The 66,075-nt window shown below is 43.1% G+C and overlaps 2 protein-coding genes across 3 annotated transcripts in view; both read right to left on the bottom strand.

Annotated features, from left to right (window-relative positions):
• Nucleotides 1-10,690: 10,690 nt before the first annotated feature.
• Nucleotides 10,691-44,495, bottom strand: Rfwd3 (ring finger and WD repeat domain 3). The gene is made up of 13 exons (XM_052166191.1): nucleotides 44,359-44,495; nucleotides 41,700-42,279; nucleotides 37,462-37,643; nucleotides 33,815-33,882; nucleotides 31,198-31,380; nucleotides 31,027-31,118; nucleotides 25,248-25,362; nucleotides 24,480-24,708; nucleotides 21,990-22,140; nucleotides 19,155-19,331; nucleotides 16,829-17,043; nucleotides 14,724-14,935; nucleotides 10,691-12,909 (listed from the first exon to the last, which is right to left on the bottom strand). The coding sequence occupies exons 2-13, from the start codon at nucleotides 42,275-42,277 to the stop codon at nucleotides 12,766-12,768; spliced, it is 2,346 nt and encodes a 781-aa protein (XP_052022151.1). The 5' UTR covers nucleotides 42,278-42,279; nucleotides 44,359-44,495; the 3' UTR covers nucleotides 10,691-12,765.
• An 8,029-nt stretch (nucleotides 44,496-52,524) lies between these two features.
• Mlkl (mixed lineage kinase domain like pseudokinase) overlaps nucleotides 52,525-66,075 on the bottom strand; it is a 26,033-nt gene continuing 12,482 nt past the window's right edge. For both annotated transcript variants that reach the window (XM_052167068.1, XM_052167067.1), the window contains exons 4-11: nucleotides 64,029-64,212; nucleotides 61,331-61,428; nucleotides 59,084-59,219; nucleotides 58,746-58,821; nucleotides 56,351-56,502; nucleotides 55,356-55,405; nucleotides 54,808-54,948; nucleotides 52,525-52,823 (exon numbers count right to left, since the gene is read on the bottom strand). In XM_052167068.1, the coding sequence (XP_052023028.1) occupies nucleotides 52,780-52,823; nucleotides 54,808-54,948; nucleotides 55,356-55,405; nucleotides 56,351-56,502; nucleotides 58,746-58,821; nucleotides 59,084-59,219; nucleotides 61,331-61,428; nucleotides 64,029-64,212 (881 nt within the window). In that variant the 3' untranslated portion in view covers nucleotides 52,525-52,779. The remainder of the gene's footprint in view (nucleotides 52,824-54,807; nucleotides 54,949-55,355; nucleotides 55,406-56,350; nucleotides 56,503-58,745; nucleotides 58,822-59,083; nucleotides 59,220-61,330; nucleotides 61,429-64,028; nucleotides 64,213-66,075) is intronic.

Below are 66,075 nucleotides of genomic sequence, written 5' to 3'. Positions count from 1 at the left end.
CAGCTAAGCCGGCATCACAAAGGTTAGGTTCTAATTCAGCTGGGAAAAACTTTGTATGGAAGGGAGATATTAATAGTTCTGAACCAAGAGATTAAATGAACTGTCCAGGATGAACTCTGCCAGTCTCCAGACAGTTTCCAACTAGAATCCTCCAGTCTTCTCACCACTCTGGGACACTTCTAGCCCACTCTGGCAATTCAGCATGTTGGTGGTAAATGAAGACAACTTGAGATATAAAAATTTCTACTGGTCAGCATTTACTGACCATTACTGTACTTAAAAATACAGCTTAACAAAGGATGGAGAAGGGCTATGCAGAGAAACCCTGTCTCGAAAAAAACAAAACAAAGCAAAACACAAAAAAACAAAAGGATAGAGAACTGGGAAGATACTTTTTCCAGAGGACTTGAATTCAATGCCCAGCACCCGCATAGGAGCTAAAAACCATCAGTAACTGCAAGCCCAGGGGCTCCAGGGCCCTCTTCTGGTTTCTCTGGACACTACAAGCACATGGGACACAAACAGTTATGCAGGTAAAACACCCATACACAAAAATAGATAATTTTCTTTCTTCATTCTTTCTTTCTTTTTTTTTTTTTTTTTTTTTTTTTTTTTTGCTTTTCAAAATAGAATCTCACTGTGTAGCCCAGGTTTCCCTGGAACTCACTCTGTAGACCAGGCTGGCCTCGAAGAACTTACCAAGATCACCCTGCCTGTGCCTCCACCATGCTGAGATTAAAGATGTGCACCACCACCAATCTGGCCAATATGATGTTTTTAAAGCAAACAAAAGAAATGTAGTGGAACGTGACTTTAATCCCAGCATTCAGGAAGCTGAGGCAGATGGACCTCTGTGAATTTGATGCCAGCCTGATTGATATCAATAACAAGTGTTAGGCCAGCCAGGGCTACATACATAGTGAGACCCTGTCTAAAAAACCAAAACAAGGGAGCTGGAGAGATGATTCAGCGGTTAAGAGCACTGACTGCTCTTCCAGAGATCTTGAGTTCAAATCCCAGCAACCACATGGGTGGCTCACAACCATCTCTAAGGAGAGCTGATGTCCTCTTCTGGTATGTCTGAAGACAGCTACAGTATACTTATATATAATAAGTAAACCATTAAAAAAAAACCAAAAGGGTGCCGGGCGGTGGTGGCGCACGCCTGTAATCCCAGCACTTGGAAGGCAGAGGCAGGCAGATTTCTGAGTTCGAGGCCAGCCTGGTCCACAGAGTGAGTTCCAGGACAACCAGGGCTGTACAGAGAAAGCCTGTCTCAAAAAAAAAACATAAATAAAAAATTAAAATAAAAAACAAAAGGAATGTAAAAACACAATTCTGCTGTTCTAAAACCACACATGGATAGTTAAAACTAGAGTGGAACCAGAAGAGCTGAATAGGGGCTTAGCCACCAGGAATGGAAACCCCTGAGACAAAATAGTCTGTAGGTTCAGACTGCTCACTGTGGATGGCCCTGGCCTCTGTCTCTAAGAATAGAAGTATGTTGACATTTCCACCAGCACTTGCCCTTGTTACTACCACAAAATTGTCTTGAGACTTCTGTTAAACTTAGTCATGAACTAAAGTAGCTCAGGGTAGACTAAATATACACAGTCCCTAGTATTAACAAGACATAGATAAGTCTCAAACAACCACACCGCCACAAGTCCACGAGGTCACTAAGGGCCAGGGCTCAGATTATTTAAGGCCGTCTAAGGCTCAAAGTTGACAGTCTGCTCTGAGATGGCAGCAGTAGCCTATCTCTCATCTTTCACTGAGCAAATACTACATCATGTCGCAGATGGTCAACAGTGATAGGGATGAGGATAAATCTATCTTGAAGTCTCAGTGACCAGGAAACAAGATACTGAGAAATCTGGGAACCTAGCCAACTCAAGCTGTGCCCCATAGAGCCAGACCTTACAGAAGGCGTAGCCTCACACCAGTAGCAAAATGGTTGGTTTTACTCAAGTCTTCCAGCCTCATTGGCTTTTCAATATAAGGTAAACTACATCAGGCCAGGCATGGTCACTCATGCCAATGATTCCAGTACTTGGGAGCTTCGGAGAGAGGAACAAGAAGAGAAACACTGCAAGTTCTACCTGTCAGTAGAATGCACTTGTGTATGTGCGTGCGCGCGCGTGCGCGCACGCGCGCACACACACACACACATACAAGGCACCTAGGCATGTAGCTCAATGTTTTAGCATATGACCAGCATGTCAAAGGCCCCTGGGTTTAGCCCCTAGACTTAAATAAAATACACAATCTCTATCATAACTAGGAGTTATTTTTACTCACTGTACTGTGTTAAGATGTCTGCTTTACTGATTTATTTACTCAGTAGGAATCTGTTGGCCATTTTTGTTTGTCTTGGTTTTATAAAGACAAAGACCTCAATACAGTGAGCAGGCTGGCCCAAACTGGCCTTGGTCTCCAGATAGTCTTGCCTTGGCCCCTCTAGGTGCCAGCTAGTCAGGATGCAAACTAACCCACACACTTGCTGGTGAAAGTTGTTAAAATACACCAAACAAAACAAAATTAAACTAAATTCAAGACCCTGAGGAGATGTAAATTAGCATCTATAAGGAAGAACTAGGTTCGGAGGCGGGGGTCTGTAATCCCAGCTAAGGCAGGATGACTGCAAATTCAAAGCCAGGCCAGGCAACATAACAAGCCCTTCGCGACTGTAATGAGGAGTGGAAGAAATGGAAAAATCAGAGAACTGGACAGGAGTCAGCTCTTACAGGCCTGTAGAAAGTTTAAGAAACAAATAGCGGGGGTAATATAGGGCTGTAAGTCTGAAGGATTTACCTTTTGAGTGGATTCTCAACATTGTGACAATTCATTAGAAGACAGCCCATGCAGAAAATAGTATTTTTATTGAGCTAAAAGCAGAGGAAGGAGTTCAGGGTCTCCCTCCCCCAGTACCTGGTACTTAAAGGACCAAAACACTGAAATATGAGCCAGGCACTGTGATATGTGTCTCCAATCTCAGCACTCAGGAGGAAGAGACTGTTTGCCACAAGCCTAAGTTACTTAGCAAGACTCAATCTCAAAAACAAAACCGCAAAGGCAAGCTAGGCTTGGCCAACAGTCCTCAGGACACCAATTAAGCAGGCTAGTGAAAAAGAAAAACTTTCAGGGGATATACTCAACGCAGCCACCTTGGGAAGAGAAATAAAGGAGTTCAGGGATCCCCCATGTCCATCCTCCTTTAGTGGGGGGCATGAGGTTTATGTTTACATAATGTATAAGCCTTATGCATAGCTAAGTAATCCCAATCAAGGGGTTAGGGTGTGGTCCTGCCCATTACCCTCCACGGTTACCTTGACTTTACTCTCTCTAGCAAGGTGGTCTGATAAGTTGTCAGAACTGTGAATGTGCCCTCCCACTACATCTCCCCCGCAAGTATGCCCTCAAGCTAGCACCAGACTTTAGCCTTGCCCTCTCCCCGCCTGAGATTCCTGGGGAAATAGCAGTCTGTTAGGGGCCATTGTTTAAAAAGGTCTAACAGCTGAAGAAAGGGATATATGTGTCTCTCTAGAATATCTTCACTTCTTCCAGAATGTCACAAAGCAACAAACAAAACAAACAAAAACAAGCGCGCTTCCCTCCCTCCCACCCACAAAAACCCCAAACAAACAGACGACTGCGATTTTCAAGTGAAGGAAAATCACAAAAAAGAGCTAAAAACCTCTGAACACATTTCCCCCTAAGTCACAGGCTGACTTTTAAGGCTGCAGGTATGGAGCAAGGGTCGGGAAGCTCCCAGAAAACAGTAACCAGGGAGTAATAAACTGAACTGAGCATCCAGCAGCTTTAAAAGGGCCGAGGAAGTAGGTTAACCTTAGGGTTTAAACCCCTGCTGAGTTAGAGTAGCCTTGGGTAAACACTTCTCATTCTCAGTTGAGACCTCAGAAAGGCAACACCCCTAAGCAAAAGACAGGCACTCTAGGAAGGACCTTGCCCTGGATTAAAGGGCAAGACTACAATAGATCAGCCATTATAGAGCTCAACTCATTCCCCAGTGAGATGAAGGTTATTCATTCTGAAAGACGAACATTCTGAGTGCATTATTCTTGTGTGCACACACGCGTGTTCATGTGGTTTTGTGTGTGTGTGTGTGTGTGTGTACGTTTTGTTGTCCTGGTGTTATGTTCATTTCTTTTTAAAGGAATTTTTGTTTTTCAGAGCATATCCCTGGCTGGCCTGGAACTCACAGTACACAGATCAGGTTACCCTCAAACTCAGATCCACCTGCCTCTGTCCCTCGAGTGCTGGGATTAAAGGTGCATGCCACCTCTGCCTGGCTACAACCCAGGTTGTCATTAAAAATGACTTTGATCAGCTGGGCATTGGTGGCACATTCCTGTAATCCCAGCACTTGGGAGGCAGAGGCAGGTGGGATTTCTGAGTTAGAGGCCAGCCTGGTCTACAGAGTGAGCTCCAGGACAGCCAGGGCTATACAGAGAAACCTTGTTTCAAAAAAAAAAAAAAAAGACTTTGATCATTCTGCCTCCACCTCAGGAGTTATAATTGCAGGCATAAGCAGCAGCCACACCTAGCTGTAATTCCTCTTATAGGGAAATCAAATTAGTATCAGATGTTTTTCCTTGACACTAAGAGAAGAAGTTGAAGGGGAAACATATTTGCCTTGTGATATTAAGTACATTCACGGGGCTGGAGAGATGGCTCAGGTATTAAGAGTACTAACTGCTATGCCGGGGCGGTAGTGGTGCACGCCTGTAATTCCAGCACTCTGGGAGGCAGAGGCAGGAGGATTTCTGAGTTTGAGGCCAGCCTGGTCTACAGAGAGAGTTCCAGGACAGCCAGGGCTACACAGAGAAACCCTGTCTGGAAAAAATCAAATCCAAAAAAAAAAAAAAAAAAAAAAAAAAAAGAGTACTAACTGCTCTTCCAGAGGTCCTGAGTTCAATTCCCAGCAACCACATGGTGGCTTACAACCATCTGTAATAGGATCTGATACCATCTTCTGGTGTGTCTGAAGACAGCTACAGTGTACTCATATACATAAAATAATAATTCTTTAAAAAAAAGCAAAAGTACATTCACATTATCTTAACAGGGCATCCCCTGCATGAGAGGAAATAGGGGCATAGCCACTTGGGTAACTTGGGTCCCAGAACTTAATTGGGTTTAGATTCTGTACCTACTTTTCTCCAGCCCAGTTTTGTCGTTTCCCCAACTGGTGCTGGGTACAACCAATTCTTGAGATTTATCCTTGGGGGGTGGGTAGGGGTAGTCTCAAACTCAGTATGTATAAGGTAACACAGAACTCCTCAATCCTGCCTCCACCTTACAAGCACTAGAGTTCCAGATGGACATTTACCACACCTGGCCTTGAACAACCAATTTTTTAGGCCGCATTTGAAAGAAGCCTTGAGTTGTTAGGTGATGGAGGCATATTGCCTTTAGTTCTACCACTCAAGGCAGAGGCAGGCAGATCTCTTCCAGGTCAGTCTGGTCTACAAATCCAGGATAGCCAGGGCTATGCAGAGAAATTTAGTCTAGGAAAACCAGGGAAAAAAGAAAGACTTCGGTCACTAGACCGCCTCTGCCAGCATAGTCAGTGGCTATCTTCAGACATCACTCCAACACTGACGGTGTTTAAATCAGACAGTCAGATCTATAATCATCAGGAAGAGCTTGAGCATATAGCACTAGTCTTATTATTTTTCCAGACAGTTTCTTACTATATAACTTATTGAAGCCTGCTTGCCTGGTCTTACTTCCCTAGCTTAACTGGAGTCATTTTGCTTCAGGCCCGTCAGCAATCCTATATTGCTGACACAGAAAGCAGCTTAGCTAGAGACACAGAAAAACTGGCTCAGAGCAAGTCAAGTGGACTATATATCCTGTTCTGCTCAGAGGTTTGTTATGAGGCTTTGAGGACTGTACATCTTGGAAATTCTCCAGCCATAGCAGCCATCTTTCAGGGCCAAGCAAGAGAGGGGGCAGGTTAAACCATTATGTCTGAATGACTAAAGAAACTTGGAACAAGGCAGATCACCCTGCAGCCCCTCTAACTGCTTATGAGCTCATTATGGTTTTTCTCTATATAAACTGGCCCTGGACAATGTCCATGGTCACAGTTTCCAGATCCTGAGTCTGAAGCTATGTCCCTCATTGATCAGTCTTAGTGTGTGCATTCAATAAACTAGCCCTGTCTGCCTGAGGTTGGTGTTCGAGTGCTTTGTGGAGCAATTTCTGGATCCTCACAAACCTAGGCAGCCAGGATGCCCAACACCTCTAAATACAACTGCTAGGGTTCAGGAATCGCCACTCAAACCATACAAACACCTCAGTTAAGTAAGCATAGTTTATTGAATGCTTAAAATGATATTGGACATCCAGGATTTCAAAAAGGACTGTGGGAGCCTAATTGTGGGACTAGTCTGCTCTCACGGTAGACTTTTTATAGGAAAAACCAGGTTCAAAATTTTAAAGGGCAAGGAGGGAAGCAGTTGGTTTGCTAGGCAAAGTATTATCAGTATTAACCTTTAAATTGATTGGTCCTGAGTAAGGTAAGGGGATGTGAACAGGGGAATTTCAGAACATTAGGCTAACAGATCATGAGTATTAAAACTTTTTTAGTGGGGCTGGAGAGATGGCTCAGTGGTTAAGAGCACTGAATGCTCTTCTAAAGGTCCTGAGTTCAAATCCCAACAACCATATGGTGGCTTACAACCATCCAGTGTCTGAAGACAGCAACAGTGTACTCATATAATAAATAAATAAATCTTTAAAAAAAAAAACACTTTTTTAGCTTGTTAGTAGCATTTTCAGTGTCAGCCACATAAACATAGTGAGCTCATATGTAAGTGCAGGAAGGGCTGCCCAGTGGTCAGCTCTGACTCAAGCTGTCTTATAGACATAACAGTTCATACTGACCTTTGATTTGATGGGTCCTCCATAAAGTTTTGTGGAACAAAACAGGGTATGTGGTCAGCATGTCCTTGAACCAAGTCCCTTCTGTTAGTTACTGGCAGGCAACAATATGGAAGAGCTGGCAGACATGGAGCAAAATGGCTTATAACTATTTTAGGCGGTCAGGCCATAACAACAACTTTAACTGTAAAATTTTCAATTGTTGGCAATTCACTGAGTTTTGCTTAGATAACAAAACTCCAGGTCTTTTTAACTAATTTTTTAAAAATTATCTATTTTATTTATATGAGTATTCTATAGCTGTCTTCAGACACACCAGAAGGCATCAGATCCCATTACAGATGGTTGTGAACCACCATGTGGTTGCTAGTAATTGAACTCATGATCTTTGGAAGGAGTCAGTGCTCTTGCCCTCTTAGCCCCAGCCATCTCTAGCCCTGATTTATTTTTATTTGTTTGTTTGTTTATTTATTTATTTTCAAGACAGGGTTTCTCCGTATAGCCCTGGCTGACCTGGAACTCACTCTGTAAACCAGGCTGGTCTCAAACTCAGAAATCCACCTACCTTTGCCTCCCAAGTGCTGGGATTAAAAGTGTGCGCCACCACCAGCCGGCTATTTATTTTTGAGATGGGACCACCATCTAGAAATCCTATTTTCCCCTCAATGTTAATCCTTTCTTTTATTCAGATTCAGATGTTGGCTGTGGCCCACACTGAGCCTCTAGGACAGCCCTCCTGCCTAGTGTCCATTACTGGACAAAGTGCTACAAGGTCATCTATGTTTTGAATTTTCAGCACAGAAAAAAATTGTGGGGCATCTGTCTACATTGTCCTGGAAACAGAATCATGAGAGTAGAAATGAGCTTTTACATTTTAAACATGTATGATGTGCCTGTTTGTTCAGTACGCTTGGAGGTCAGAAGGCATTGGATTTCCTGGAGTTGTAGTTACAGTTGGCCTTTGGTAGTGTAAGTGTATGGTACAGTTTTACTTGTTCCAGAGCATGTAAAACTGAAACACCATCTGCATGTCATTTCCCTTGGCAGGGAGGGGTATGGGGCAAATGGAATTTGTCTCCAATGCTAGCCTTGAATTTGAGGTCCTTCTGCTCAGCCTATAGAAAGCTGGTATGCCTGGTTTTAATTTCATTAGGATTTAAAAATAATTTCTTTCTTGTAAGATAATGAGTAATTCAAGATTTAAAGATTCTTACAAACAAACAAACAAAAAAGCCGTGCAGTGGTGGTGCACACCTTTAATCCTAACACTTGGAGGCAGAGGCAGGCAGATTTCTGAGTTCGAGGCCAGCCTGGTCTACAGTCTACAAATTGAGTTCCAGGACAGCCAGGGCTACACAGTGGAACCCTGCCTCCCTGCCTTGGGGGGATATATATATATATATATAATGTATATTTTATATAAATTTATATATTATATATAACTTTTAATTTATATATTATATATAAATATATATACACACACACACACATACATACATACATAACTTTACCTACTAGGAGTTGTAAGGGTCCATGATTCACAAAGATTTATACCCCAGACTTAAATAGTATGCAACAGCAAACCTGCATGCAGGGGTCTACCATACATCAGGATGGAAGACCGAGGGGTGTGGATTTTGCAGGATCAATTTAAAGCCTGTTAGGGTAGGAGTGGGTTGACTTTTGCCTTTCTTTTCCTTGATTGATTGGTTCTATCTTGAGGGGTATAGGTAGGGGCCTTTGTGATTGGTTAAGGCTCTGGGGGGATTTTGGAGACTTTTACTGATTAACTATACTTGGGTCAAGCTAGGTGGTGGGGCAGCTTCTACAGCTCCTGATGGGCTGCCCATGAGGGGTAGTTTTTTTTCTGAAACTGACTGTTTTGGACTTTTCCAGTTCTGGGGAACAGAAACTTAGGTCTAGTCTCCCAAACTGCCAGTTCACAGCCTGTCATAGAGCCAGTTTGGCTCTGGCTAACTCAGTCTTCTCAGAATGTAGTGCATATTCCTTTAACCTCAGCACTCGGGAAACAGAGGCACATGGAACTGGTCTACAAAGCCACATGTTGAGTTGCAGACCAGTCAGGAATACATATACAATAACTTTAAAAAAAAATGCTGTTTGGATTCTTAGCAATTTTGGATTTCTTTCTACCCCATAACTCCCTCTTTCCTTGAAACACTTGGCTCTGTAATTATAGTAAAGTTATATAAAATTATATAAGGTTATATAAATTCTGTCCTCCTGGGGTCCAGTGTACTCTTATTTGTTGTTCAACTGGAAGACATTTCCACCTTTTCCAGTCTAACTATAAAGCATGTTTGTACCAACATATTCTTCATTTGAAACAGAACAGTCGGGGCTGGAGAGATGGTTCAGCAGTTTAGAGCACCGACGACTACTCTTTTGAAGGTCCTGAGTTCAAATCTCAGCAACCACATGGTGGCTCACAACCATCTGTAAAGAGATCTGACACCCTCTTCTGGTGTCTGAAGACAGCTACAGTGTGCTTATATAACAAAAATCAGAAAGAAAGAAAGAAAGGAAGGAAGGAAGGAAGGAAGGAAGGAAGGAAGGAAGGAAGGAAGGAAGGAAGGAAGGAAGGAAGGAAGGAAAGAAAGAAAGAAAGAAAGAAAGAAAGAAAGAAAGAAAGAAAGAAAGAACAATCTGAAGCAAGTGGCCAGAACTATGCTGAGCAGGCAGAACTCAAGGGCCTATGCTTGCTCACTGCTGACAACCCAGTTGTCTTAGTCAGGGTTTCTATTCCTGCACAAACATCATGACCAAGAAGCAAGTTGGGGAGGAAAGGGTTTATTGAGCTTACAGTTCTGCATTGCTGTTCATCACTAAAGGAAGTCAGGACTAGAACTCAAGCAGGTCAGGAAGCAGGAGCTGATGCAGAGGCCACGGATAGATGTTTCTTACTGGCTTGCTTCCCCTGGCTTGCTCAGCCTGCTCTCTTACAGAACCCAAGAGCACCAGCCCAAAGGTAGTACAAGGGGCCCTCCCCACCTGATCACTAATTGAGAAAATGTCCCACAACTGTATCTCATGGAGGCACTTCCCCAACTAAAGCTCCTTTCTTTGTGATAACTCCAGCCTGTGTCAAGTTGACACACAAAACTAGCCAGTACACCAGTCAAAGTATTGGCAAATAATTTTAAGAAATTATTTCCATCTCTTCCTACCTTATAGGTGCCTCAACTTAAAACAGTAACAGGAAGCCACCAAGCAGGGAAGTCTGAGGAATCTACCTACCCACCCACCCATCTACCCATCCATCTTCATCCATCCATCCATCCATCCATCCATCCATCCATCCATCCTAGTCTGTCCTGAAACTTGTAATTTCCCAGGCTGTTTCCTGAGTGCTGGGATTACAAGTATGTGTCCCTATACTTGGTTGATTTAAGAGGCAAATGAAACTTCTAATTAGCAACAGCAAAAAGAACTAGCAGCTGGAACCTTACCAGTTTAGATAAAATATTTACACTGGGCACAATGGAACACAACTGTAATCTCTGCACTTGGGAGGTATAAGTAAGCGAGAAGCAAGGCCAGCCTTTCCTACATGGGGACTTGAAGTACCTGTGCGACATGAGACTGACTCAAAGATGGCTAATTAAATAAGTATTTACTTAGCTCTAATGACCCTCCTGTGTAACTCATATCCAGTACTGGTTGAGATGGAGAGGCTCAGAGGGTAGGGTTATGCCCCTACCTTTCCCAAGAGGCAGGAATATTCCTGCCTCCAGTAAACAGGCAGAAGACACTGGGATTGGTGTTACACATTACAAATTCTTTATTTTGTTAACATTAAAACAAACACTGAAACACACACAGCACAGCAAATATTCGGAAACCCCAATGCCCTATGAATATGATTTAAAAACAAATGGATCCTGCTGGTGTTAGACTAGAGCCTGGGTTTAGAGATGACGTTCTTTGCAAGTAGGAGTAATGTTGTCTTTGGAAAATCGGTCCATAACATGAATCTGCTTCCAAAACAGAGTTTTGGGTCTCTAATACAGCTCAGTGGTAGAACAAAAAACTTAACCAGGTTGAGGTCCTGGCACTTCCCTACCCCAATCCAAATTTATTGTGGAAATGCAAAAACTGGCAAGGCTTGATATTTAGCTTAGCTTCTGTGGTAGAAAATCCCCTCCCCACCCCACCCCCAGTCAGCCCTAGTTAAATGTTCTTCAAGGCAAGTCACATTCTAACCCTGCCCCAGACCAACCTGAGACCCACAGCTTTTTCTATGGCCACCTGCTGAAGTTAGTTGAATTCTATTTAATTTAAATCCTATCCTGAAACTGAAGCTCCAGGCCCAGACAGCTACTCTTAATCATCAATCTATCAAACTCATCTGGGAAATAGAGAGGGAGAGAAGGATACTCTTCTCCAAGCTGTGGAAGCTAACAGTTTTCTTTTTCTGTCCAAAACTCACTTTGTAGGAAGGGTGGCCTTGAACTCACAGGGATTCACTTGTTTCTGCCTACTGAGTGCTGGGATGAAAGGCATGCACCACCTCAACTGGCTGGAAGATGACGTTTTTTTAAAGCTTACTTTTAAGTTTTAAAAACAAAACAAACTATGCATCTTCAAATAGAAGGTTTCATTAAGCAGATACAGCCACAACTCGGAACCCTGGGAAAAATAACAATTTTCCCTTAATAATCCCTGTTGGCAATAAGATCCCCAAAATAGCTCAGGAGTTTGATAGACATCAAAGAACTTTTATTAAAAAAGATAGTGCTTCATCAAAGAACATCTGAGAAAACCAAGACATGTTGCCTCCACCTTAAGACAAGGTGTCCTAGGGGCTGTGGCTTAGTGGAGCAGCCTAAGGCAAAGTAAACAACCGTAACCTGAGCATACCTCTAAATGCTGGACAGTTGAGGACCACCAGAACGGAAGTGTCCAAGTGTCTCCCTTTCTGCTGCCCACAGAGCTCGAGTCACTGCTCCCTTCCTGAGAATAACCACTTCATCAATAATACTTTCAGAAAAAAGTGGGACAGGGGAAGAAGCCTTTACTTGGGAATTATATATCCTTAAGCATTGGAGGAAGTAAAAACCCCCGAGTATCCCAAGTTAAAATGGAAGAACCCAAGTCTATAACAATTGCCCAAACAACCGGTCCCTTTCTTTACCTCCCACAATGCAATAAACTTCTGTACAAAGCTTAAAGCTATGGCTTTACACAGGGCTTTACAGAGGGCTCATCAGCCATCTCCATCATTGGACCTATCGACATCCTAGTAGGCATGGATACCTGGGATGTAACTTGCCACAAAGCATACCACACAGAAGTACCAGACACTGGGGGGCAGACAGCAGCGCAGGGGTGTGGGCAAAGTCAAGTCACTTAAAGGTTTTAAGCATTCAGACTTGGAAATAGGTCAAATTCTACTTAAGATATCAAGATATTATGCTTAATGGAAGACTCACCCATATATCTTTTGCATCCAAGAAGCAAGACAGGCCTTCCATGTACCACTTTTAAGCCAATTAGCCTAACTGACGAGACAGTTTAGATCGGTTGGTTATCACAACCACAAAATGCTTGGTACATACTCATATCCTAATAGTAGTTGAGAGGACTGTAGGATCCTATAGAATTTAAGTAAAAAAAAAGTCCAGGCAAGATTCACAAGGGGACTCATTTGGTGCAAATGGCACACCCAATCCTGGTGTCTCAGTGATATACGATCGCACTGATTCAATGAACCATGATCCAGACGCTCCAGGTCCAGCATGTAAACAGGTATCTTGGCTCAGGGTTGCTAGGTGTCAAATCAATGCAAGGCTAACAGGCAGTGTAGTGTGTCTGCAAGTCTTGAGACCACGCTCACTCCCACTTGTAAATATGGACAATCTTCTCCGTTAAGGTGGCCAGATAGCTGTTCTGATTTGTTTCAAATGGGCAGATGTCCAAGACAGGCTCATCAGTCTTCAGGTTCTGCAGCAACAAGCCACTACCAGCATTCCACAACTTAAAACAAACAAACAAAAAACAAAACAAGCAGAAATAGCGGTCAAAGGGTAGTCAGGCCAGGTGGGGAATAACTAACTGTCTCTAACAATAACACTGTACAAACCTAGCACACCCTAGGCTGGCTTGAAAAGTGTTTCTTTCATTTAAGTGCCATCTAAGTCTTCTAAATACTGTCCCTTCTAGAGACAGAAAAGTCAATGTCCTCACGGAACATATATTTAAAAAATATATTTATTTTAATAGTGTGTGTCTGTGTGGGATACCCATGGAAGAATGTGGATCTCCTGGAGCTGGAATTATAGCTGGCTATGAGCCACCTAATTTAGGTGTGCGGAACCAAACTCAGCTCCTCTGGAGGAGGAGTTCACCCTCCTAACTGCTGAGCCATCTCTCCAGCCATGGAACACACATCCTAGCAAGGGTTTTATTTTCTAAAAGCTTTATTATGAGAGCCATTGTAAAGTGTTGAGAACAGGGTTGGAAGCCCAAGCCAGGTAACAGAGGAAGAACAAAGCCTACATACGCACCTGTTCCCAGACCTCTCTCTACTCGTGCGATCTCTACCATCCCCGACAACATACGCTAAAGTTTTAGACAACTGAGGTATGTTGGGCATGTCCTTAACCTCACCATTCAGAAAGCAGAGAGAGGCAGGACTTATTTACAAGTATGAGGCTAGTAAAATCTATATAGTGAGTATAAAATGAGATCCTGTCTCAATTTTTTTTTTTTTCTTTTTGGTTGTTTGGATTTGGTTTTTTTGGAGACAGGGTTTCTCTGTATAGCCCTGGCTGTCTTGGAACTCACTCTATAGACCAGGATGGCCTCGAACTCAGAAATCTGCCTGCCTCTGCCTCTGAGTGCTGGGCTCACAGGCATGCGCCATAATCGCCTGGCTTCAAAAATATTTTCAAACAGCAAAAAAGGGTGTCGATGAGGGAGGGGGTGAGAGGGAGGGACTGGGAGGAGAGGAGGGAGGGGAGGATGCAATTGGGATGTAAGTAAACAAATAATTAAAAAGAAACAGCAAAAATGGTATAATAAACTATCACCAGACTCTACTTGTTTTTTACTTTGGAAACAGGATCTCAATGAACTGAAACTCATTATGTAAACCAGGCTGGCTTTGACTCTGCCTCACATCCCAAGTGCTGGGACTACAGGTAATGTGCTGCCTTGATTGGCTTCTTACATGCGTACTAGGGATCTAAACTCGGGCCTTCGTGCTAACGTAGCAAATATTTTATATTTTATTCCGAAAGCAAACTTTGATATATTTTAGTAATCCTGTTTTCTTCCCTTTACTTGTGATATTACTTCATATTTTTTAACACCTATGGTGTAATCACTATTTACCAGTGATAGCCATTGTGTGTGTGTGTGTGTGTGTGTGTGTGTGTGTGTGTGTGTGTGTGTGTATTTATTTATTTGGTTTTTTTTTTCCCCAAGACAGGGTTTCTCTGTATAGTCCTGGCTGTCCTGGAACTCACTCTGTAGACCAGGCTGGCCTCAAACTCAGAAATCCACCTGCCTCTGCCTCCCAGAGTGCTGGCATTAAAGGCATGTGCCACCACCACCCAGCTATGTGTATATATTTATATGTGTGCCCCAACACGTGCATTTGCAGAGCACAGGAGAATATGGGGGTGTCTTCTGGATTGCTGTCTTATTACTTTAGACTGGTGTGGTGGAGCCTGTGACTGACTGACTCCCTCACATAGCCCATATACTTCAGAGAGGCAAGTACCTTACAACTGGGCTAGGCCCTCAAACTCCAAACAATTTTAAAATATAAACTAAAATAGGCTCACCAGTGCAGACTGTGATGCTTCATCCCCAGTACATACTAGGACATTGCCGTTATTCTCTGGGCTTTGGAAGATGGCATTTTTGGTCAACAGTTTGCAAGTGGGTCCCCCAAGGAATGTCTGCACAGGAAGGCAGGAACAGACCGGCTCTCCAGCATCGTCCAGTTTGTAAGACATCTCCAATAGCACAGTTCGTACGGTGTTATGGTTTTTATCTATGAGGCACAGAATCAGTGTTATCTCATGGAGGTGAAACAAAAGAAATTAAGTATCTGAACCTCCGATTTTTACAATCTATTTGGGTAGAAAGCTAAATAAGTTAAACCACAAGCTCTACAAAGCAAATACAGCAACTTAGCACAGACGAAATTCAAAAGCCTGGCCTGGGATGAAGGAAATTACCTGCAGTACGTTTTTCCTACTAGAGAAACAACTCCAAGAATGGTTTCATAAAATCACCGCACCCTCTGAGACCTGGGGAATTTATTATGCAAGTGTTCTAATGGTATTTTTCCTTCTTCCACTGAGGACTCCATTAGCTAGTAATCACAAAACTAGAGTTATATTTAAGGTGCTTCTGAGAGACAGACAAGAACAGGAAACATAAAACAGAGCCCCCAAGCTTTCTATGTAAGTCACAGCACGATTTGGTAACAGGCCTTTTAAAGGCCAGAAGCAGCAATTCAACAGTTTCCCAGACAAAACAAACACGCAATGATAGGATCTGTCCACAAACAGGCACTCTGATAATCAATCTGACCAACAAACTTGACAAATCTACCTGTTATATATTTGATTACTAGAGTTGATTCCTGAGAACCCATTTTTAGTGCCAACTTAAATCCGTGCACACAGATGCTTGTCCATTAGCCAGCCATGGTGACACGGCATCAGGCTGTTTCCAGTCCCTTTTCTTAGGTGAAGTGAGGGGCAGATGACAATGGTCTGAAGAGATGGACTCTTTTCCCTGGAGCTTTAAGAAGTAAACTTGCTTTTGTTATTTGTGAGTTGTTATGCTGCTGTGACTCACCTGAACCTATCTTAATCTGATCTGGTTGGAGCTCTCTCAGACAGTAACTGTCTAGGTAGGAATAAATTGGACTCAGACCAGGTAAGAGTCACAACAAGGTTGTCTGCCAGTATAAACAAATGTGCTGGGAGAGAGACACCTATTTCCAGGTCATAACTTAAGGTGCTTGCAAGGACAAAGACATTATCTGTGAACAGTACACCATAGCCAACCATCAGTAAATACCCAGAATCCCATAAGAGCAGTAGGGCTACAGTTCATGCCTCCCTCCTTCTCTCCCCCCCCCTCCCCATCTCTTTCCCCTCTCCCTCATATGTATTCATCATTGCTCTCTTCAGACACACTATAGAAGGTATCAGGCTCCATTGCAGAGAATTGTGAGCTACCATGTGGTTGCTGGGAATTGAACTCAGGACCTCTGCAAGAGCAGTTGGTGCTCTTAACCACTGAGCAGTCTCTCCTGCCCATGCCATTCTCTTAGGACCTCAAGACCAAGTTAAAGGGTCAAACCCTCAGCAAACTGACCATAAGGAATAGATTCTTTTCTTTAGGTGGGAACAAAACAAACCTGCATATTAATAGTTGCTCGGAGTTCTATCCATGGATTTGGAGGCAGTCAAGTCTAGCTGCGTAGAAAGTCCCACAAAACCATGTTGTCTGTCTTTAAATTTGTGGGACTCAAATATGGAGCAACTAAAACCCTGATCTGATTATCACGCCGTTTCCAGCTGGGGCCTTTTCTTAGGTGAAGTGAGGGGCAAATGACAGTGGACTGAGGTGACGAGATGGACTCAAGGGTAGATCACCTCATTCTATCACTGCTGTTAGAGACACAGGATTCTGGAGTGGTAAATTCAATCTCAGAAGCACATGACAGGAAGCTTTTGAATATACAGGGAAGGGAAGCAGGCTCTGTGGAGGAAACGGGAGCCACCATCTTCACTGTAGTACCAAGATTTGCAGCACAGCCTGTCAGCCTTAGACTGACTAAAGTCACCCAGTCTCTTCTTACCTGTACCTCCCCCCTGCCCCACTCCCAACCATCAAAATAGTGGCCCCTAAGAACTTCAGAACTCACCAGGCCTGTAAGTCACAAGACAGTGTCGGGTGCTGCTCTCTGTCTGAAAATCTACAAAGCCCCCTGGCTCCAAGGACAGCACATGAGGCTTATGACGAAAGTCTGTTTTTAGTTCCCAGAAAGAGGCATTCTCCAAGGTTCCAGCCAGCAGCCCACCATAAGGAAATGCAGCCACCGCAGCTCTGGGTAAATATGACAGGGATACCAGAGGACACCTGAAGCAAAAAAAAAAGAAACCATGACATACATTCCAAATCCAGCACTTTGGCTGCTCCAGACCTCATGACCAGGAGACCTGGGCCACATTCCCAACTCAACAGAAGTCAAACAGAAGGGTAAATACCCTCCTGCACCCTCCAAAAAGCAATAAGCTATCTCTATAAGAGAAATAAAAAGAAAATACATATATTATTCTGCACCTTCTTTCAACATAGCTGGGATTCAAACCCAGCATAAGCTGCTGAGGCGCACATTTAACATATTGAAGTGGACCTGGGCTCCAGGTTCTCCCAGCATCCCTCAGTCCCTACCTGGTTCTCCCAGTATCCCTCAGTCCCAACCTCTACCCTGAACTTCCAGCCCAGGGGCTTGCCTTTCCCTCCCCCAGAGGCTTTTTCCCATATAACACAGATATTTTGGTCTCTCCCCAAGGCAGGAGACACCTGGGCATGAGAACATCTAGAGATATCCATAGAGATCTTTGTCACCTTACAGAAGGGGAAAATGAGCCTAGGAAAGCAAGGGTTCCCCAGCTCTCTCTATTTTAGTCTCTGGACCCAGTCCAATGTCCTCTCGCTTTTTCCTCAGTTTACCTAGACAAGTTGGTGTCTCTTCTCATTTCTTTGTCTGTGTGCTTTCTTTCTCTTCCCACTTCCCTCAGTCTGTCTCTCCCCATGGTGACTTCCCTGGCTTCGTTCCTTTGTTAACAGCGAATGCTCCAAAAAGTGATTTCCCAACAAATATGTCTCTACACACACACACACACACACACACACACACACACACACACACACACACACACACACACACACACTCTCTCTCTCTCTCTCTCTCTCTCTCTCTCTCTCTCTCTCTCTCTCTCTCTCTCTCCTGGTTTGAACTGGCTAATTTCACTGAAATAACTTATCCAATAGGATACATCAGACGCTCCCAAAGAAAAACCCTGTAGTGGCCAGGCAGTGGTGGCGCACGCCTTTAATCCCAGCACTCTGGGAGGCAGAGGCAGGCAGATTTCTGAGTTTGAGGCCAGCCTGGTCTACAGAGTAAGTTCCAGGACAGCCAGGGCTATACAGAGAAACCCTGTTTCGAAAAAACCAAATCCAAAAAACCAAAAAAAAAAACAAAACAAAAAAAAAAGAAAAAGAAAAAGAAAAGAAAAACCCTGTAACAGGCTGGAGAGTTGGCTCAGTGGTTAAGAGCTGTTCTTCCAGAGGACTGGGGGTTCAATTTCCACATGGCAGCTCACACCCATCTATAACTCCATCTAGGTCTAGAGGATCGAACACCTTCAGACAGACAGACAGACAGACAGACAGACATATATATCAGGAAAACACCATCACACAATAAATTAAAAAAATTAAGAAGAAAACCCTGTAACAAAAACAGCCTAAAAGCAAATCATATTTTAACTCAGAAAAAAGATGATTTTTGTTTTGTTGTTTTTTGAAATAGAATTTATCTAGGTAGCCTTGGCTATCCTGGAACTGGCTCTGTATACCAGATTGGCCTCTGTCTGCCTCTGCCTCCTTGGGATTAAAGATGTGTGCTTGTGCTTCCACCACTGCCAGGCTAAACAAACAAACAAACAAACAAAAAACCCCGAAACCGAAATACCTAAAAACCACCCCCACGTCCTCTCCCTCTCCTTTCCCCCCTCCCTCATTTTTCCCCCTTCAAACAGGGCTTTCTCTGTGTAGCCTTGCCCTGGCTATCCCGGAACCTGCTAGCCTCCAACATCAGCTTGTCTCCGCCTCCTGAGTATTGTGTGGGATTAAAAGTGTGCACCACCATGCCTGGCTTTGATTAGACTAGTTTCTAAATTTCCTCTACCAGTTTATGATCAATACTGTAGGCTAAGATACCCTTCACAAACACCATCCCTACAGACCACGTTCCTATGAATTTGATTATGGACAGTTACACAAGCAAAATCTGGGAATAAAGGTGTACGCCACCATACCCAGCCTCAAATTCTATTGACTCTGAAGTGAGAAAGTAGCAACCTTAGATTGCTGGTCAACTGAAGATACACTCCAAGGAAAGAACTAATATAGTAGTAATCTATTAAGAACCCTGTGCCCTACATAAAGAGAGTTCTTTGTACCTGGCTTTCTGAGGAACTAATTCCTGAATATAGGTATTTGTGTTCCGTAAGTCATATATCAGAATCGAACCATTGGCCAGTCCAGCATAGATGTAATTGTTTTCGTCAAGACACCAGCAGCAGCTCCAGACAGGACGTCCAGTGTTGTAAGTCTGCACCACAGTATTTGTTTCTAGGCTGTGGAATTAGAGATCTTTACCACTATACATCAAGAAAATCATATACACAACAGTGATAATCTTTAATAATAAAACATTTCACAAAATTCTATTTACTGTCTGTAGTTAATCGTCACACATCAAGCAATGCAAGATAGTAAAAAATGTCAGGAAAACCAAACACTCTAATCCAACCACCCAGATGTAGCCATTAACAACGCATCCCTTCAACCCCAGACCTTTAGAGATGCCAGGCAGGACACCTAGGGGCAAGTGGTAGGCAAGCGTTCTATCACTGAGCTACACCTCTAGCTTCTCCTCACTGTATTGCTGGGTTGAGACAGGGTCTCAATGCTTAGCCCCGGCTGGCCTAGAACTTGCTAAGTAGACCAGCCTGGTCTTGAACTCAGTGATCTTCCTGCTTTTGCTTCCCAAGTACTTAGGCCAAAGGCATAAGCCACCATGTCTGCAGCCTTTTAAACTATTTTTTAAATTCTAAAATTATTACTTTTAATAAGTATGGGGTGTTTTGCCCATATGCACGTCTGTGTACTATTTGAGTACCTTTCCTGAGGAGGCCAGAAGGTTTTCAGATCTCCTGGAACTGGAGTTGAAAGCTGCCACGTATCTGGTAGGGAACTGAACCCAACAAAGGCAGCCAGTGTTTATAACTAACTACCAAGCCATCTCTCCTAGCCTCTGAAAAGCAGCAAGCTCTCTACCACAGTCATCTCTTCAGTGCCATTCTCACCCTCATTAAAAAAAAAAAAGTGTATGTGGAGTTCAAAAGACAATGTTATGGAGTGGTTCTCCCCCCAGCCATGGGTTCAAGTCATCAGATTTCTGTAACAAGTACTTTGTTTTTGAGCTGAGTATACTTCAGGGTTCCTCCTGCCGCTATCTCCTCACTACTTCATTTGACTTTTTTTTTTTTTTTTTGGTTAAATTGCCCCTCCCCCTTCAGCATCTATAGCATACAGAATACAATGTTATGCTGAAAATTGGGTAAATTAACATCTTCATGGCACCAAGGACTGAACTCAGAATAACATGCTTATCAGCCACGTGGACTACAGCTGAGTTATACATCTTACCCTTAAAGATTGAATATTATTTGTCTGTTTTTTGACACAGGTTTAATTTTTTCTGTGTAGCCCTGGCTGTCTGTGAACTCACTCAGCAGACCAGGCTAGCCTCGAACTAACAGAGATCTACCCAACTCCTTTAAAGAATTCTTGAGAGTAAAAAGGAAGCTGGGCAGTGGTGGCGCACGCCTGTAATCCCAGCACTCTGGGAGGCAGAGGCAGGTGGATTTCTGAGTTCGAGGCCAGCCTGGTCTACAGAGTGAGTTCCAAGACAGCCAGGGAGGACTATACTGAGAAACCCTGTCTCCAACCCTCCCCCCCCCAAAAAAAAGAAAAGAGTAAAAAGGAGTAGGTAGGCAGCTCCAAAAGAACAGACCACACTCAGGTCTGGTTTATATTACTAATTATCCAGGTGTCAGCCCTGGAATAAGTAGTCCTAAGCTATCATTGCAATTCTATGAGGAAACAATGATCTCCCAACATCTATAGAATACTGCTCTCATTCAAATAGTTTAACATGTAATTTTAAAATAAATAATTTTAGGGGATGAAGAGATGGGTTGGTGGTTAACAGTATTTTTCTTGGAGAGGATCCGGATTCATTCTCATGAGGACTATCAACCATCTGGAACTCTGGATCAGTTCCAGAGGACCCGATGCCCTCTTCTGGCCTCTACAAGTATTGCATGCAGGTGGTGCACAGTAGACATGATGGGCAACACACACACACCCCAGTAAGATTTTTAAGTGAAATTTTAAAGAATTAAGATAGCTCAGTCTTTGATGCAGACCTGAAATACAAGCTATTCAAAAGAAAGGACAATTACAAGGCCAGCCTAGGTAAATTACTAAAAGCCTCAGAGTAAAAATTAAAAATGGCATGGACAGAGCCATGATAGAACGCTTGTCTTGCACATTCCAGACCCAGGCTCAATCTGCAGCTCTATAAAAACTGACAAACTAGATACTAGATTCAGGTGACCTCACAGTAACTTAGTAACCTGCTATGCTGCTATGTTGTGTCCCCCCCCCCCCCCCCCCCCGTTTTCTTTTGCCCAGTCTCATGCATTTTTGGGTTGACCTCAGTCTTGATCCTTCTGTCTCTACCTTTCAGGGGCTGGAATTACAGGCACCTGCTACCACAACTCCCCAATTTATAACTATGTTTCTGTCTTTGATTTTAGACAGGATTTAACTCTATAGTTCAAGCTGTCCTGGAATTCAAAATGTAATCCAGGCTAACCTCAAACTAGGCTAGGGTAATCTCCATGCCTGTCAGGACCCCAAGTATTAAGATTACAGGTGTCAAACACTATACAGGGCTTACAGACTTAGATTTTATTCATTTACTTATTTTGAGATGGTCTCTCTACATAGCTCTGGTTGTCCTACAACTCACTATAGGTCAGCCTAAAACTTGTAAGAGTCAGCCTGCCTCTGAGGGCTGGGTTTAAAGGTATGTGTCTGGCTGCTTAGATACTTTTAAAAGAAGACAATCCGTCAGATCAATAAAAGAATTAAAGGCATCCTAACACTTAAGACTAATTTGACACACAGTGGCCCAAGCCCCACCTTTCCCTTGAGTCCCTTACCTGGTCAGTTTAATAGTGTTGTCAAGGGAGGCAGAGAGGAGCAAGCCTTTGGACTGACTGCTGAAAGATAGTCCACGAATCTGCTTGCTGTGCATAGGAATATACTGACTGCTCTTCATGTCGGCAGTACTCAACATCTTAACACCAAAGCCTACCAAAGGAGAAAGTTGAAACAAATCGGGGCAAACTAGAATTGTCTTTTAAAGTAATTAGCACCTTTCAAAAGTAATTTGCTTACCTTTCTTGGAATCCAAGTCCCTAGGAAACAGCTACTCATATAATGAAAATGAATATTCCCCAAAGTTATGCTTTTTGAGACAGTGTTTTTCTGTGTAGCCCTGGCTGTCCTGGAACTTGCACTATAGACCAGGCTGGCCTCAAACTCAAGAGATCTGCCTGCCTCTGCCTTGAGTGCTGGGATTAAAGGCACGCGCCACCATGCCAAGCACCTTAGGGTTATGTTTAGAAGATTTTTTTTATAGCTGGGTGGTGGTGGCGCATGCCTTTAATCCCAGCACTTGGGAGGCAGAGGCAGGCGGATTTCTGAGTTTGAGGCCAGCCTGGTCTACAGAGTGAGTTCCAGGACCACCTACACAGAGAAACCCTGTCTTGAAAAAAACCAAAAACCAAAACCAAAAAAAGAAAGAATTTTTATAAAGCAAAATCCATCTCAAGTATCCATCAAGAGACGGATGAACAAAGAAATCTACCAAGTATATATATATATATATATAAAATGACATACACCCATCAATAAACTATTAATTTACACAAAAAATGTATCTTAAAAAGAAAAAGCATTTGCTGTCTGATGCTGTTTATATAAAGTTCTAGAACATGCACTGACAAAAAGCATATTGGCGCCGGGCAGTGGTGGCACACGCCTGCAAGCCTAGTACTCTGGGAGGCAGAGGCAGGCGGATTTCTGAGTTCGAGGCCAGCCTGGTCTACAAAGTGAGTTCCAGGACAAAGAAACCCTGTCTCAAAAACACCAAATCCAAACAAACAAACAAAAAAAGCAGATCGGCAGCTGCCTATGATTGAGTGGAAGGAGAAAAGATAGATAAGATATTACAAATTTATACAATTTAATTTTATGACACTTGTATTTTAGTAAAGCTATTGAGTCAGGTGGGCATGGTAAGATATAACTACAATTCTAGCATTATTAAAAGTCTGAGGCCAGCGTGGCCGATACAGTAAGACCTAGTCTCAAATAGACAAAATAAGCCATTTGGACAAATATCAAGCACACTACCTTTAAAAAGAGGTATTCAGGATTCAAGGATAACAACAATAAAGAACAGAGAAAAGGGCTGGAGAAACTAAAACGTCAGGTTTTACTTAAGAGTCATTTATAGTTATACTTTGCCTATGTATGATGTGCACAGTGAGAACACCTAGTGCCCTCAAGAGGCCAGAGAAAGGGTGGCAGATCTCGTGGACCGGGAGTTACTGGCTGTGACGGCTGTGAGCTGCTACGTGGGTGCCTGGGATTGAACTGTCCACTAGTGAACTTCACTACTTTCAACCATCTCTCCAGCCCTAGTTTTGGGTGTTTATCTCTGGAAGGGTATATGCACATGAATGTGGGTGCCCATGGAAGTTAAAAGAGGGCAATGGATTTCCTAGACCTAGAAGTGGTGTGATAGGTGGTTGTAAGCTGCCTAACACAGGTGCTCAACTTTAAACTATCAAACTTCAAAAGAGTACCACTTTCCTGTCTGAAAGAATGGAAAGAGCTCGTAACCACTGAGTTATCTCTTCCGCTCCCCATTAATGATTACTATATTCTGGAAGTTCTTTTATTTGCAATTATTTGAATTAACCTCTGGGGAGGTTTTTCTTAAAATAGTGCAATGAATCTGTAAAGTAAATGATACACATGGAATATTTTTCTCCTTGGACTAGAGCAGTAACTAGGACAGACACTTCCATGTCCCTCCTTTCTCACACTGACATTGTTACTGGTATTGGTAAGTTTTTGTAGTAATTGAAGAACTACTTGTAGCTGAAAGAGACATTTTCTAATTGTTCGAAGCAGGATCTCACTGCATAGAACACAGTGGTCTAACTCCTCCCTCAGCCTCCTGAAGGCTGCCTTACAAGTGTGTGACAGCAGGCCCAACTATTAAAGATATGGCCTTTTGTTTTGTTTTGAGAGGATCTCTTTATGTAGCCCAACTTGCCTGGAACTTGCTACGCAGAACAGGCTGGCCTGGCCTGGAACTCATAGAGATCTGTCTATGCCTGCTTTCTTAGGTGCTGGGATTAAAGGCATGTGCCACCATGCCAAGCTATGAAAGGCATCTTTGTAGCACCTGAAGTACTTGCACTAAATAGACAGACAGACAGACAGACAAAAGTGAGTTGATAGCCTGTTACCAGTCCTTAACCACCACTGACACTGACATCAAGATTCTTCAGAAAGGGAAGAGAATTAAGTAGTAAATAATGATGAAGGCAAAGATGAGGTTCTGAGTTGTTTACCTGGAAGGAAGGAAGCCTGCGGAGAGGGCTGGGATGCCACCAGGCAGCTCAGACCGTCACAGTAGGCCAGGATTCGGCAGTTTCCCGTCTGAGATATCGTGAAGGTCTTTTCTGAGTTGTATTTACGTTGGCTCTGGCTGGAGGGTAGGCAGCTCCCGCAAAGTGCTTGAGAGCCACTGTACTGCAGCATGGCTGGGTTCTGATGTCGCACAACAAGCTTTTCCAAGTCCTAGCACGTAAAAGACGTTTTAAGTTGAATGTTTCCCTCCCTTCTTTGGTTTTCTTTTTTCCCTTTTGCTTTTTTGCTTGTTTGGTTTTTTGTTTAAGATAGGGTTTCTATGTGTAGCCCTGGCTATACTGGAATTCATACCATAGACCAAGCTGGCCTTGAACTTACAGGGATCTGCCTACCCTTGCCTCCCAAGTGCTAGGATTAAAGATGTGTGCCACCATTGCCCAGCAGAATTATTTGCTGACTGGATAAAAGATTTCTTGCCAATCATGAAAATGTTACCATGAATCTTAACTGAATTTTAGAGTATTTTACCAAGGAAATGAACTAAAGAATGCAGAGATTTATTAAATATTAGGGGGAAAATCTTTAATAGTTGTTATATGTCTGAAGTCCTCATAGATTTCATATAAGCATAGGTTTTGGGCAAATATCCTATCATTGAGATAAACCTAAGCAATATTTAGATTCCTCTTAAGCTGCTGTTCTTTTTAATTCTGATTCTAGGATTTTTAAATTAGGAAGGACAAACTCACCTGGACACGGCTATTGAGTTTAGTGCACTTATCAATGAGGACCTGAAGTTGGAGCCGGCACTGTGCAGATTCGAGCTCAGCCTGCTTCCTGAGCATTTGTTCATTCTGTAAATCACTAGAAGGGAAGAGCCGGGGACAGAGGAGTATTAGGAAAGGTACTGAAGACTTCCCAGCAAGCTGACATAGTAAGCTCATGTTGTGATATACATACTTTATGTAAGTACATCACAGCAGCTTAATAAAGCACAAAATAATCTCTCTAGTAGTGTATGGGGCTAAACAGCCAGCCTGCTGGGTTTGATGCTAAAAGCAAGCAGTGGAAGCCAGAAATAGGAGCTCTATTACAGAATGGAGACGGAAATAGCATAGGGAAATGAGGGAAAGTACCAATTCACTGCTTGAGCGAAGGCAAATTATACAAGATTACACTTGAACGTTAAAAGACCAAGATTATCTATTGGAGTAAAAGAAAATAAACTGTTGTTGGTTATCACAAAGAATGCAAACTAAATGGCAATCAAATTAACAAAGCTAAAAGGCTTTAAAAGACAAGGAAGTTTATACTAAGCAATGCCAACAATCGGCCAATTAGAATAAACACAAAATGCATGAATAGGTACAAAAAATAACATTGTACAACCATGAATATGCATATACTTAAAGATAATTTCAAAATATGAAACACAAAAACAAGAACAAAATTCCACTGGACTGAAACAGCAGAGAAAATGGTATCAAAGCTGCAATGACAAGTCTGCCCTTATTTATTTAGGAGAAATTCAAATGAGTCAGAACATGGTGACATATGCTTGTACTACTACTACTTCAGGAAAGGCTGAGGCAAGGGAATCACTAAAGCTTAATGGCCAGCCGGTGGTGGTGCATGCCTTTAATCCCAGCACTTGGGAGGCAGAGGTAGGCAGATTTCTGAGTTCGAGGCCAGCCTGGTCTACAGAGTGAGTTCCAGGACAGCCAGGGCTACACAGAAAAACCAAAACAACAACCCTCCCTGCACCCCCCAAAAGAGTCATTCCTGGGCAGCAGAGACTTTAGTTCAAAGCAAAGACAAAACAAAAACAAAACAAACTATATATAATAGGGCTAGAGAGATGGCTCAGTGGTTAAAAGCACTGACTGCTCTTCCAGAGGTTCTGAGTTCAATTCCCAGCAACCACATGGTGGTTCACAACCATCTGTAATGAGATCTGATGACCTCTTCTGGTATGTCTAAAGACAGTGATGTACTCCCATAAAATAAATAAATGAATAAACCTCAAAAAAAAAAAAAAGAAAGAAAGGAAGGAAGAAAGAAAGAAAAGAAATGAAAAGAAAAGAGAAAAGAAAAGAAAAGAAAAGAGGGCTGGAGAGATGACTCGGCAATGAAAAGCATGTATTGCTCTTATATAGCACCAGGGTTCAGTTCTCAGTACCCACATGACAGCTCAGTCGGGAACTCCAGTTCCAGGGGATCCTGTCCTTTGAGAACACCAGGCATACACTAGTGCACATATACTCATGCTGATCAAATACCCATCCCATGTGTATCATGTAAATAATCACTAAAAGAGAGACAAGGTTGAGGGGCATTTCAGAATTATCCTTGTCTACCAAGAGAAAGGCCAGCTGGACTAGGTAAGACCACATCTCCAAACAACAAAAGAAAATAAAAAGCCAGGCCATGGAACAAAATCCTCGAGTTAAGACATAGACAGCTAGGGAAAAGCAAATCAAAACAACCCTGAGATTTCACCTTACACCAGTCAGAATGGCTAAGATTAAAAATTCAGGAGACAGCAGGTGTTGGCAAGGATGTGGAGAAGGAGGAACACTCCTCCACTGATGGTGGGGTTGCAAATTGGTACAACCACTCTGGAAATCAGTCTGGCGGTTCCTCAGAAAACTGGGCACCTCACTTCCAGAAGATCCTGCTATACCACTCCTGGGCATATACCCAGAGGATTCCCCAGCATGTAATAAGGATACATGCTCTACTATGTTCATAGCAGCCCTATTTATAATTGCCAGAAGTTGGAAAGAACACAGGTATCCCTCAACAGAAGAGTGGATGCAAAAAATGTGGTATATATACACTATGGAGTACTATTCAGCCATTAGAAACAATGAATTCATGAAATTCTTAGGCAAATGGATGGAGTTGGAGAACATCATACTAAGTGAGGTAACCCAGATTCAAAAGATGAATCATGGTATGCACTCACTAATAAGTTGATATTAACCTAGAAAACTGGAATACCCAAAACATAATCCACACATCAAATGAGGTACAAGAAGAATGGAGGAGTGGCCCCTTGTTCTGGAAAGACTCAGTGAAGCAGTATAGGCCAAAACCAGAACAGGGTTGGGTGGGAAAATGGGGGGAAGGGAGGGGGCTGATGGGACTTTCGGGGAGTGGGGGTCTAGAAAAGGGGAAATAATTTGAAATGTAAATAAAAATATATCGAATTAAAAAATTAAAAAAAAAGACATAGACAGCAATGAAAACTTTGTACAAAAAGAAAACCCAGATTCTAATAAATCCTGCTATAGCAGTTGATAATCCATGAAATTAGACCTCAGAGTTAAAAACCACTTTGACAAATACAAATTTCAGAGATCATTAGAGGCTACATCTTGATCTTAAAATAGCAGAGACAAGCAGGAACAGGAGGTGCTGAGAACATCTGCATGGAAACAAACTCGGGCTGAGTCTGGTAACACAGCAGACTTTTTTGCAGGTTGCCCAAGTTGCTCTCCAAAAGAACTCATGGGGTCTAGTCCATGATCTAACCACTTCAGAGCAGTGTGCCTTCAGAAAAACATGCTTGTTTGCCTGGGATTGACTTTTTAGAAAGGCCTAAAACAAAAATATCAGAAAGTTAGGATTCGATAGAAGCTGCGTACTAAGGTACAGTGTGAGTCCCAGGACAGCCAAGGAGGGCTACACAGAGGAAAACTGACATACAAAAATGTAGTCACAATGTTTTTATTGACATGTGTGCACTTTAACCATTTTAGCAATGTCTAATATTATGCTACATAGATGTCAATTTACTCAACTGATTATTCTACTTGAGCTAGATTATTAATAACATATAAATAATTTTCATCAAATAAACCTTTGCATATATCCTTTTTTAAAGAACTACTTCCTGGGAGTAGGATAACTATATATTGGTGCTCGACATTTATAAATTAACTTTTTTCATTGTGGTGACTAAATACTCAACAAGGAACACCTTGAGGAAAGATTTGTTTTGGCACACAGCATGTGGTGACAGCATGAGGTGATGTGGCAACAGGTGGCTCCCTGACACTTACAGTTCTGACATCAGGAAGTAGAGGGTCAGGCTAGAATTTGAGTAAGTTAACTCCTGAGGCCCTCCCTGCCCAGTGAATCATTACCGACAGCTAATCCTGGCTTCTTAGAGGTTTAATGGCCTCTCAAATGGCACCACCGGCTCTAAGTATTTAAATATTTACATTCAAATGTTACCAGCAAAATGTGAATGATCATATCCGGAACTTTCTCAATGGTGGGTATTTTAAACTTTAGTCTTCCTTTTTTTTTCTTTCTTTTTCTATGTGGCACAGGCAGTGTGGAACTTGCTAGAAATTTTTATTTTCTTTTGTTCTTGTCATAGATGGATCCCAGAGCTGTGTGTGTGCAGGCCAAGTGCCACTGAGCTAGGTCTCCAGCCTGTCTCAAACTCGTGATTTACCTGCTTCTATCTCCCACAAACATGTCACCATTTGGGGGAAAAAAATCCTATTGTATGAGAATGTGGGTGATTGTGTGCCACACCACATACATGTGGCAATCATAGGGCAACTTTCCGAGTGGGTTGTCCATCAGGGGTTCTAGCAATCATATTCAGGCCACTGGGCTTGTACAGCAAGGGCTTGGATCTACTGAGCCAGCTCACTGGCTAATGTGACACCATTTTTTTTTTTTTTTATTTCAAGACAGGGTTTCTCTGTGTAGCCCTGGCTGTCCTGGAGACCAAGCTGGCCTCGAACTCAGAAATCCGCCTGCCTCTGCCTCCCAGAATGCTGGGATTAAAGGCGTGCACCACCACGGCCAGGCCCAGTGACACCATTTTTAATGTTCTCAAATCATCTTTTTCTTTCTTGGTTTGGTGTTCTCTCTCTCTCTCTCTCTCTCTCTCTCTCTCTCTCTCTCATACCCATGAGTGTATGTACCCATCAGATCCCCAGGAGCCAGAGTTACAGGCAGCTGTGCACCACCAGAACTGGGTGCTGGGAATCCAACTTGGATCTTTTGCAAGACCATAAAGCACCCTTAGCCACTGAGTCACCTCTCTTGCCTCAGATTTTAATAAATATGGAGATATTATTGTGTTGAATTCCAAGTTTATTTTTTCATTAATTATTATTTTTGTTTTGGGGGGAGGGTTTTACTTAGGTAGTTGGTTTGGTTTTTGAGACAGGGTTTCTCTGTATATACATGTGTGTGCAGGTCTCCTGCAGGACAGGTAAGAGCATCAGATTCCCTGGAATTGGAGTTAAATATGGTTGTGAGTTGTCCAGTTTGGGATGGACCTGAGTCCTCTACAAGAGCAGCTAGTATTCTCAACCATGGTCAGAAATGAGGACCAGCCTATATAGGCTGGCCCTCCACAGCTGGCCTGCAGCAATTCTCTTGTCTGAGTTTATCCTCCCAAGGGATGCAATTACAATACAAAAAGCCATGCCAGGCCAGGCCATCATTCCTCAGGGCTAAGAAAAAAACCCCAAGGCCTTGCAAAATTAATCAAGTGCTCTACCACCAAGCTGCTATACTTCCCAACCCCAGCCCCACATTTTAATTTTATTTTTGGAAACAGGGTCTATGTAGCCATAACTATCCATGTAGATCAGGCTGACCTCAAACCCAGAGGTCTGCCTGGCCCTGCCACTCTTTAATCCAGAGTGCTGGAATGAAAAGAATGCACCACCAGGCCTACTGTAGTTTTTGGGGTTTTTTGGTTTGTTTGTTTTGCTGTCTTAGAACTCACTCTGTAGACCAGGCTGACCTCAAACTCAGAGGTCTGCCTGCCTCTGCCTCCTAACTGCTGACATTAATGAGGCTCCACTACCGTGTGGCTTTAGCATCACATGTTTAATGCATATACAATAAATCATACATAAGATGATTATGTAAGTAACTGTCTGAGACCATATCATTGATTCTCACAGATCCCAAAACAGAAGTAGGTAAAACCCCAGAGTCCTAACAAAAGAAGACTGATAATTTCCTTATCAGACATGCTTAAAAAGAAGTAAAAAGAGCTGGATAGAGGTGGTACACTTTTGTTTTTTTTAAGGCAGGGTTTCTCTGTGTAGCTCTGGTTGTCCTGGAACTCACTCTGTAGACCAGGCTGGCCTCAAACTCAGAAATCCGCCTGCCTCAGCCTCCCAAGTGCTGGGATTAAAGGCCTGTGCCCCCACTGCCCAGCTGGTGGTACACATTTCTAATCCCAGCACTCAGGAGACAGAGGCAGCGGCAGAGGCAAGCAGATCTCTTGAGTTCAAGGCACCAGTCTGGTCCTACATAATGAATTCAAGGACAGCCAGGGCTACACAGTGAAACCGTGTCTTAAAAAACAAAACAAAACAACAAAAGCAGCAGCGAAGAGACTCTAGCTAGGCAGTTCTTCATCTATTTTTAAGGCTTTCCACTTTCTCCTTCCACCATACAGGGCCTGGGAATTCGATCTGCCCAGGAAGGCTTGGGAGCACGTGCCTTCATCCTGCTGAGCTGTCCCCAGCCCTCACTTACCTTTTCATGCGCTCCTGTTCACTAGTGTCCAAAGCTCTCAGAGATCGGGCATAAAGGACAACGATGTCATTGTGCTTGGCTTTCTTGTTGCACTAAAGAGTCCAATGGGACACAATCAATATGGTTCTAGGAATTCTGACTTAAGACAGAGTCCTCATTTATGGCCCTTACCTGAGGACATTTTCGTGTTTGTCCTTTGAGCCATTTAGAAATGCATTTATATCCAAAGAGGTGCCCACAGCGTAACGCTGAGAGCCGGTGGTCCCCAGCACTGGTCCATGGCTCCAAACATATTGTGCAAGTTTCCCCTTCTTCATCTTCCACAGAAGGCAGACCGCTGGGCTTCTGAGGAGACTGCCGGGTGGAAGTTGAAATGAGTTCAATTAAGTACTTAAGTATATAAACCTGAACAAAAAGCTGCAAAGAATGTGCAACACCTACCAGATACACGTCACTCATAAAATACAATCTGACAAGATCTACACTGTATACTGTATATATCGACTTCTAGGGGTGGAACCTTAGACATTCTCAGCATGTCTTCTACCACCAAGCTACCTGCCAGCAATACTGACTTTTTTTTTTTTTTGCTGTTGTTGAGAAAGGGCCTGAATACAGAACCATACTGGCTTCAAATTGGACTCTCTCACCTTGAGTGCTGGGATTACAAGCACGTGCACCGCCACACCTGGCACAAGTTTTGTTTCCATCCATCATCCATCCATCCATCCATCCATCCATCCATCCATCCATCTATCCATCTATCCATCCATTTCATGTGGGGTTAAAAAGACAACTTTCAGGGCTTGGTTCTCTGTTTACCAAGTGGGTCCCTGAGAATGCCTTTACCAGTAGAAGGCCTATCTCTCTGACCTACTAATTTAAAAAAAAAAATCTTTCTTTTCCAAAGCTATAGAAAGTGAAGCAAAAACACTCTGGTAGCTACCATGACAACCAACAACAGGTAGTAGGTGGGCTCTTTTTACTTTTTGGAGACAAGGTCTTGCTATACAACCTAGTCTAGCATTGAACCATGTGCACTCCCACCTCAAATTTATGGCCTCTTTTTTTTCTATGAATCTGTGTGTGTGTGTGTGTGTGTGTGTGTGTGTGTGTGTGTGTGTATAGAATATAAACAACCTGCTCAGCCCACATAATGTTATTTGTATGTGTTTTCAGAGCTGACCATTTGGTACTGGATAACCAACTGGTGAGCTCTTCCTAGGGAAGACCAGCTCGCCTGCATGCATATGTATATCTATATATGTATGTCAACTGATTTGTTTTTATTTTATATTCATTGCTGTTTTGCCTGCCTGTATGTCTGTGTGACGTTGTCAGTTCCCTACAACTGGAGTTACAGACAGCTATAAGCCACCATGTGGGTGCTGGGAAATGAACCCAGGTCCTCTGGAAGAACAGTCAGTGCTCTTAACCCGAGTCATCTCTCCAGCCCACTTACTGTTCTTTGTCTAGGATTGAAGCCACATTTACTAGTATTCCCTCTTCCACATCAGCATGTCTATGAATGCCATCCTTGTTCAAGAGGTTCTTTATACATGCAAAAATAAACTGATCATCAATTCATACAGCCATAAAATATTCAACTTATTCCAGTCAGAGGAAGATAAGAGACCATAAAAATCTTACAAAATATAAACACTGATCAATAAAGCAATTATTTATAGATACTAATTGCAACTCAAGAAACTTTTTATTTAGTAGACTGGCATAAATCGCTACCTGATGATTCCAAGCACTACTGGGATGTGTGTTTATTATCCCCAGATGTATCAGCATTTGGGAGGCTGACAAGAGCATCGCTACAAACTCAGAGACACCCTGAGCTACTTCCTGAACCAGGCAGGAATCAAGAGGGAGACCTGTCTCAACAGGAAAAGAAAACTAGACACGCTTATTGGTGCTGCAACAGTCTGCATAAATTTCCAAAGTAAAACACCTTTCCTTTTATATAGCAACCTTTGCAAGAAATATATCTCATGATTATACTCACTGCAATTTGTTAAGATAACTATATAAAGTCTTGACTTATATCAGAAAATATTTAAAAAGTGGAGAGGGGGGACCTACCAAGGAGTTGACTGAAATGTGTTCTGTGACAGGAAACAACAGACAGTAAAGCAAGGCCTGTCTGGGCTGCCTAACAAAACTGTCTGAAGAAACAAAACAGCAGTGCAAGGTCGGGCGGTGCATGCCTTCAATGAGAGGCAGAGGCAGGGGGATTTCTGTGAATTCCAGACCAGGCTGGTCTATACAGTGAGATCCAGGTAAAGCCAGGGCCTCATAGTGAGACCATGGTCCCCAAAACAGGGTTTTTGTTTTTTGGGTTTTTTAAAAATCACACTGTAATCACATTCTATTTAAAACCCTAATGTTTTAAAACATTAGAGGAAGCAATCATGGCCGGATGGTGGTGACACACGCCTTTATTTCCAGAGCTTGAGAGGCAGAGGCAGGCAGATCCCTGAGTTTGAACCCAGCCTGGTCTACAGAGTGAGTTCCAGGACAGCAGGGAGCAACTGCATGGTAAATAGCTGAAGTTGAAACTGCATCTGAAATTCTCACCCACACAGCCTTCAAAGCTTTCTGATTTAACCTGAAGCCTCATGTAAAATGGAAATCTTAACATATTTAAAAGGATGTTCAAATTGGATGTGGTGGCACATGCTTGCAACCCTTGTGTTTTGTAGGCCAAAGATAGAGGACTCTGAGTTTAAACCTCCAGGTGAGATCTTTTGTGAAGACAACATTGGTTAGGTTAGGTTACCTCTTTAGGGGCTCCATCACCTCCTGTGACAGATGTAGCTTCTTGGTCTGTTGAAACAACTCCTTGTTCTATTACGGTGCATCCAGAAACAGGAGCAGGGAGCATATATAAAAGACACAAGTTAGCTATGAGAGACTAGCAGGAGAGAGCCTCACTGCAGCTATCCACCTGAATTCATAGTATTTATAGATTCCTCAAAAAAGGATGCCAATCCCAACTATTTAATGTGATTATTACTGTGATTATTACTATTTACTTATTTTGGATATTCCATAAGTAGACTAACCCCACAAATATCCAGCCCTCAATTTAAAAAGCAATGCAGGCGTTAAGAGAGAGATGGTTTAGAGCCCTGGTCACTTCTGCTCAAAGCCATCCTAACTTCAGTTCCAGGAAACATGACACCCTCTTGGGTAGCAGGCAAACATGTAATATACCCATATAGAGATAACACATGGGTACAAATAAAATTAATCTAAAGAATATAAAAACCTCACAAAGTCTAAGCCCTGACCCCACTGTTTTTGTGAATATTCAAATACCAGACTAACCTTTTTTTTTTTTGGTTTTGTTGAGACAGGATTTCTCTGTATAGCTCTGGCTGTCCTGAAACTCACTCTGTAGACCAAGCTGGCCTTGAACTCAGAAATCTGCCTGCCTCTGCCTCCCAAGTGCTGGGATTAAAGGCCTGCATCACCACCGCCTGGCTATACCAGACTAACCTTAAAGTGTCAATACACTTGTCAAATATTTTACAATACCACTAAGGACTTCCACCCCCCCAATGTAAACAATTGCATCATTAACATGTCTTGAAAAATTAATAGTAATTTATTAATATCACCTAATAATAGGTTATATTATAGTTGTTCCATACAGCTGATTAATTCTTGTCCTTTTCCCTGTAGTTTTACAAATCCTTCCAAACTCACTTTATTTCCCTCTTTGCTACCGACGTGGAGAAATCTGGCCACATACTTCCTAGAATGCCTTACATCTTGGATTTGGCTAATGATTTACTCATTGTACCACGCAACTTTTATATTAGTTTGACTTAGTGTGACATTGAGAGCAGTATAGCCACCATCACATTCTAGTTCAACACAGCTCTAGGACCCAGGCAGAATGGCAAACATTTTTAATGTCCCGCCACTTGGGAAAACAAGCAGGATCACTTGAGCCTGAATCTGAGGTTGGCCTTGTCATCTGAGAAATACCTCATCTACAAATAAAACATTTTTACTACTTATGGAAAATTCCGTATGTTCACTCAGTATCACTTCCATGTAGATTTGCAGGCCTAGCCAGCCTCTGAACAACCCTTTCTGGGCGTTTTATATAACGAGAACCACAAAAAGTATTTATGCTGCACACTGTTGTATTTTTAAGACACTGACTGACACTTTTACATTTTGCTGTTTCTAGATGCCAAGGTTTTCCTTACTTTCTTTTTTTGGTTTTTTTTTTTTTTGGATTTGGTTTTTTCGAGACAGGGTTTCTCTGTGTAGCTCTGGCTGCCCTGGTGGAGCTCACTCTGTAGACCAGACTGGCCTCAAACTCCGAAATCCGCCTGTCTTTGCCTCCCAGAGTGCTGGGATTACAGGTGTGTGCCACTACAGCCCGGCAAGGTTTTCCTTACTTGAGCCTTGGTTTTGGTTTCAATACGCACGCTTTGTTCTAACAGCAGAATGGCTCACCCTTTTTGGTATACCTTTGTGTGTACACATGGAATCAGCCCAGCCTTGGCACTGCTCCTAAAAAGCCATCTACCTCCTTATCTCTGTTTTCCTTCTCTGCAACAGGATGTAACTTTGAGACTGCCTTAACCTTGTGAGCTTCCCGCCCATCCTATTCAGCAAGAGACTACCAGCATGGTCAACTACAACTAGCTCATTCTATATGCTAATCTGATTCACTTGTAAACTATTCTCTTTCGTAGTATAAAGAATGAATCCAACCAATTTCATTGTTTTTTCAGTTCACTATCCAGTTGTAACCACAATATTCAAGTCGTTTTTTTTTTTGTTTGTTTGTTTTACTCCAAAAATAAAAGTTCTATATTTTTAGGATTCGAGAACATCATAAAGAAAAGACCTGTATCTGATGAGCTACTCCCTTCTTTTGTTTTGTTTTGTTTCAAAGCAGGCTCTATATAGCCCTGGCTGTCCTAGAACTCACTTTGTAGGCCAGGCATGAAGTTAGAGACCGCCTGCCTCAGTATCCCAAGTACTGGTATTAAACATATGCTTTAATCCTAACAGTTTTAGAACCCATTTAGGGTCTTTGTAAAAATATATCTGCTTCCCTTTATTCCCAAAGAGCTAAGATTAAAGGCAAGTGGCACTGTGCTCAATTTAAATATAATTTTATTTGAAGTCATAAAATGGTGATTTCTCTCTTATTAGTGCTACAATACCAGCTAGATTTTTTTTTTCCTACTTAAAGACAAAATGAGGATCTGGAGAAATGACTCAGCAAGTAAGAACATATGCTGCTCTCTCAGAGGACCAGGGTTCAGTTCCCAGCAGCCACCTACATAACTCTAGTTCCAGGGAATCCAATGGCCTCTTCAGACCTCCTTGGCCACAGGCATGTATACATGGTAAACATACATATGTATAGGCACTCATAAACATGGGTTTTAAATTTAATCAGGACATTTACTTTAGGGGTATCTAGCAGTTTAACATCAACTGCTAAATAAAATCCATAAACATATCATGTTATATTATAACACTATACTAAGACTAGAAAACCACAACTCAGATGGCTGAATTTATCATTTTTTTCCTTTGAGACAGTCTCACTATATAGCCCAAACTGACCCTGCATTCACATCCCCTCCAAATGATATTATAGACTTTTGTGCCAACAACATGGGCACACAAAACTTTTAAATATACAACATACTCTCTCAAATGTACCAAGTGACTAAGGCAATGCTCTCTTGTCCTGACTCTATTTTGTGTCTGCCCAGACACTTTTCAACCTTCAGGCCACACACCCACCTGGGCAACACTTTTGGGACCATCCATTATCCTGACCATTGTCAAGATGTAGTAACTAAAATAATTAAATGTTTGTACAAGCTACAACATAAAACTAAAACAACCAGAGGAAGCATACTCAGTAACTGTTGTCTTGTGCCTGGAAAACACTGCTAATTGTGCAAAAAAGACAGATGTTACAGTTATTCCAACCCCTTCTAACAAGATGTAATTTTTTTTTTGACTTTTAAAATGACCCCTGAACTTTGGCATTGAGATATTAGCCTACTTTTGGTACAGTCATTGTTCGGTTTTTGTTGTTGATGTTGTTTTGTTTTTGTTTAAGAGCAGTCAGTGTTCTTACCATCTCTCCAGCCCCAGGTCCAGTCATTGTTAAAGGATTCTTATATTCATTTACATTAATGAAACATAACTGTTTTCATTAGTGTGGTTGTTGGTGACTATCTCAGGCAGATCATTTCAGAAAACCAGAAAGGGAGTGCCATGTGCCATTACACAGGGACTGACTTGCTTGTTGGAGGACAAATCACAAAAATGTATGTCAGGTCAGAGTCCTTTTCACATCACCATAGCCAATGAGATTTATCTATGCTTTATGGATTTCAGTTTTGTCAATACAAATCTGGATGAAAAACAGACCTGGAATGTCAGCTTCAGGCTCTTCTGCCTGGGCAACAACCTCTTCATCCTCTGCAGAGCTGTCACTGTCAGAGTCAGTACCTGATGGTGGATTCCTAGTCTCTGAATCATGAGCAGCGGCTGGTGGGTAAGGCTGAGACCTGCTTACCAGGTAGGCATATAATCGTGTATTTGGCATATACCTGTATGTGTATAGAGCAAAAGAATTATGGCACAATGGACCATCCATATAAGAACACTCCATGACAGCATCACAGAAGTTTCTAGCTACTTCAGTCTATTTCCAGGCCGTTCAAAGCTTCCACTGAAAGCCGAGTAAATATTAACAGATTACAGGATAGGAGAGCTGGTAACAGCGCTTGTGCTTACAGAAGACCTGGCTCGGTTCCCAGCACCCACATGGCAGCTCACAACTATCTGTAACTCCAGTTTAGGAAATCTGATGTCCCTCCTGGCATTGATGGGCACTAGGAATACATGTAGTATATATACAGTCACAGGCAAACGTTTGTGCACTTAGAAACAAATATAACTGGGCTAGAGAGATGGCTTAGTGGCTAAGAGTACTTAATTGGTCTTCCAGACCAGAGAAGCAGGGCTCAATTCCCTACCACCACGTGGAGGCTCACAATTGTCTATAACTAGTTCTAGGGGATCCAGTACCTCCTGCTTCTTTGGGTACCTGGACTCTCATGCACACACCTCCACAGACCTCCACATAGACACACAATTTAAAGTATTAAAAATTATTAATATATATGTGTACACACATATATAATATATATATTTAAAAAAGGATAGAATTTTGTTTTGTTTTGTTTTTTTGAGACAGGGTTTCTCTGTGTAGCCCTAGCTGTCCTGGAACTCACTCTGTAAACCAGGCTTGCCTCGAACTCAGGAATCTGCCTGCCTCTGCCTCCCAAGTGCTGGGGTTAAAGGCGTGTGCCACCACCGCCTGGCCAGACTCCCTTTTACATTTAATTATAGGATTTTTTAGGAACTCATCCACCAAACAGATCACAGAGAGGATTCTCTCAGAACAGGCTTTGTATTCCTTCAGCACTGAGCTCCCAATGGTGGCTGTCCAACAGTCTGTTTTCAGGGATACCAAAGGCCTGGACAGAGGATGGAGAATGGACACCACTATAAAAAGCACCAAGAATCACTTGCTATGTTTTACTAATCACACCCTAGATTACTATAGGCCTCTGGCCAGTTCTCAGTTAAGAAAACTTGATTCAAATTTTAATAATTCCTCCTTTACTACTCTAAGGAGAAAACTTCCCATAGCCCTATTCTGCGTTTTGTTTTGTTTTTGTGTAGCCTTGGCCGCCCTGGAACTCACTAAACTGGCCTTGAACTCACAGAAGGATCTTTCAGGCTCTGCCTCCCCAGTGCTGGGTAGCATGTGCTCCCACAGCCTGGCATACTCTGCTATTCTTAGGTACAGTGCTAGCATGCGTAAGGTCCAGAGGTCCTGAGCTGGATCTCTGGCTCCAACTCATAAGAACCTTATAAGAACATTTTGTGTCCTTCCATCCCCTCTTCTATGAAAAGAAAGACAAACAAACAAACAAACAAAAAACCCAGGGTCTCACTAAGTAGCCCCAAATAGGCTGGCCTTGAACTCAGAGGTCCACCTGCCTCAGCCTCCCAAGTGCTGGTATTAAAAGAGAGCATCATCATATCCAGGTTTTTTGTTTCCTTTTTTTTTTTTGTTCATAGGCCCTAGCTGGCTTCTAACTTGCTTTGTAGCCAAGCATGACCTTGAATTTCTGACCTTCCTGATCCACTTTCCCAGAGCCAGCATTCCTAATTCAGTGTGGCTGGGAATCAAATCCAGGACTTAGTGCGCAGTAGGCAAACTCTACCAAGCTGGCGCCTTAGCCCAGGGGTTTCTTAAAACTAATGAATCCTTTTTACCTGTTCTTAACTAAGCTTAGCTCTTTTGTTTGTTTATTTTAAGACAAGATAGGGGTGGGAGCACTGACTGCTCTTCCAAAGGTCATGAGTTCAAATCCCAGCAACCACATGATGGCTCACAACCCTCTATGAGATCTGACACCTTCTTCTGTGAAGACAGCTACAGTGTACTTAAATATAACAATTAAAAAAACAAAAAACAAAAACTTTAAGTGGTTCAAGTCTCTCCTAAGCTATGCGTCTCTACGCTCTCAAACTGCCATCCCACAAACATGGGTCAGATATTGCAGTTTGTCAAGTCAAGATCGCCATAGCCACAGTGATAGGACTTGCTATCAGGAGACACACTGGCTTCTTCGTGAAACCGATCCATGTCCCGATTAATAACAATACTGTGCTTGGGAGGCAGAGGCAGAGGCAGGTGAATTTCTCAGTTCGAGGCCAGTCTGGTCTACAGATTGAGTTCCAGAACAGCCAGGGCTATACAGAGAAACCCTGTCTCGAAAAAACAACAACAAAAAAGTGTATGGCATTTTGCCTGCATGTGTATCTGTGTACCACCTGAATGTAGTGCATCAGATCCTTTGGAACTGGGTCTAGTTAGAGACTGTTATTTGTCATGCTGAGTACTAGGAATTACACCCTTGTTCTCTGGAAGCCAGTGGTCTTAAGTGTTGAGCCCTCTCTCCAGCCCACCCTTTTCTCGAATTGATGAATGCATTTAGCTTTTCTTTGCCACCTGCAGTTCTGGTCTGCGTGACCTTTCCTACCGGGTCTCTCCTGTTCATCAGTATCTCTGGGGTAAAATTCAGATTCCCATACTAGAGTTAGAATATTTAATAAATAGATGGTGGCTCTGGCTGCTGGATCAAGAGGAAGGAGGAGTCTGTGACCTTTGCCTAAGGGTCTGTTGTAAAGAACAGCTCACTAATTTCCTCCACTTTGACCTTCTGGTCTAAGGCAGAAGCAGCCTCACGGTATCTATCAGGTGAGTCAGCAGCAAACACTGTTGTGAGAAATTCCTCTAAATTTCAGAAAATTCAGAAGCCAGCACATTGGCTTATACACTTATAATTTCAGCACTCAGGAAGTGGAAACAAGGGTACTACCAGGCCACCCCGAGTTATAGAGTAAGATTTTATCTCATTCGGGGGGAAAAAAAATTCACCAAAGTCAACTGGCCAAAAACCTCGGCCCAACGCTGGTGAGCAAGCCAACCACCTGAGTTTGTTTGGCTGGGGACTCATATGGTAGGATAGAACAGCAAATTGTCCTCTAACCTTTAATTCTATGCTGTGGCTGGCAATAAGTGTAATCATGTTCATGCACACAAATAAGTAAATATAAAAAAAAAAAAAAAGCCAACATAACAAAAAACACCTACTTTCAAACAAAGAACAAAAAATATAGTTCAGAAGTCCGGAAGCACCTGTCCTGAGAAAATTCCGTTATAAGAATTTAGTGTAGAATTTGCTTAAACATGTATCAGGGAAGCCAGGCGGTGGTGGCGCACTCCTGTAATCCCAACACTCTGGGAGGCAGAGGCAGGCGGATTTCTGAGTTCAAGGCCAGCCTGGTCTACAGAGTGAGCTCCAGGCATGCGCCACCACTGCCGCCCAGCCAGAAACCACACCGCCTGGCCAGAATCCACATTCTTTCAACATCTTATGACATTTATTCTTTGGTTCACTACCACATGATTAAATTTAAAATTTTTATTTTTGAGACAGGATCTATGTAGACTGTGCTAGCTTCAAGCTCACAGAGATCTGCTTTGCCAAGTGATGGGATGGATTAAAGGCATGCACCACCATCCCCAGCATTTAAAAAAAAATCTTAAAAGGTGAGGGCATACACCATGGCTGGGAAGATGGATGGCTCAGGGGTAAGTCACCTGCCATCATTCAAACACAGGGACCAGAGTCCAGCCAGGCGGAACATGTGTAAACACAGGAGGGCCACTTGTGACTCAGGAAGATAAGAGATCCCCCGAGCCAGTGAGCTAGCTAAAGTAGCCATATGGGAGAGTCCTAGACTCAGCTGACTTTGCCTCAACACCCATGCATACACAGGCGTGCACACACCTCACATGTGTTTGAAAAATAAGAGGCCAACCATCAATACATACTGTTGCTGATAAACTTGCTTCTAGTTTTCAAAGCACACCATTGAAACCCATCTTCATACTAAAGTAAACAAGGCAAGCGCTCATTTTAACTGACCTAACAGGATGTGGGAATTCTGAAAAGAATTAACTTCGGTGGCACTAGAGCTTCATACCTCAGAGTGGCATCCATCGCTTAACGTATATTTACCTGGCATTGTCAGGCCTCTGAGACCCTCCAGCTCTTGCCCTCAAAATGGGTCCTGATCTTCTCCTCGCTCTTATTGGCCCCCCGCTGTGGTCTGAAGGCGGAGGCCTCAGCAGTTCCAGCATGTTATGAAGCCTCTGCAGCCCACTGATGAAGTTGTTCATTGAGACTGCCGTAGCACGGTTAGCACCAGATCTCTGACCATGCTCCTCTGCACCAGATCCCTGACCAGGTTCCTCTATACCAGATCTCTGACCATGCTCCTCTGCACCAGATCCCTGACCAGGCTCCTCCAAAGTTCCAGGATTGACAATCTCCATATTTTCTTCTGAGGGCTGTACGTCCTCCGTCAAATCAATGGATGCTGGTGGCACAGGCTGTGGCGTAGGCAGTCCGCCTTGGCTGCTGGCCGCTTCAGCAGGCACAGGGGGAACAAGTGCTCCGCCCTGGCTACTGACCGGTTCGGCAGGGGCAGGCTGGAGAAGGGGTGCACCATGGCTGACGACTTCAGTTGGAGTGGCTTGTTCTATAGAACCATCTGATGGTACCTGAAGATCACAGTCCATTGCTTCATGAGCCATCGCTGGGGATATAGTAATTATAAAACATAGTAAAACAGCTTAAAAAAATGTTATGTAGTTGATACAAGTCTTTCAGAATTTCTGTTTAAGATCTTTTACTAGCAAAACAAGGGTTAAAAAAAAAATCCTAACAGTAAATGTTTTGGCTACCAACTCTGAATCGTGAAGGTTCTCCATGAATTCTGGGCCAGCCTGGGCTACATAGTTATCAGCAAGCCTAGGCTAAAGAGTAAGACTCTATCTCCAAAACTAAAACAAACCATTTACAACCATTTTCCTATAATCACAGTTCCAAAATAGAAAGGCCAAAATAATAAAGAGGCCTAATTACTGAATGCAAAAGTAATCTCCAGGTTGTGTCTCAACCTGCATATAGACATTTACCAAAACAAATATAACACTGTATGTAACAGGTAATATTAATCTTTCATTGCATCAAAAGTGACAAAGGACAAACAGAAATGCCCCTTTTTGGTAATGTGGTACTGGGGGGGGGGGGCTGAATGCAGGCCCCACACACACACACACACTAAGCATATGGTCTCCCCCACCCCCACCACTACCCCCTATCTGCTCTCGCCAAGCGGCAGAAGACATTCTCACCAGGAGACATGTTGGCATTTGTAAGATAAAATTTAACTGTGAGGAAAACCCAAAAGTGAGACTGGGGGTTGCCAGCGTAGAACTAGCTTAGCATACACAAGGCAAACACAGGTTTCCAAGCAGCCTGAGCTATTTAGCAAGGCCTCACTCATTTTAAGCAATAAATTTAATTAACTAAAAAATAAAGTCTAAGATTCATTAGATCTAAGTAATAAATGCAGGTGTTTTTCTCCTTATTATAATTTTTAGCCCGGGTCAGTATTTTAAAATAAAACTTCCTCCCATGGCATGTCTAGAGAGCAACCAGTTCTGTTTTCAACTAGAAGATAACAGCAGCAGTGAAGTCCACACAGCATCGACTGCCATTGCTGGTGCTAAATAATACTGATTGTGTCTTCTACTTCTCAAAAACACAAGGAAAAAAAGTCCAAAGGATAAACCAAAGCTACAATCAAGAACATACCCGGAGCTGTTCACTACTAAAACTCTAGTCGACTTCTAGAAAACAACCTATCAATTTTAAATTTTTATGCAAGAAGGTGATATGCTTTAAAAATGAAGTTCCTCACTACTCAAAATCATGTAAACAGATGCTTTTAATATGGCTCTAAAGGTCAACGACCTTCTCACAAGAATTATCTTTTTTAAAAAGCCACCCCTCACCTCCGCATTGCATAGTGTCTCAAACTGTAATTCCATCATTAGAGACAGGATTGCCTCAAATTTGAGAGCAGTCCGGGTTCCAGAGGGAGACCGTCACAAACAAACAAACATGCCTAAGTTACGTCCAGATGCACTCTAGGGGCACACAACTGTCCACTCTGAACACTGCTTCTTATAGGCTGTTATTTAAAGTTTACAACTTAGTTCCTCGATCACAAAAACAATGAACACGTTCCCCCAAGTCCCGGGCTCGTGCTCGTACGAGCCCCTTAAGTCACAGAAACGCCACGAAGAAAAGTCAGCCGCCCACCTAGCTATGCTTTGGTTTCCATAAACACAGAAGGCGGGAGCGACGGCTCCCCAGTAAGGGGGATCCAGTCCGAGCCGGGTTCAGAGCCAGGCTCTCCCTGTTAGTAGCTGCAGAACCAAAAACAAGTTTCCCAACCTGTCTGTCCAAGCCCGTCTCACGGCCGGAAAAGGATAAAGAAAATACTTGCTGCTGTGGTGGCTGTGGTGAAAGTTAAGCTCTGTTAAACAGCGAGCAACCAGGGTCAGTGAGCCACTGGGGCTCGACCCGCGCGGGAAGCACCCGGGGAACTACTCCGTAAGGGTCCGCAATCGGCGCGAGCCGAACCCCGCTTCAGCTCCTCCTGAGTCCCCCCCTCTTCCTCAGCTCCGAAGAAGGTCGAGGTGCTCAGCCCCGACCGAAGGACCCAGCGCGCCCTCAGCCAACCTCACTGGGCCCCGCGACCAGGCTCAGAGCACGGGGAGACCCAGAGTCCCCAAGCCGGAGACGAAGCAGGGACCAGCCTCACCTGCGGGGACCGAGTCGGACGCCCCGACCGCGACTCCCGCCGTCGTTACCGCGCATCCCCGGCCGCGCAGCCACCCGAGCCGAGCAACTCTTCTGGCCCTCCGGCGCACCGCCCACCCGCGCAGCGGCGGCTCAGAGAGCTCCTATTGGCCAGTCACCGCGGGCGGCGACCAATAGCTGCTCTTCTTCTTCCATCGGCCGCCGGCGGCTGAAATAGTGGCGCCCTCATTGGCCAGCCCTTGATACATTTCTGGGCGAGAACTTCGGGCGAAAGCGCCTCCTGCAATTGGTCAGAAATCAGGAGTCCGCCATCTCGCGCCCCTTCGTTTGAACTGTCCGGCGGGAAGAAGCCCAGAGGAAGAGAGTTTTGTTGTGTTTTTGTTTTTGGTTTTTGTTTTTGTTTTCTTCCGTGAGTGAAAATGTTAAAAGTGACTGCCCCTGTGCCCCTGCTTCTTCTTAAGGTTTTGCTAAAGAATTTATCAATAATTTAAAAATGTCCCAGAATTTCGGAGCCTGTTAGGAAAAAATATAACTATATAAATTTATAAAACTATAACTACATATATATATATATATAGTCTCAGAGGGTTGAGCAACTTAATCTGCAATGGTCAAAAAAAAATTTTTTTAATTGCACAATGTCTTCAACTTGAAATTACTACTAAACTGCTCGGAAGTATAAATTGTCACATAAGATTTTCCAAACATATTTCTGAAGGAAGAAATCTTACAAGTCTTTTAAAACCTCAGCACAGGGCTCAAATGGCTCAGCAGTTAAGGGCACTGATTGCTCTCTCCAAAGGTCCTGAGTTCAATTCCCAGCAACCACATGTTGGCTCACAGCCATCAGTAATGGGATCTGATGTCCTCTTCTGGTGTGTCTGGGAACAGCAACAGTGTACTCTACTCATATATACAAAATAAATTAGTTTAACAATAAAACTTAAGCACAGTTTATTGCCAAAATTTTAATTCAGCAGCCAATTTTTTAGTGAAGTTGGTAGTGAAGGGCAATATAAACAACTGAAGGGGGCTGGAGAGATGACTCAGCAGTTAAGAGCACTGACTACTCTTCAGAAGGTCCTGAGTTCAAATCCTAGCAACTACATGGTGGCTCACAACCATCTGTAACGAGATCTGATGCCCTCTTCTGGATAAAATAAATAAATCTTAAAAACAAAGCAAAACAAAACAAAAAACAACCAAAGGAGACTTTTCTATTTTTTCTTCGTCTCTAAATCAGTTACCAAGGCCAACTATTTATTATTTATTATTTCTTTTTACTTTTGTGTATATTGGTGTTTGGCTGTATGTCCGTGCTCATGTGCATGGAGGACACACGGAGGTCAGAACGGCATTGGATCCCTTGGAACTGTTCTGAGGGTGCTGGGAATGGGACCTGGGTACTAGCGCCAGTGCTCTACCTCGTCTACTTCTCCAGCTCCCTGTGTACCAACAAGTATACTTTTCCTTTTCTTGCTATCAGAACAAACTGCTGCTGGTGTGCAGAGTGGCTAAGATAAGGAGAAAGGAAAATATTTTTTGTGTACACAGATATTTTTATAGACAGGGAAGAAAAAATCTTGAATAGTTCTCATTGTTATTTCATGTTATTTCATAAGTACAACATGCTCTGTGCCACTAATTACACAGTGCAAGGGAGCAAACTGAAAAACTGACTCTAGCCACTGAAGTCTTTATTAGCTTTATGTAAAATATTTAAATATAGATAAGAAACTTAAATATATCTTGAATTACTTTTCTTTCCTGAGACAGTATCTTATAGCACAGGTGGACCCAGCTGTCCTTGAACTCCCAATCTTCCTGAGTTCTCTTCTTCGGTGCTTGGATTTACAGGCATGCTCCAGCCTTTGAATATTTTTTAAAGATTTTTATTTATTATTATATGTAAGTACACTGTAGCTGTCTTCAGACACACCAGGAGAGGGTATCAGATCTCATTACGGAGGGTTGTGAGCCACCCTGTGGTTGCTGGGATTTGAACTCAGGACCTCTGGAAGAGCATTCAGTGCTCTTAACTGCTGAGCCATCTCTCCAGCCCTTGAATTTTTATTATGTCTTTTAAATGTGCATTGGTGTTTTGTTTGCATGTATATCTGTGTGAGGTTTTCAGATATCTTAAACACTCTGTAGATGCAAAATGTGAAAGAATCATTCAGGTAACTTCGTGAAAGATGATGAAGAATGTGTATGGTTGAGCAGGTCATATAGTTTTAGGCTCTCGAGAAAGCCGCTCATTTTGCCAACTGAAGACAATGGAAGGGAGTTAATGGCAGGCCCAAACTAGAGGAGGTTTATAAACAAGACAGGACACTAGAGTAGTAACCTGTGTGCTGTGGCTTTTATACTGATAGTGGGTCCCAAAGGGCATCATCGGTGTGGCTAACACTTGGAGGAAGAACTCAGGATTTGATTGGAAGTCAGAGAGAAAAGAAAGAAAAAGGAAAACCAGAAGACAAGGCTTGGAATACTTTGAGTACTTGGAGTAGTGGCTGTAAATATAGTGTGTGTGTGTGTTGGAGGAGGGCTGGGGAAAATCCAGCAGAGGCCCCAGAGAAGGTGCTCTATAGACTTAGATACAGTCTCTACACAGATCTCTAGCTTCTGAATTGGGCATGTGCAGAGCAGCCTTCAAATAGATGAACACATTTCAAACCTCGCTAAACACAACAGGGGAAACAAGCCAAGTGGATATGTATTATACACCTGTATCCCAGTACTCAGGAGGTGGAGGCAGGAGGATTAGAAGCAGTAAAGGAATATCAACAATAGAAAGCTGCTGTAATTGAATAAAGGGGTCAAGTTCCAGGCATTGTTGAGGCCCCCTCCTTTTAACATAACTGCAGCCATTTTGTATTCGGTCCCCAATTTGCTCATAAGGTGAAATTAAGTTCAGGTTCTCAGACTCTGCTTCCAAGAAGGAATTATCCAGAACTGACACTGAAAAGTTCTCCTAAAAGGTCATAACACTATGGTTGTATTGCTTATGTTCTGGTATCTCAATGCTCTTAAACTTCCCTGTTCTCCACATGTCCACCACCCCTTCTACCTCACTCAGGACCAATCAGCTTAAAGGTCAGCTATTAATACTTTGTCTAGTTAGCCAAAATGTAGCACTGCCTCTACTCTTGCCTTCTAAACTTCTGAACTTGGTTTTTCCTATAAAAAGCCTGTCCTAAGAACAGACTGGTACCACAATTAAGCTCCTGAGTCCTTTTTTATGGTCCTGCTCAATCACTCTTGGGGTGTGCCTTCAATAAACTATTCTTGCTTAACGGAGATAGGTGTTTGTATGGTTTGTGTGGTGATTCCTGAATCCCAACGTGTGGTGCGTTACCTGGGAATGTCCCTTACCGTCAAGGCAAGCACCCCTCGGTTATTGCTAGTGAGCGCCACCAAGCTGCCTCCCTCCACGAGGAGCTGAGTTTCCGGCACCTGTGCAGTTCTTTTTCTTGGTTCTTATTTCTCATTTGATCTAGACTTTTGGGGACCCAAAAGAGCTCCTAGGGTCAGAGGAGGTCAGGAGACATTCTGCTTCCTCTCTGGTTCTGGTTCTGGGTCCTTTCCATGGGACATCTGGTTCTCTACCCCTTCCAAAGTTCTTGGTTGTTGTTTGGCTTTTCGAGACAGGGTTTCTCTGTGTAGCCCTGGCTGTCCTAAAACTCCCTTTGTAGACCAGGCTGGCCTCGAAGTCAGAAATCGCCTGCCTCTGCCTCCCAAGTGCTGGAATTCAAGGCATGCACCACCCCCAGCTCTATTGGTTGTCCTTGGCGCACTAGTCTGTCCACATCTGTCAGTTTGTCCGTAATTTCATTTTGTGGCTCGATTGTTGCTCTGTTTCATATTAAAGGGAAAAAAAGGTTAAAACTTCATCTGCTGGCCGTTCACTCCCTGATTTAGTTTTAACTCATTTCAAGGATTTTTAGAAAAAAGTGCCCAATTGAGACAACAAAAACTGATAAACTGGTTCTGCCCTTGGAGGCCTGCCTCCTGCCTGGATCGAATTGGCAGCAAGCCGACAGTTCTTAAAGGGGCAGCAGCAGCTTCTCGGCTTCTCTGGTAAGAAAGTTGATGGCTCATTCTTCTGCAAAACTTCTGTGCCCAAGCTGGGCAGTGGTGGTTCATGCCTTCAAGTCCAAGCACTTGGAAGGCAGAGGCAGGCAGATTTCTGAGTTCAAGGCCAGCCTGGTCTGCAAAGTGAGTTCCAGGACAGCTAGAGTTAGACAGAGAAACCCTGCCTCGAGACCCCCCCCCCCCAAAAAAAAAGTTGGTTTTAAAGGCACAAATGTGTCTACTACATCTTATTTCTGACTGGTCTTAAATGTATAAGTTTACTATGTTCTACATGTCTTGGTTATAAAATATTGGTTTGTAAGTTATGATGTATGGTTTAAAAAACATCTGTAGCTGGACAGTGGTGGTGCACGCCTGTAATCCCAGCACTCTGGGAGGCAGAGGCAGGCAGATTTCTGAGTTCGAGGCCATCCTGGTCTACAGAGTGAGTTCCAGGACAGCCAGGGCTATACAGAGAAACCCTGTCTCAGAAAAAAAAAAAAATCTGTAACATCAGTCACAGAAAGTTGGCTTCAAACCAGTAACTCAGGATCAAAGCCATTGTAGGCAACAAGACAGGGCATGAGCCAAGCAAAGAAACAGGTCTAAAGATTCTTTTAAATTGGGATAATGTTTTCATGTAATTCCTGTCCTTAAAACCAGACTTATCAAAGATAGGATTTAAAAATGTTTCTTGTGTAGAAGAGATGGCTTAGCAGTTAAGAGCACTGACTGCTCTTCCAGAAGTCATGAGTTCAAATCCCAGCAACCACATGGTGGCTCACAACCATCCGTAATGAGATCTGATGCCCTCTTCTGGTATGTCTGAAGACAACTACAATGTACTCACATACATAAAATAAATACATCTTTAAAAAAAAGAAGTCCCAAAACATTATAGTTGACAACAGCAATCAAATTATGGAACCATGAAGAGGGGCCGAGGCTGGACGGGTGGTGGTACACCTCTTTAATCTTAGCACTTGGGAGGCAGAGGCAGGCAGATTTCTGAGTTTGAGGCCAGCCTGATCTACAGAGTAAGTTCCAGGACAGCCAGGGCTACACAGAGAAACCCTGCTCCAAAAAAAAAAAAAAAAAAGGGACGATTATGATAAAACTGCTCGGTCAATCCCTATTATGAGAGCCGTGGATCTGATGATGGAAATAATAAATATGATAACAAAAGGTCTTCATTTAAAAATGCAGCTATTCATCAATGTAATATGATGTCAATTAGATATTAATTCCTGAAGGTTTGCTTGTTTGTTTATCTATTGTAGCTTTGTCTTTCTCTTTTTATTTCATCAGGTATATTGCTTTGTAAATTATGGTGATAATACCAGGAATCAAAATTAAGTAATTTTTTAATTTAAAAACTATATTAAAGGGTTAAAAATGTTAAAAAGGTTAAGAATCACTGGCTCTTGAAATCTGCCCCTCACCCCTCACCCCTGCTTCCTTCCAGTTCGCCTGAGCTCTGCAGCGCCCTCCTCACCCCTCACCCCTGCTTCCTTCCAGTTTGCCTGAGCTCTGCAGCCCCCTCCTCACCCCTCACCCCTGCTTCCTTTCAGTTTGCCTGAGCTCTGCAGCCCCTTCCTCACCCCTCACCCCTGCTTCCTTTCAGTTTGCCTGCGCTCTGCAGCCCCTCCTTTCAGGCCAATCAGCTCTGAAACTCCGCTGTTCACCACCCGTCCACCCCTCTTACCTCACTTGGCTCCAATCAGCGGAAAGGTCAGCTGAGAATTCTTTGTCTAGATAGCCAAAATGTAGTACTGCCTATACCCTTGTCTTCTGAACTTCTGAACTTGGTTTTTCCTATAAAAAGCCTGCCCTGTGAACAGACTAGTGCCACAATTAGGCTCCCAAGTCCTTTTTTTGTTTTTTGTTTTTGTGGTCCTGATGGATCACTCTTGGGATGTGCTTTCAATAAACTATTCTTGCTTAACTGAGATATTTTGAATTGTTTGTGTGACGATTCTTGAACCCCAACACCCATCAAGCAGCAGAACTTGGCAGCTTTGGACACATGGTTCTGGTTTTAGGGTCAAAGATACAAGGAAGGGTTATGGAATCTCCTCCCTCTGTAACCAAGGAAGGCCAATGAGGACAGATGTGTGTCGGGGATATCCCTGCATGGAGCCCAGAGAGGCCACTGCATGAAGCTATGGATGTGAAGCCAGGATTGCCTTAGAGACCCTAAAATGTTGGAGATACCAGAGCTGTGGGCTATCTGCTAAGAAAAGCTGCAGACCAGGTGTGGAACCAGCCCAAGAGCGAGACGTGTTTTGTAGTTAACAAAGCTGAATGGAGTTGGAGATCTGAAATGCACTTTTGACACTAGATATGAATGGATGTGCAGAATTTGGAGTTTGCCTAGCTGGTTTGAGGTCTTGCCTTCGATTATGTTCTTTTCCCTCAGTTTTGGAATGGTAGTGTATATTCTGAGCCATTGTATGTTGGAAGTATGTGATCTGCTTTTTTGATTTTGATTTTATAGGGAATTACAGTTAAAATATTGCCATGAGTCTCAAAAGAGACTTTGAACTTACATGTTGTTTGTTTGTTTTCTGAGATAGGGTTTCTCTACTTCTAGAACTCATTCAGGTCTGGAATTCATAGAGATCTGCCTGCCTCTGGCTCCCAAGTGCCATCACTGCTTAGCTGAACTTCTGACTTTTTTATGTTCTTTTGTTTGTTTGTTTGTTTGTTTTGGATTTGGTTTTTCATAGACGCCATCAAAGAGGTATGGGCACCAAACCACATGTCAACTTTTTCAAATAATTTGCAGTTGGGATTGGAAATATATTTTTTAGAAATAATGGGAGTTCTTATGCCAGGCATGGTGGCACAGGCCTTTAATCTCAGCACTTGGGAGGCAGAGGAGGGCAGATCTCTATGAGATCAAGACTGCTCTATAGCGAGTTCCAAGACAGCTTAGACTGTTACACAGAGAAACCCTGTCTTAACTCCTACCCCCAAAATTGATTAATTAAAAAAAAAAATCCAGGCGGTGGTGGTGCACACCTGTAATCCCAGCACTTGGGAGGCAGAGGCAGGCAGATTTCTGAGTTGGAGGCCAGCCTGGTCTGCAGAGTGAGTTCCAGGACAGCCAGGGCTATACAGAAAAACCCTGTCTCCAAAAATCCAAAAAACCAAACCAAAAAAAAAAAAAAAATATTGCCAGGCAGTGGTGGCACACGCCTTTAATCCCAGCATTTGGGAGGCAGAGGCAGGTGGATTTCTGAGTTGAAGATCAGCCTGGTCTACAGAGTGAGATCCAGGACAGCCAGGGCTACACAGAGAAAACCTGTCTTGAAAAACAAAACAAAATAAAAAGAAATAATAGGAGTTTTTATGGCTGTTAATTTTTTGTTTTCTTTTTCTTTTCTTTTCTTTTCTTTTTTTTTTTTTTGAGACAGGTCTCTATATAGTACAGAATTTGATCTGTAGACCAGGATAGCCCCAAACAGATCCTCCTGCCTCTGTCTCCCAAGTGCTAGGATCAAAGGTGAGTTCAATTCCCAACAACCACATGGTGGCTCACAACCATCTGTAATGGGGTCTGGTACCCTCTTCTGGTGTGTCTAAAGAGAGTGACAGAGTACTCAACCATTAAATAAACCTTAAAAAAAATTGGAGTGAACAATTTATTTATTTTTATTTTGTGTACATTGGCATTTTGCCTGCATGTAATATCTGTATGGAAGTGTTGGGTTCCCTGGAACAGGAGTTACAGATGGTTGTGAGCTGCCAAGTGGCTGCTGGAAATTGAACCCAAGTCCTTCCTCTGGAAGAACAGCCAGTATTCTTTTTTTTTTTTTTTTTTTTTTTAGATTTATTTATTACGTATACTGTGTTCTGCCTTGCATGTATGGCCGCAGGCCAGAAGAGGGCAACGGTCCCTCATTATACATGGTTATGAACCATCATGTGGCTGTTGGGAATTGAACTCAGGACCTTCAGAAGAGCAACCAGTGTCCTTAACCTCTGAGCCATCTCTCCAGCCCCCCAGCCAGTGCTCTGAACTACAGAGCCATGTCTCTAGTCCTATGGAATTGCTTTCTATTGGTAACAAATAAGAACTTTTGACAGGTTTGATGGTCTATGCCTTTAATCTCAGCATTCAGGAGGCAAAACCGGAAGATTTCTTTGCTTTTGAGCCAGCCTGTTCTACATAGCAAGTTCCACGCTTGCAGGGGCTATGTGGTAAGATCCCATCTCAAGAAAAAGAAAGGCAGAAAAAAAGCAAGCAAGCAAGGAAGAAAGAAAGAAGATATTTGCTTCCAACAGTAAGTTGGTGCTGCTAAAAGATATGAAAGATATATGTCCAGTTCGTCCTCTTTCACCTTCAGTCCGTGGGTTCTTCAACCACAGGCAGTCTCTCCAAGATTCCTATGAATGAATGAGAAGGTGAGACAAAAGCAGGTTCCCAACAGACAAACTGGGAACACGAAGACAACCACAGTATCAATGCACAGGGACAGTGTTTGTCTGGGCTGCCTGCTTCCTAAACCATCCTCACACATGACTCTAATTTGTCAATCTTTGAAAACCAAAATCTCAAATGAGCCATGGTAGTGCATGCCTATAACCCTGGTACACGTGCAACCCCAACTCTGAGGGGGCTCTGAGACAAAATGGGGCTACCAGTCTAATGGAGAAAATGAAGCCTGCAGGTTCAGGAACAAACCCTGCCTCAAAAAGAATAAATGGATGACCTGGACCAGCAGGTTATTCTTCAGTGACGGGGTCCTGAGAGAGAGAGAGAGAGAGAGAGAGAGAGAGAGAGAACCATCAGGAGATCAGACAATAAAGAGAATAGAAGATAGAGAAGATATGAAAGTTGGGGATGGGGGTGACCTTGCATAAGTTATGTCTTATGCCAAGTAAGCTTATTAAGTAACACAGTACCTTATATACTACTTCTGGGGGAGACATGAGACAGAGTCAGCAGAAATTGTCACACAACAGGCAAAGTCAACGAGAAGCTAAGTAATGTTGCACAGGGAAGTACAAGATATCTGAAAAACATTACAGGCCAAGCACGCAGCAGCTTGGGACTGGTAACCAAAGCCCCATGCAACGGGGAGGAGTTAGTTGGGTTTCATCTCTTGCAAGATCTGGACCACAGGCCATTACCTACTCTATCAAGCATATGCCTAGTTTTAGAGAACAAACTATGGCCTTGGGCAAAGCCTGAAATCAGGTATTGGCCCATCTCTCAAAGAATATAGAAGAACAGAGGAGAATTGCTGCCCTCTTCTGGATTTAACACAGGCATGCACGCATGGTAGCGCACCTCTTAATCCCAGCACTTGAGAGGCAGAGGCAAGTGGATCTCTATGAATTCAAGGATAGCCTTGCTTACAGAGTGAGTTCCAGACCAGCTAGGACTGTACAAGGAGATTCTGTCTCAAAAACAAACAAACAAAAAACCTCAAACTTAAAAAAAGTCTAAGTCAAGGAAATAATCCCAAGGACAAAACAAGAAGAAACAAGGGGAGAGAGGGAGGAAATTGGAAAGGGATGGGTAAAGATAGGGAGGGAGGGAAGGAGGAAGGGAGGAAATAGGGGGAAAGTATCCAGACTCTGAACTCCGGCATTGCTGACATCTAGGCTTCATTGTTCCTAGTTGGAGGGGTGTCATATGCATCTGTGTTAAATTTGTATGTTTGTGGTGCTAGGGGTGGAGCCCAGGGCTTCCTTATGCTAGGCAAGTACTATATCTCTAAGCTACACCTCTAGCCCTGTTTTATGAATGGAATAGCACATGACTTCTGTCCACCCTGCCTTCCAGTCTCCTGAATTGCAACAACCAAAAATGTTTTGAGACATTGTCAAATGTTCCCTGCAGGACAGAGCTGCTGAGTTCACACTGCCCAGGGTATGAACTACTTTATTGGAGGAAAGAAAGAAAGAAAGAAAGAAAGAAAGAAAGAAAGAAAGAAAGAAAGAAAGAAAGAAAGAAAGAAAGAAAGAAAGGAAGGACAAAAGAAAGAAAGAAAGAAAGAAAGAAAGAAGAAAGGAAGGAAGGAAGGAAGGAAGGAAGGAAGAAAGAAAGAAAGAAAGAAAGAAAGAAAGAAAGAAAGAAAGAAAGAAAGAAAGAAAGAAAGAAAGAAATATTGAGAGCTTGTTTGGAGGTGCTAGCAGGGGAACACAGCTACTCCTATACCCTTGACTGAACAGCACTCTGGAAGCAGAGGCAGGCAGATCTCTGTGAGTTTGAGCCAGCTTGGTCTACAAAGCAAGTCTAAGATAGCCACAGCTATGACATAGAGAAACCCTGTCTCAAAAAACAAAAATGAAAACAAAACAAAACCTCTCATGATTGTGAAATAAACACATGACTTGCATTCTTTGACAGAAAGAACCCTACCATCCAAAGAGGGCCGTTGGGAGGGTTCCTGGGCCCGGCACTCATTAATGATTTCCTGCAACAACTTGGGACAGTCTGGACCCACTGGCTCCTGCTTCTTATCCTCAGCCACCAGCTCGTAGATCTTCTTAGAATCACAGCCTGGCGTGGAAAACATAGGACATGAGGCTTGAATTTTCACTCATGCACTCGTCTCTGGATATTGATAGCTAGGATTAGAATGAAGGACTTAGTATGGGAAAAAAAGGAAAAGAGAAGAAAAAGACAGACAGACAGACAGGAAGAGAGAGGTGGAGAGAGAGAGAAAGGAAGAGAGAGAGAAACAGAGAAAGAGAAAGAAAGAAAGGAAGAGAAAGAAAGAGAGAGAGAGAGGGGGAGAGGGAGAGAGGGAGGGAGGGAGGGAGGGAGGAAGAAAGCTGTACTGACCAGTCCAGATGTTTCCTACATTAGAGAACCAAGTGGCCAGGACAGCACAGACAGGCAATTCCTGGTCTCTCAGAAGAGGACCCAACCCCAACCCCAGCAGAGACAGCCATCAGGTTCTTCACCTTCAAACGGGATCTTTCCAGTAACAATTTCCCAGAGTACAATTCCAAAGCTGAAAGAAAACAAAGAGCTTGTCAGGTGGGCGACTTGGCAGGCAAAGCGCTCGCCGTGCCACACTCTTTTGAATGTGATCTCCAGAAACTACATAAAGGTAGGAGAGAAATGGCCCTAAAAGGCATCCATACATATTCCATCCTATGTACCTCTCCCCCCTTCTTTCTTTCTCTCTCTCTCTCTCTCTCTCTCTCTCTCTCTCTCTCTCTCTCTCTCTCTCACACACACACACACACACAGAGGTACATTAAAAAGTTTTAAAAAATTGGGCCAGGTGGTGGTGGTGCACTCCTGTAATCCCAGCACTCTGGGAAGCAGAGGCAGGTGGATAGGTGGATTTCTGAGTTCGAGGATAGCCTGGTCTTGAGTTCCAGGACAGCCAGGGCTATACAGAGAAACCCTGTCTTGAAAAAACCAAATCCAAAAAACCAAAAAAAAAAAAAAAAAAAAAAAAATTGGGCTGGAGAGACGGCTCAATGATTAAGAACATTTGCTAACCTGGGTTCAGTTCCTAGCACCCACATGGCAATTCACAGCCAACTGTAATTCCAGTTCCAGGGGAATCAGACGCCTTCTTCTGGCCTCTGTTGACACCACACATGGTGCATATACATGTCGACATAACACTCATGCACATAAAACAAAAATAAAAATATCTTTAAAAGGTTTCAAAACAAAACCAATAAACTAAGCACCCAGAATATTTCTTTTCCCATGTCCCTGCAGCCATTTCAGGGAACTCTGAATTTTCTGGTTACCACCCAACTCAAGTCAATACCCCACCACACCCAGTGCTAGGGAATGAAGCTAGAACCTACACACATCAGGCAAGTACTACACTACTGACCCATGTTCAGTAGAATTAAGATGGTCCTCAGAGGAGGAGTTTGCCTGAGGCTGCCCCACCCTTTCCACCTGAGTTAGAATCTGTACAGGATCATACCTATATATTTCAGCATTTATGTCATATTTGTGATATGGATATTTCAACATCTCAGGGGAGACATATGCTGTTGAACTGAATCTCTCTGCTTTAGTGCTCTTGGTCGCCCGGCTGATGGAAGTCTGAGTTTTGCTTAACTCAAATCCTGCAAGCTAGACAGAAAGATGCATTAGATGGAGACACTGAAACAGCAAGCTCCTGGGTGAAGGGGTAGACGGTGAAGTCCTGGCGGGGGAGGCTTTTTCCTTGGGGACTTATTTTAATGATGCCTTCAGACTTTGCTTTTGTTGACATTGTAGGTTCACTTCATCATATTGTACCAATCAAGAGAAGCAGTAGGACAGTTCTTCTCAATAGAATGGGGATGGTGGATGGGAAGAGTATTTGAAACACTGGCTATAAGGCCCCTATATGGTTTAGCAAGTTTACTTACCAAACTTATTACTATTGCTAGTAACATGCTATTAGATATAGGGCTTTCATGGTGAAAGACTCAGCTCCAATTAGTGAGGCAGGAGAAGAGGTATAGAGCTACAACATGGCTTGGTTTTTCTAAGTGCACAGTGACATGGGGGAGACCCCTTTGCTCCCTCTGTCCTTGCATGGTGGTCACCTTGTTACTTTGGATCTTACATGAGAAGTGTGAGTTCTCTTTGTCAACCCAGAATGGCCATCCAAGGATGCCATTAGCGAGCATCATCAGTGTGCAGGAGAATAGGTTGACCAAAGTCAGCCAGGTACCCAAAGTCATCTAGGTACCCAAATTGGAGAGGAGGTCAAGTCAAGGTGAAGACACACAGATGGCACAAGGTGTGGTTCCACATGCCTTTAATCCCAGAATGCAGGAGGCAGAGGCAGGTGGATCCCTGTGAGTTTAAGGCCATCTTGATCTACAGAGCAAGTCCCAGGACAGCCAGATCTACCCAGAGAAACCACTGTCTGAAAAAACAAACAAAAACCCAACCACTACAGAAGACACTTAGGTAGGAGAAAAGCTCTGTCTACAGGAAGCTTCTCCATGAATGAGAAGTATCTGTGCATCTGTCTGCTGGGAGCCTGTTAGCTGCTGTTTAAAACTCAGCAAAGTGGTACTACTGTCCGGATTCTAATCTGGATACAAAGCTGTCCTATTGAAGAATGCCAATGATGGGACCTCAGCTCTATGCACCCCTACCGCCCAAGCCCACAACCCTCTACCCCGAGCCATGGTGGCTCGGATTGACAGCTATCCCCAGCAGTGACATTAGCCATGGGCAAGAAGGAAATCGTCAGGAGGTTAGATTGAGTATTTTGTGATTATGATCACCTTGCACCCACAAGGTACTCTATAGATGTTCCCTTGGACAAAAGGGCCACCAACAAGGATGTCTTTGGGGACTCAGCTTTGACACTCAAAGCCACTTGAGATCCAAGGTCAAATCTATGGAGTGATAAGATCTTGTGGTTCTTTCAAAAGTTTCAGTTTTAGGTGTGTGAAGGAAGAATCTACAGATGACAAAACATTCTCTTACAGTTTTGGCGTTTTGGACAATGAGTTAAAAACCCCTTCTTCCTCTGAGTGGATGAAACACAGTGTGGTAGATTCCCCATTAACCTTTGGCTCTGTTCCCCTGAAAAATTGATAAAGGTAGGCTGTCAACCTATGCTCCTCAGTAACCTAAGGATAAAAAATGATCAATGATATATGAGTTGTTTTAAGGTGGGGGTTGGAGGACCATAAATACCCAATAGGCCTGTTGTACTTTGTAGCAACTATTCTACATGGGAATTGGTTCATCTGTTTCAGGGCCATTGAGAGGTAGGTCTGTAGAGTTTGAAGAGATATTGACTCTTGTAAGTCATGAGACTTCAAAGTCTGGGTGGTCTCATACCAACCTAATGGGAACCGCTATCCTTAGTAGCAGCTAGTAGGAACAAAGCCACTATCTCTTGGATGAATGTGAGGACTTCCACTGGAGAGGAGGGTGTGATGCTGCTAGCAAGCTGTGTTCCTTGTGAGATCCTTTCAAGTGACCCCAAGTGAGAAGTGTGGACGCCCAAGAATCTTCTGAATCTGAATGTTTCGTTAGACAGAAGCAGATCCTCTAGAAGGTATCGTAGTGATGTAGAAACAGAGTCTAGCATCTAAGAGAAATGGCTCTCAGTTCATCCCTGCTCTGGAATGTTGGGGGAAGGGTTGCGGAGGGGAGTAGAGAGGCAGCAGGTAGGCACATCTGAGTCGGGAGCAAAGGGTAGAATCTGTTCTGTGGTGGGCACCCAGAAAGCAGGAGAAGAGATTGACCCCATTCTAAAATCTAGGAGAGCATTAAGAAGGCACAGCCTTTCTACGGGACCCTCTTCTAGCATCTCTGCAAAGCTCCACCCTGCACAGGGAGGCCTTGGGCAATGTACTCACCTTTACTTGGTAACCTGCGGCTACCAGGAAGCTGGAGCTGCTGATGTTTCTGTGGAGTGTTTCTGAGTGGTGTAGCCTGATTACAACCATCAAAGGAAGGGTGTATTAATGACCTTTAATGGGATTTCCGAGGCTGTCTAGTACCCTACCTTCTGCGTGGGTGGTGATCTGTGGACAACAGAAAAATCCACCCGCCCTGGATCAGAGTCAGCAGTGAAGGAGTGGAGGGAAGGTTAACCACTGGGGCTTCTGGCCTGTTCTCCCATCATCTCCACGATCATCAGTAGCACAGACAGACTCCTCCAGTTCTTTGTGGTGTCCGTTTAACCCTCCAATACCTGTACAAGCCTCTGGCTGCCCTCAGGACCAGGAAGCTGCGAAGACTCATTGTGAGGTCCTTTTCTCTATCCAGCAGTTCCCTCAGGGTTCCAAGTTCACAGTACTCCATGACAATGGAGAACTCAGGGGGCTTCACTAGTGGAAAAGAAGCAGATATTGTAAAGACCCAGCCCTGCTCAGGGTTCCCACAACCACACATCAGCTTCTGTCTGTGGAGATTTATTCTGCCCTGATTCATTCTTCCCCATCTTAAGACCAGCCCAATTTTAAAGTACAAAAATCTCAATCTGAAGAAAACTTTTAGTGACATGTATTCTCTCAGGTAGTGGCTAAGGTGACTTGCTCGCTTTGAATGTGGATGTTCTTTTGTTTCTAGCCTATGATCTGAGACCTTGACTTCTAGTCAACCCTCTTAACCAGTCCCTTCCACGTATACACAGATTATATGGGACTTAGGCTGTGGAATGATTTCCAGAAGGGGAGATGGGAGATGTTGCTTCTTCTTTCTAGACAACAAGAACAATCATGAACAGCAGGGAGAACGTAGCCACATCAACACCAGTTTTAGTAATTGAAGCCACAGTCTAAAAAAATTAAAGGAGACAGGGTGTGTTGTTCCACTGTATTGATCTCAACACCTAAGAGGCAAAGCCAGAGCTACTGAGTGAGATTCTATCTTAAAACAAAGCAAAATAGCTAGTAGCTGGGCGGCAGTGGAAAACGCCTTTAACCCCAGCACTCAGGAGGCAGAGGCAGGTGGATCTTGGAGTTTGAGAACAGCATGGTCTACAGAGTGAGTTCCATGATGACCAGGGCCACACAGAGAAACCCTGTCTTCAAAGAGTAGGTGATTTGGTTGGGTTAGGAAGTTTTGTAATTCTATTTTTTTAAACCAGGTCTCATGTAGCTCAGGTTGCTTCTTGAACCACCATCTCTTCCTCATCTTTTCTACTCTATCTCCTCCTCGGTTTTCATTTGTATATAAGTTTCTGCCTGTCTGTACATCTCTGTACCGCATGCATGCCGGTGCCCAAATTGGTCATAAGAAGTTATTGGATTCCCTGGAACTGGAGTTACAAATGTTGTTAGTCACCATGTAGGTGCTGGGAATTGGGAATTGAACTTTGATCCTCTGGAAGAGAATCACTGAGCCATCTTTCCAGCCTAACTTGGAACTTCTGATTCTCCTTTTATTTCTGCTCAATACACACACACACACACACACACACACACACACACACACACACACACACAGAGGAAGAGAGAGAGAGAGAGAGAGAGAGAGAGAGACTGGGGAATCTGGAAACCCAGCTCCCTTCTTCTCCAGAGCTTGGTTTTTAAGTCTTTTAAGACTTTGAATTAAATCTCCTAATTTTGGGTTGGTCAGTTTGAACAAATACAGGATGGGCCCACAACTGTTTCATAAACCAGGGTTTGGGCAGTATAGAGGTAGTGTGCATGTGTCCTACTGGTGAGAAAACAAGAAACCAAAACCAAACAAACCCTGCCAAGCTTTTGTTTTAAGCCAGGATCTTGTGTCAGGTCAGGAGAGTAAGGAAGAAGCCTCCATCTTAGAAGCTTGTCACCGTTTTACCAGGTTATGCCTTGCTTTCCCTGTCTGTCTGTCTGCTTATCAGGGAATTTGTCTGACTTTTAGTTCCTCACCACTACCTTGTGAATTCCTATGTGGGCCATGCATAGGCATGGTGGTGCACAACTCTAATCCCAGTAGTTGGAAGATAAAGGTAGGCAGTTCTCGGTGAATTCAAGACCCAGCTTGGTCTACATAATGAGTTCTGGGACAGCCTGGGCTACTTGATAGAGAAATCCTGACTCAATAAAAAAGAGTGTAATGCTCTGCACCACCATGAGGCCTACCTTAGCCTGACTCATAGAGACCTATTTTTTTTCCTTCTCTTTTGTCCTTTTTCTTCAAGATGCTGGTGAGAACTTAAGTATGCTTCCTCTGGTACTTTAAGCTTTTTTACTTTCTCTAAAGTTCTCCTCCCCACCATGCGGCTGTTCGCACACCACGAGGCTATCTGTTCGCCATCTGGCTGCTTGTCCACCACGTGGCTGACCCCCATGCTTAAATAGAAAAACACGGCTCTCTAACCTCCTAAGCTCTCCCCCGAGGATCTAAAATAAACTTCTCTTTTAAACTCAGAAAAAATAAAGCATTAAAACACAGATAGTATATTCTACACAAGCAGCCAAAGCTTGACCAATCCCAGCAGCTCTCTTACCCGTTTCATCGATACAAATCCCAAATATACGCAAGATGTTGGGAGAATCGAATTTCTTCATGGTTTTGATCTCCTCATGGAAAGTGAGCCTCACTATTCTAGGAGGGTGAAAGGAAAAATTAGCATTCAGGATTTGACCGTCCCTCAAGAATGTACAGTACCTTCAGTATGCATACAAGCAGGCGCTTGAGACATCATCAGAGACTCTTGGTATAGGGAAAACCAGAGTGATGGACTTGGTTGCAAGTTTAACTTCCCAGATGAACTCAGAGGCAGAATAAGTCCCCAAGTGTTTATGACAAGAATAATCGGACGTGTTCATCTCTTTCTGGTACTTGATAGAATTATATTTTTGTGACTTACATGGCAAACTAAGATGTCAAGTTTGTATAATTAGTTTAATACTAATATGTCATTTTAGTAAATGTCCTGAAAAACTGTGGTATGTGTTCTTGACTAGCAAAAATACGGAAATTAGGAATTAAATATTAAGTGAAAATTTACTTCCAGAAACAAAATCCCTTCCAGAGAATGGCCTCAGGAATCTGGGTGTCAGTTATTGGAGAGGGTCACAGCCCCCATCAATTCAGTCCAATTTGTTCATTCACTTGAGGGTGAGGCTGAAAGAGAAAGTGATATTTGTGCATAGTCTGTTGGTTGGGGAGGCAGATCAGAACTAAAGCAAACAGCAATCAATTCTGTTTCAATATGCCAGCTATGAGAAATATGAAAATAAAATTAGAGTAATTTCATTTACAATACTATAAAAAGGGGCTGGAGAGATGGCTCAGCAGTTAAGAGCACTGACTGCTCTTCCAAAGGCCCTGAGTTCAATTCCCAGCAACCAGCAAACACATGGTAATTCACAACCATCTGTAATGGGATCTGATGCCCTCTTCTGGTGTGTCAGAGGACAGTGGTAGTATACTTACATACATAAAATAAATAAATAAATCTTAAAAAAAAATAAAACTGGGGTATGGAGAGATGGCTCAGAGGTCAAGAGCACTGACTGTTCTTCCAAAGGACCCTGGTTCAATTTCCAGTAACCACATGGTGGTTCACAATCATCCATAACTCTAGTTCCAGGGAACTCGGAACTCTCTTCTGGCCTTTGCAAACACCAAGCATGTAAGTGGTGCAGACATACATGCAGGAAAATCAGTCATACACATAAAATAACATAATAAAAATGTAAAATAACAACAATAATAAATAATAATACCTTATTATTTAAAACTTTTAATCTCAGCACTATTTAGGCCAAGGCAAGTGGGATTTAACGAGAGTGAGGCAAGAGTTCCAGGTCTGCCAGAGCTGCATAGCGAGACCCCATCTACTAGAAAGGAAGGAAGGAAGAAAGGAAGGAAGGAAGGAAGGAAGGAAGGAAGGAAGGAAGGAAGTTCGTTCATTTTAGGCATAGGGAAGTGTATATTTTGAGAGCACAAATAATAAGGTGATGTTTGGGTGTACCTAAATTAAATGGACATCAAAGACAATGCTGACTATGTGATCAAGAAATTCTTTTTTTTTTTTTTAACTTTTTTAAAAAATTTTTTTATTCGATATAATTTATTTACATTTCAAATGATTTCCCATTTTCTAGCCCCCCCACTCCCCGAAAGTCCCGTAAGCCCCCTTCTCTTCCCCTGTCCTCCCACCCACCCCTTCCCACTTCCCCGTTCTGGTTTTGCCGAATACTGTTTCACTGAGTCTTTCAAGAAATTCTTATATAGGCATTGGGTGTATAGCTTAGTGGCAGTGTTTGCCTCCATGTATCCAAGATTTGATTCCCAGTACCTCAGAGTTGCCGAACAGATTCAGTAAGGGCTGTGTATAGTGTTATCATTGTCAGTGGGAGAAAGGTGGAAGCAGATGTTTTACGTCATGGGAATAGGCACTGATACTGAATGAGACATCAGATTCACTTAGAATGATTCAGCATGTCCCACGATGCTGAGTCAGAAAAGTGAGGAAAGTAGCTGATAGACACACCACTCTCTCACCTATGAAAAACTAGCGAAAGAGTATAGTTTACAGGAAAACCCAATAATAAAACACAGAATTCCCAGCACCACACGAAAAAGAGGGTGAATTGAGAAACAGGATTATAAAGTAAATATTTTGTTGTTGTTTTAAGACAAGGTCTCTATGTAGCCCTGGCTAGCCTGGAACTCTGCTTATAGACCAGGCTGGCCTTGAACTCAGAGATGGCCTGCCTCTGCCTCATGGGTGCTGTGATTAAAAGCACACACTGCTGCATCTGGAAAAGAGTATAAATGTTGATGATACATGAATCTGTGAGTCAAAGGGAGGTGGGGTAGAAAGAGAGTTACCCGAGGCTAGCCTATTTATTTTTCTTTTTTGTGCATGAGTGCTTTGCATGCATGTTTGTCTGTGTGTCATGTGTGTGCCATGTGTGTGCTTGGCGCCCACAAGCCAGAAAAAGGTGTCCTCTGGAACTGGAGTTCCAGGTGTGAACTTGATGTTTGTGCCAAAAATTGAACCTGTGTCCTCTGTGAGAGCAAGAAGCGCCCCTATCTTCTCCAATTCTATAGCCTCTGTTTCTTAATAATACAGATTAAGTCATTTAACCCATTAGAGTCTGATCCCCCCTTTAATAAAGGAGAAAATATACCTTTCTCTTTGGGAAGTTGTATAAGTGTTGGTATGTATAGAGTCATATCCTATAGCTTACCCAACACTTTCGGACTGGGGATTGTTGAATACTTTGATGGTGACTGGAGATCTGTGATACTCTCCTCTATAAATTGTGCTCATTTTATTTGTCTTCAGTTTGGTCCATGGAGGTCCAAGATGTTCCTTTGGAATCTCCTGGATTTGGAGATCTCGTGAGATCTCTTGTGTGGGTTTTAGTAAGCCTGAAACAGAAGGAGATTAGAAAGTCAGTGTGCTAGGAAAGTGTTGAAAGGGAAGTGACCTCCTTGTGATGTGGGAGGGAAGTACCACCCCATGAGCCAGACCTGGTTCTGGCTAGAGCTTCTCAGGGCAGAAGGTCCTCTGCTTCTGAGTTACAAATAGGGACACAGCTAAAGTTGGCAGTGAAGCTTCTTGCACTTTCTTATCCCCTTCTTCTTTCAATGCATAGGAATTGAACCAAGGAATTTGTGTATTCTTGGCAAGTGCTTTACCACTGAACTATGTCCTTAGCCTCCTATTCCCATCTTGCCTATCTTTTCAGCCTCAATGCCACCCTCTCTCATCTCAGAGCCAACTCTATTTCTGTTGCCTCATGGCTTGGCACTAGATACCTAGCATCATATCTAGTTATTTCAGATCAAAAAGAGACATGGTTCAAGTTCAACAACTATACTGCTGTCAGCTGGGTGGATGCTTCCTAATGGATTGAAACATTTTCTTCCTCAGAAGGTCACACAACTCATAGGAAACTTACAAGTCTAAGGAAGCTCAAGAAAATTACAGGACTCACTCACAGAAGTCTTTCCATAGTAAATGTTGGATGAAATTACTCATAATTTACATGTATTAACTTTCTGAGGGGGAGGGTGAAATGAACCACTGTGGGAGGTTTCTATGTTATTCAAGTGCTCAAGACAACCTATACTCCTCTAAATAACTCCTCACCCATGCTTCTGAAAGTAATGGTAGGGCTGGAGAAATGGTTCAGTGGTTATGAGTACTGACTGCTCTTCCAAAGGTCCTGAGTTCAATTCCCAGAAACCACATGGTGGCTCACAACCATCTATAAAGGGATATGGTGCCCTCTTCTGGTGTGTCTGGAAACAGCTACAATGTACTCATATAAATGAAATAAATCTTTTTTTAAAAAAGGAAAATAATGGTAATATTTGGTTCACCAATATTTGGACAGAATCATTCTTTGGACTGTGTGTCACCTAATTTTATGCCAACTGATACAAGATAGAATCATTTTGGAAGAAGGAACCTCAATTGAGAAAATGCCCCCACCAGATTGGTCTACGGGCATTTTCTTGATTGATGATTGATGTGGGTGTGTCCAGCTCACTGTGTGCAGTACCACTCCTGTCTTGAGTGCCTGCCTTGACTTCTCTTAGTGATGGAGTGTGACCCGAGGGTAGTAAGCTGAAATAAGTCACTTCATGGTGTTTTATCACAGCAAGAGAAATGAAGACAGTCTATCTTTTCCCTTTCTGTCTAGGGTAAGAGAAATAGACTTCCCAAGAAAGCAGGGGAGATAGCTCAGCTATAAAGTGCTGCCAAGTGTGGTGGTTTGAATGAAAATGGCCCTCACAGACACACAGACACCGTTAGGAGGTGTGGCCTTGTCAGAGTAGATATGGCTTTGATGAGGAAGTGTGTCACTGAGGGTGAGCTTTAAGGTCTCTGATGTTTCACCCAGGTTTAGTGTCTAAAACTCTTCCTGCTACTTGCCAATCCAGATACAGATTTCTCAGCTACCTTTCCAGCACCATCTGTGCCTGCATTCTTCCGGCTTCCCGTCATGATGACAATGGACTAAACCTCTGAAATGTAAATCGACTTCAATGAAATGTTGTCCTTTATAAGAGTTGCCTGTGATCATGGAATCTCTTCACAGAAATAGAAATTTTAACTAAGATACCATGGAAGTTTATGAACCTGGGTCTGATCTCTAGAATCCATTTAAAAAACTGGACTTGGTGGTACGTGCATCTGTAACCCCAAAACTAGGGAAGTGGATACAGGTGAATCACTAGGGTTTGTTGGCCAGCCATCTTAGCCTAACTAATGATCCCCAGGTC

Source organism: Apodemus sylvaticus, chromosome 21 (genome assembly GCF_947179515.1).
Source record: "Apodemus sylvaticus chromosome 21, mApoSyl1.1, whole genome shotgun sequence".
Taxonomy (NCBI): domain Eukaryota; kingdom Metazoa; phylum Chordata; class Mammalia; order Rodentia; family Muridae; genus Apodemus; species Apodemus sylvaticus.
Note: the sequence above shows the minus strand (reverse complement) of the source record. Positions and strands in the feature narration are given on the sequence as shown.

Bases quoted from the DNA above. Each gene is read 5' to 3' on its own strand.
- Rfwd3 (XM_052166191.1), bottom strand. From the start codon at position 42,277: ATGGCTCATGAAGCAATGGACTGTGATCTTCAGGTACCATCAGATGGT. The intron at 37,644-41,699 runs GTAAATATACGT...ATACACATACAG, and splicing joins CAGAGGCCTGACAATGCCAG to GTATATGCCAAATACACGAT. The intron at 19,332-21,989 runs GTAAGGGACTCA...CTAATTCCACAG, and splicing joins AACACTATTAAACTGACCAG to CCTAGAAACAAATACTGTGG.